The sequence below is a fragment of the Arachis stenosperma genome, chromosome 3 (assembly GCF_014773155.1).
Source record: "Arachis stenosperma cultivar V10309 chromosome 3, arast.V10309.gnm1.PFL2, whole genome shotgun sequence".
Lineage (NCBI taxonomy): Eukaryota > Viridiplantae > Streptophyta > Magnoliopsida > Fabales > Fabaceae > Arachis > Arachis stenosperma.
In genome coordinates this window covers 4,915,946-4,988,034 of record NC_080379.1, presented here as the reverse complement: position 1 = coordinate 4,988,034, position 72,089 = coordinate 4,915,946, and the positions used below count along the sequence as shown (strand labels likewise).

Below are 72,089 nucleotides of genomic sequence, written 5' to 3'. Positions count from 1 at the left end.
CTAAATTATAAAATTATCTATGAATTCATATTAGGTTTTATATATTTATGAAGATTAAAAAGGGAATTAGGTTACTGGCCATCTTTTTCGCCACCCTTTAAAAACGTGGCCATATATGGCCATATCTCTGTTTATTGCCACGCTTAGAAAGCATGGCTGTATCTAAGCTTTTTCGCCACGTTTTTCAAGCGTGGCCAAATCTCCTCTACTACCACGCTTGAAAAGCGTGGCCAGATCTACCCTATCGCCACGCTTTTACAGTGTGGCTATATCTATGCCTATCGTCACGCTTTAAAAGCGTGGCCGTATTTCCCACCTATAGCCACGCTTTTACAAGTGGCAGTTTGTAAAAAAGCGTGGCAAACAAAAAGCGTGGCAATAGGCTGCAAAAAGCGTGGCGATAGAGCAACTGCCACCCTTTGATAGGTCACCCTTTCAAAAGCGTGGCAGTAGCTCAAAAAGCGTGGCGAAAAGCTATCGCCACGCTTTTTTAAGCTTTTCGCCACGCTTTAAAAGCGTGGCAAAAAACGTGTTTTCTTGTAGTGAGAGAGGGGCTCAGTGATGATGAAGGAAATTAGGGTTAGTGATGTGGAGAAAGGCTTTTTTTTAAGAGTAAAATTGTCCAAAAATATTATTTATGGATAAAAAAATAATTTTATAACGTTTAGGATGGTTTTAATAAAAAAAAAAGTTAGAAACAATTTCAATTTTATACCAAAATCTTCGGAATGAAAAAAGTACTTAACCCAAAATATAACAAATTTAAAAAATATAACAACTTTTTAATTATACAAGATATTTATATCATTATTTATATTTTAACTTATTTCACGTGCCAATAAAACTAATTTGTGAACATGAACTAGATCTATTAACAAATTTAAATTTTAAAATAGTCCGGACCCAAACTTATTTTATTTTAAATGAGACTAAATACAGGTCAAGTTATAGACCCCAGCTATCTAATCTATTTTCACTGCTAATTGATTTCACATTACATTCAGAGGCAATGCGTAGTTGTGTACATTCACTTTTATATATACATGACAGTGTCGAAAAGATGCCAAATGAAAATTAAAAGCCAATACACTACCAAGATCAATCTATACGATGAATTCAAACTACATATGCAATAACTTTTCAGATGTTACATGTGCTTAGATAATGAATTATATAACTTATTACAAGTGATGAGGCTACTTTATATATGATCGGTTGAAACAAAGACTGGTAAATTAAAAAGATGAACTCAAATTCTTTTTCTTTATTTAAAAGCTGTATTAGGATAATAAAACACAAGCGGGTACAGTTCAACCAACCATAAGATATATTATTAGGTGAAAACTTAAGTATAGTCAACTTTACATGAAATTGATAACTGACATCCGTTAAATGAAAATTTAATCAAATTATTTAACGGTTCTCAACTATCAATCAACTTCACGTAAAGTTGACTACACCTAAATTTTCGCCGTATTATTATTCCCTTTGTCTCTAGTTATCAAGTATCTTTTGTCATGTGGACGATTAGATTAGCACCCTTCAATCTCTCTACTCTGTGGAGTTGGATGATTTTGCTTTGCAACCTTGTGAAATATTCATCCATAATTTCTTCCCCAAATTCTGCCTTAAAAATGGGTTCGGTTGCGGCTCTCATGGTCTTGGTAAGCCTCTCTGCGAACGTGTCTTCATCCTCATTACCAATCTCCATTACACTCTCCATGGTATCATATATTGTCTTCTCCATCCTTTGAATATTAAAGGATCCTTCTTCCTCAATTACTTGCCTAACCTCTTCGGCCGTAGGAAAGTATGATGATATGTTGAATGAGTCTAACTTCCTCTTCTCAATCATATGCTGCACCACAAATCGTACCATTATGTAGGTTATGAATCTTAATAAGGAAGCACGATACTAATATTGCATGGGTCTTAAATCTTAATACAATGTTGTTTAAAAAAGTCATTGGTTACCTAACATAACCCTATTCTATATCATTAACTGATTTTTTGTATACACATAACATAGTTATTAATACTAATATGGTGTTGCAGTTACTTACCTCTGAGACCATGTCGTTGAATATACCACCAAATACCTCCCAACCTTTGATATTATGATTTTGGTCTGAAATGATGAAAGCAAGGACCATAGCACCACCAGGAATCAACTCTTCTGAACGTGATCGCAAGAACACCTTCAAGTCTCTTTGAAATTGCTCACTATACGCTTTGTGAACTCCTGGGGGGCTCTCCGATGTGGGACATATTGCTCCTTTGTTCATCATTGACTCTTCTACTTCACTATTCAACTCCTTCGGAATCTGATGTCACTTGCCAAATTAAAATTAAAATGCCATATTATTATTATATGGTGAAAATTCATGTCTAGTCGACTTCACGTGAAGTTGATAGCTGAAAGTCGTTAGATGAAAATTTAGTCAAATCAGTCAAATTATCTAACTGCTCTCAATTATCAATTTCACGTGAAGTCGACTGAACCTGAGTTTTCACCTTATTATATACTATATATTTTGGTAATAATATCAACGACTTTACACCTGAGAAAGCCAGTGCAAGGTGCTGGAAGAATGAAAGAAGTGGATGGAATGGTTGGGGAAGAGTCTCCCATAAAATGTGCCAGGGGTGCCACTAATGAAACATGGTCCAAATTTGTGACCAATTTCCTCTTCCATCCTCTTGTAAAAATCAGGGAGTGACTTAAATATGGTATTGAAATCATTGCCATATAGATCATTGAGGAAGAACTGGAACATGGGTGGGTCTTGATTCAAGGTTTGACTCACGGCATCAACAATTTTGACAATGGTAGATGCTACCATAAGTGTATTTGGACCTGATGAACACCCTAAATCCGCCACTTTCAAACACTCTGGTAAAGTTGTCCTATACAACTTGGTTATACACTCTTCCATGATATGATTTGTACGGAGTATTGCATTTTTCTGCATGAATGAACAATATTATTAGAAAGGTGAAAAAAAGTTCTATATGCAAGTTAAATGATTTTGAGGAAGAGAAAGTAATACTTGAAACGTAGAGTTGTTGGCGTAGCTTGTTTCTCCGGTACCTCCATTCATGTGAAGGACTTGGTCAGTTGCCATTGTTGATCATATGGAAGAGTCAAGAGAACAATTTATAATTTGTAGGGTTGTACCTAACAAGCATGGGCTTATGTAATTTAGCATTCATCATCAGCAATGGCAAGTGGGTGGTGAATTGAATGTTGTTGATCATGATGCAATGTCAGCTATGTATTCGACCTCAGTTGTCAAAAGAGTAATAATTGCTTGCTTTCTGCTAAATCAATCATTCAAAGATTTGTCTAAAAATAATATACTCTACGGATGCTTTATCTGTCTACTCTGTCACCTACAAAATTAACATCACTAAAGACAATTGAATTAAAAATATTAGTTTTAGGATATCATAAAATATAATTAGTTATCCTATGTATGAACATATTAAATGATTCTTTTGACAACAGCTAAGTAGGATTTCTTAAGTTGAGATTGAAACGTAAAGATTCACACTTTAAATGATGTCAGATCTTGATAAAATCAAATACATTAATATTTTAATAATTTTTTTTATAGCATATCTTATTTGCATTCTTTTCTTATTCATCTTTTTCCATTTTATGTTTAGATGCATGAGTATTCCTATAGATTTAGCATATTCTATTCTAAACTCTTTTACTAGCTCCTTTGCATATTCTTTTATGTAAGAAGATGCCTTGAGGAGTTTGTTTAATTTGTAATAAAAAAAATATTAATTTTTTCATCATATTTGTATCAAATTCACTAGGCATCAATTTTACAAAATCTGCATTCAAAAGACTTGTTAACCAAACCAAAAACAATATCATCTAAATTAAATATACTTAAACAATAATAATTTGATCAAAATTAAAGAGCTTTTAATAAATAAAATAGTATTTGTATTTTCTCTTTGAAAATCATTTAAAAAAAACGAACTAAACTTTTCATATATAAGACTCTAAGAACTTTGTGTCAAATCATAAACAACTTTAGCATATTTAAAAACATATTGAAAAAAAAATATATTTTTAAAATTAGGAAGTTGAACCAGATATACCTCTTTATTTATTATACCATTAAAAAAACACATTTTACTTTGATCTGGTATAATTTAAATCCTTGAAGGCAGCATAAACGAGCAGCCACCTTAGCTTATTGCTTCCATTTGAACAACTAAAATAAATGATTCATCTAAGTCTATTTTTTCTTCTTGATCATATCCTTGAGCCACAAGTTTTAATTTATTTCTAACAATCTTGTCATCTTTTTCAAACTTGTTTTTAAATAGCTATTTGGTTCCAGTGACTTTCTTATTAGAAACCAAAATCCAAACCTTAGTCTTTTTGAACTCCTATTTCAACTGTTCTTTCATCGCTTTAATCCCAAGATGGATCAAGTAACTCTTCAACTTTTTGAAGTTCAATTGTTAAAATAAATGCAATATTATTTAATTAGTTCCAGCTTTGCAGAAGATTTTGTGGTAATTATGTGTTGGATCTCTAATAATAAATTGTTTAAGATAATTCTACAGGAGTTTTCACCCTCTCAATTTAAAAAGATTTTTAGCCGATTTTGTACTACACTTTTTGAAGTTTTTTCAGATATAATGACTTTTGCAGAAATAGGAGATAATTCTATTTTGTCTTTTAAATTTTCTTTGTCAGTAACAGTTGTAAAATTTGATTGTACTTCAACAATAGCACTTTATCTAAAGCTGATTGTTACCTTTGTTTTATCTGCAATATCATATAAAGAAATATTAAAAATAGCATTGGATTCACAAAATATGACATGCATAATTGTTTTCATAATTTTAGAGTCTTTAATATAAATTTTGTAAATTTTTTTAGTTGTGAAATAACCGATGAAAATATTTTCATATCTCTTTGGATCAAATTTAATAAAATAAATAGTTTATAATAAAAATAACATATTTCAAATTTTAAGAATAAAATGAGAATTTAATCCAAACATTAAATACTAAATCAGTATTTTATCCTATTATTTATTATATTTTTTAGATAAAAATATCAATGAGTTTAGGTATTTTGTGAGCGATAATTTATCTATTTTTAATATATAAAAGTAGATACATGAGTTTAACTATATTACTTTTAAAACATTTTTTTTTACTAATGCCATGTCAGCAACATCGTTTATTTGTCAAAATATTAGAATTAACCACTCAATTTTTGTCAAATCAACTATTATTTCCAAAATCAGCAAAAAAAAAATATACAAAAATTTGTAATTATATTTGTAACCTACAAAGACATTCAATTCATATCCATATATTTATTATATCTCACAGTTATAAATAATACAATAAATTTATAATTCCAATAATTAATTTTTTAATTTTTATAAATAACTCATTAAATATAATAAATATTCATATTACAATTTACAAATGTAATAATAATATTAATAATCATAATAAATTTTACATTACAAATATTCAAAGTCTATACTATTTAAACTACTTATATAAGTTTCTTATCACTATTCCTTCAAATGACATCAAATTTAGCACAAAAATTTTATTTTCGAACTACACATCTCAAATTTACTCAATGGAGTATCATTCTTTGGACAATATCACCAAACAAAAAGATAATTGGTTTATCAAAGTTCGCGTGGTTCATCTATGAAAAACATTAACACCCCACAAATGAAGAAGAGTCTTTTACTTAGAAATGATTATATTAAATGAAAAGGTTCAAAATAAACATATTTATTATATTTTTAAATTGAATTTACGAAAAAAAAAACTTTAATTATTTTTGCTTTTTATACTTTTTATATTATTTTATAATACTTTATATATAATTGTATTTTAATATCGTTAAAATTATACTTTTTTTTAATATGCTATTCATTGTTTTTTTTAACTAATTATTAACTATGATTTATTAACACGGTAGAGAACACATCTTCATATAATTGTGAAAAGAAATATGATGAATAAATTTAAACATTTGTTACAAAACAAAAAAACCTATACTATAAAAAATTAAAAAATAGAAGATGCAAATAATTTGTATACCAATTAAAGATACAATGAAAGCAAATTTTTTACTCACAACCCTAAAAGAAATTAAAGATCCAATTTTAAATATTTTTTAAGACTATTTTAAATTTGCATATCACTTGAGACAAAGAAAGAGAGAGAGTAAAATATTGGGTCACGCAACTGAAGTCCATGTAGCGAGGCATTTCACGGTACAGCTTGGTCAATTTGCTTTCCAAATCATCTATTTCCTTTTGAGAGTCTTGCAAAGCATCCTGATGCAGCAATATCTGAGCTGCTTCTTCTTTCAGGCCTTCTACTTTCTTTAACCAACCATTCATTTTGTTCTTCCTGTCACAATACTCTAGCCACTGCCGTTCTTCGTTACCGTAGTTCTTCCAATATGCTTAATTCATCAAACTTTTCATGTATTTCTTTAATGCAAGTTTCAAGACCACTGTTACTATTACCAACAGCCTCATTTGAACGTGGCAAACCTGTTTATTTGGAAAATAATAATTGAAAACAGCAAACATGTTACCATTACTATAAGCTCTTGATGGTAGCCAGAACAAGGAAGGATACCGTACCTTCCACCAGATTGCTGGGTCCGGCCGCATCATTTTGATATATTTGACTGTCAGGACAAGCAGATATCATATTATGATGACGTTCAGCCTCTTCATTGTAACATAGATATAAAGGTAGAGAAAACTCTGGTCCTATTTCTTTAATCAGCAAAGGAAAAAATCCAATATGAATGAAAGTAGGCATAACACATGCCTAGTTTTGGCAAATTTGCCATTCCTATTGTGAAACAAAATTATCTTTAAAAGCTATTGTGGGACTTTAGGTAGTGTTTGAAAAAGAGATAAAGATGGAAACACTGACATTTGAGAGATAGACCGAGAGACATATTGTAATAAGTCTCAGTATTATGTTTTGTATGAAGTAGAAGATACAGCTGAAATAAGAATGAAATTCTAATTTAATTTGCATAAAAAATAAAGTTAAAATTAATTAATTGAAATAGGATATTTTAGGTATAAAATATTATTAAAGTTTCAGTCTCCGTATCTAAAGATTTTAGGATAAAAATAATATTTTGCATAAGAAAAATTTGTTGATAACAATTTGCGGCCACATCCCAAAACAATGGGGAATGATGAAAATTATGTAGTCAGGGAATATGAAACTTATTATGGTGGTGAAAATTTCTTTTATTTAAAATTGTGCAATTGGAAATGCCAAAAAAAATTATCTTTAAAAGCTATTCCATAAAGTAAAACTAGGTACCAATATATATTATTATCCTAAACTAGAAAACTGATTTTTTTTTATGACAGGTAAATTTGTATTTTTAATATATATAATTTAACAAGATAAAAATTTAGCATATCAAAAGATATATTTAGAGAAGTATTGTTTAATATTCAGAAAAGAAGAAAGGGATTAGGTCACGAAACCGAATGGTATTGGAGAATGCATAGCCGTCAGAAGGGGAATCTCCCCAAGAAGAAGACCTGAGGCTTCGCAGCGTTAAGAAAGCAAAGCCGAACGGGGATGAATCACTGCCGGATGCGGATGACAACGTGGAATTTGTTAAAGACGGAGAACGTATGATCATAGAAAGCCCCAATTCCAGCCAGGGGATTCAATCGAGTGAGAACAAGAGCATCCCGCTTGATGGGTGTGGACCGAGGATGAAAGATCCGAAACAAGTAAGTACATACAAGGACAGGTTGATGTCAAATGATACGGGATTTGTGTTGTCTCCAACAGAAATTGTGCAGTTAGTGGCTGAGGATTATGGTTTGGAGGAGATGGAGGATGTGAATCTGGAAGAGGAGGCTTTCTTCAATCCAAAACCGGTAGTGGAAGTCTCCTTGGAGGAATATGATCAGTGGTGTAAACCATGGAAACTTTCTCTCATCGTGAAGCTGCTTGGCAAGAGTCTGGGATTTCGAGCGATGGAGGCTTGGATTCGGAGGACTTGGTCACGGAATGGAGATCTCAAAGTAATTGACTTGACAGGTGATTTCTTTTTAGTGAGATTCATGGATGAAGGTGACTATCGACATGCCTTATTTGATGGTCCTTGGCAAGTTGCAGACCACTATCTGTTGGTGCAGAGATGGAGGCCCCTGTTCCAGCCTTCAAATGATTTTGTCCAAAAAATTGCGGTTTGGGTGCGTATTCCCGAACTTCCTGTGGAGTTGTATACTAATAAATTTCTATGGAGAGCTGGGAAAAAGATAGGAACAATGTTAAAGATTGACCAGAATACTTCCATTCATTCTAGAGGAAAATTTGCACGTTTGTGCGTGGAAATTGACCTGAGACGCAAACTGGTTCCAGCAATCAAAGTATTGGGTCACGATTTCAAAGTGGAATACGAAGGACTACATTTAATTTTCTTCGGTTGTGGCCGTTATGGTCATAGAGTTGAGCTATGTTCGAAAGGAGGGGCAAGGAAGGAGAATGTTCAACCACTAAGCACTGATGGTGGTGGTCAATCGGAAAATGTTCCGAAGAACTCGGTTGTGAAATCCACTAATTTGGTGCCGGAACTTTCGAATTCAGTTAATCCAATTACAAATAATGTGGGAAGGAATATTGGGGAGTCAGATCTGAATGAAGATATGGAAAATAGGAACACCTTGAATTCTTTTGGGCCTTGGATGATAGTTAAGAGGCCCCAATGAAAAAATATGAAGAAAAAAGTCTCTGGGTTTGATCTAAATAAGGGAGTTAACGTTGCACTGGGCTCAAGATACTAGGTTCTAGACCAAATAGAGAACCAGGAGTCGACACAAATGGACTTGGTGGGTAGGCAGAATGAAGCTCATCTAGAGTCCAGGGTCATAAAACCTTAGCACAATAAAGCTGCTATGTTTGCAAAACCTGCCATAGTAGGAAAAGAAAATAAGAAACCATCTCAAAAGCCTCATACTAATCAGAGTAAGGGGACAGTAGTTAATACGAGTGTGTCTACTTGGAAGGGGAAGGAGATAGAAGGCTCTAGCTCTACAGATATCCACAATCGGAGAAAGGAGAATTATTGGGATTCCATTAATTTAATTAAACAAGCTCAAAGCATGGGAGGTAGTGACGGTTGGGAGAACGGGATGTTTCCTGGGGTTCAAATTCACTTACCCTCTATGGAAGCTTCTGCGATGGAGGAGCAGCTTCGCCTTAAACCTGGAGTGAGGAATTCGGCGGCAAATCCCCCTGATCCAGGAGCAAATCAGAACGTAAATGCTGGTAAGTAAGTTTCAGCTATATCCCATATTGGGGTGCTTTCAGATAACATGGTGGCAGATATCGCCATAGGTGCTACGCCAAATGAGCAGTAATTTCTGGCCGGTTGGCCCCTCGACTCATTTTTATTGCTGTTTATCATGAATATAATAAATTGGAACTGTAGAGGTGTGGGTGGTAAAGGTTTCTCCAGATTGGTGAAGGATTTGTGCAATAGATTTCATTCTGGTTTTCTTTGTTTACTTGAAACACATATCTCGGGGGCGAAAGCGGAGAAGGTGGCTCAAAAGTTTGGTTTTCCGAATTGGCATCTAGTGGAAGGATGTGGTTTCTCAGGCGGGATCTGGCTTCTATGGAATGGCAGTCTCTGGGATGTTCATGTTATTGAGTCACATAGGTAATTTATTCATCTTAGAGTTTCTTTTTGTAATGAACAATACTGGTATCTGACGGTAGTCTATGGTTCACCTCATATTGGACCAAGATCCGAATTATGGGAAAATCTGCAAAGATTAAGGGATCTGGTGCATGGTGATCGGTGTGTGGGGGGTGATTTCAATTGTGTTCTCTCATTGGCAGATACAGGAGGTACCTCAACTCTCTCCAGGGATCATGCTCGCTTCTCAAATTGTCTCTTTGAATGTGGTCTCCAAGACATTGGCTTCCAAGGACAACCATTTACTTGGTAGAGAGGTAGTATTCGAAGGAGATTAGACAGGTATATTGCGAACACTTCTTGGGTTCAAAGATTTAATCATGCAGTAGTAAAGCACCTTCCAAAACTGAAATTTGATCATGCCCCGTTATTACTTGATTTGAGATCTTCCAAATATCCTGGCTCCTCTACTCGCCCATTTTGGTTTATTGCGGCTTGGATGACTCACAATGATTTTAATAACTTGCTAAGGAGTAGTTGGGATGTTGATAATCAGCTGGAGGTAAATATCTCCACTTTCATGGAGGCTGCTAAAATTTGGAATCGAGAGGTGTTTGGTGATCTAATTAAAAGGAAAAATCGGCTACTGGCGAGATTAAATGGTATTTCTGCTCATCTCAGTTTCACGCCGAATCCTTTTCTTGATAATCTTCAAATCCAATTGTGGAAGGAATTGGAAAATTTGCTTATTCAGGAAGAAGTCTACTGGAAGCAATGTTCTAGGTGCAAATTGATTAATTATGGTGATAAGAATACTGCTTATTTCCATAACACTGCATCTGCCAGGAGGAGAAGAAACAGAGTAACCATGATTAAAAATGCAGAAGGATAGTGGATCGATGATGTGTAACAAATTCAAAATATTGGAGCACAACACTTTCTTACTCTGTATACTGATGATGGGAATTGTGAGAAACTAAATGCTCCAGGCTTGTTTCCGACTCTATCATATGAGGAGCAAAATCAGCTAGGAAGAATGGTGACTGTTGAAGAAATTCAATCTGCTATGTTCTCTATGAGAGCCTGGAAGGCGCCGGGGCCTGACGGCTTGCCTCCGATGTTTTATCAAAGCAACTGGGAATCTGTTAAAACCTCGGTGGTAAATTGGGTTTTTCGGGTTTTCAACAATCATGAAGAAATTAAAGTGGCAAATAGCACTTATATATCGCTTATCCCGAAGATTGATGCCCCAGAAACTTTTAGCCACTTTCGGCCTATTGGGCTTTGTAATGTTTCGTATAAGCTCATTACAAAGATTATCTCTCATCGGCTGAAGCAGGAAATGCCCAAATTAATTGGCCCCTCCCAATCAAGTTTTGTCCCTGGCAGGCAGAGTGCAGATAATATTATCATAGCCCAAGAGGCCATCCATTCCATGAGGATCAAGAAAGGTGTTTGCGGTTATATGGCTATTAAGATAGATTTGGAGAAAGCCTATGATCTTTTGAACTGGGAGTTTATCAGGGATACTTTAATTGAAGCTAGACTGCCAGAGAATCTAGTTGACCTGATCCCTCATTGCTATTCGTCTGCAGAGATGAAAGTCCTGTGGAATGGTATCCCGTCCAATTCTTTCACTCCTTCCAGAGGTATTCGACAGGGTGATCCTATGTCACCATATCTCTTTATTTTATGTATAGAAAGACTGTCGCAGATTATCTCCTTTGCTGTTAATCAGAATTTTTGGGAGCCAATGGTCTTGAATAGAGGTGGGCCGAAACTCTCCCATCTTTGCTTTGCGAACGATATTGTTCTATTCGGAAAAGCTTCCATGGAGCAGGTTAAAGTTGTACGGGGCATTCTGGATTTGTTTTGTAAATGTTCGGGTCAAAAGGTAAATTATTTTAAATCCTGTGTTTACTTCTCTGAAAATATGTGCTTCGCTAGGAAAAAAGAACTGAGTGATGCTTTGGGAATGAGGCTAACAAACAATATGGGTAAGTACCTTGGAGTCCCTCTCCTTCATGGTCGTTCCAAGAAGGAGGACTTTCAATTCATATTAGATAGAATGGCTAATAGACTTAGTTCGTGGAAGGCTACAAATCTTTCTCTTGCGGGCAGAGTTACTCTCACTCAATCAGCACTGGCATCTATTCCTTCCTATGTCATGCAGACCATGAAACTTCCTCTAAGCATTTGTGATAGCATTGATAAAATCTGCAGAAATTTTTTGTGGGGAAGTGTTAGCTCGGGGAGGAAACCTCATCTCATGAGTTGGGAGAAAGTTTGCCTTCCCAAATGCCAAGGCAGTTTGGGCCTCAGACCGGCTAGAGTGTTGAATAATGCAAATCTTATGAAGCTGGCCTGGAAGCTAATCCATAATAAGGATGCGCTATGGGTAAAGATAGTCCGCAGCAAGTATGGATGTGGAGATGACTCCCTGCCACTAATCACAAAACATCTATCTTCGTCTAATGCTTGGAAAGGTATCTTTCATATTTGGAAAAAGTTTGCTGACAATCTTGTTTGGAGACTTGGGTCCGGTGAAAATGTTAACTTCTGGAATGATCATTGGATGCTAGGGGTACACCACCTGATTGATTTTGCTCAGCCCGAGGTGTTTCCTAATATGTTGGAGGAACGGGTGTGTGACTATGTATCAAATCGGAGGTGGGATCTCAATCGAATTGCAGTAGTCCTAGGCGACGATTGGATTCCCGTTTTCAGGTCGACGAAAACACCTGAACCAGAGATGGGAGAAGATATTCTAGCCTGGCTGTTGACATCAGACGGTGCGTTTTCTATCAAGTCAGCTTGCTCTCTCTATCTAAGCCCTTCAGATAATTCTAAAGCTAAGCTGTTTTCGAAGATCTGGAAGCTTGAAGCTCCCCAAAGGCTGCGTACTTTTTGCTGGCTTGTTGCAAATGAAGTGCTATTAACAAATGAGATTAGAGTCAAAAGAAATATGACCCAGGATGGATCTTGTGTTAGTTGTGGTGAGGAAATCGAATCGATGCTCCATGTGATCCGAGACTGCAGAGTCGCGAGACAAACATGGATGAGCATTGATGCCAGATTGAGATTTGGTAACTTTTTCAACACCCCCCTCCTCCCTTGGTTGTTGGAGAATTTATCATCCCAATCCCTCTTCAAAGGGGTTCACTGGCCCCTCCTTTTTGTTTGCACAATGAATGCACTCTGGCTTCGTCGAAATAAGGTGATCTTTGATAGTGATGAGGCCGTAGCAGAGAATAGCATTCATTTTTTGGCCTTCCACTTAGCGAAGGACTACTATATGGCACAGCTCGAGCTTGCTCAGAGCAGGAAAAAGGTTTGCAATTTCATTGAAAGACAGATCAAATGGAAGCCACCAGATCACCCGTTTATTAAGCTCAACTCAGATGGCTCTGTGTTAGATGGAGGAAGAGCAGCTTGTGGTGGGATCCTAAGGGACTCTGATGGAAGATTTATAGCTTGTTTTAGTGCGAATTTGGACGGTGGAACAGTGACGATAGCGGGGCTTTTGGGAATTTTACTAGGCTTGGAGCTAGCCTTGAATATTGGTTGCTCTCATCTGATTATTGAAGCAGACTCCCTTGTTGCAGTGAAGCTTTGTCTCCAGAAGGAAATTGACTTACATGCTACTAGATCTTTAGTCTTGGCTATCAGAAACAGATGCAGCAGGCTTACTAGCTGGAATATTCATCACCAATTTCGGGAAGCAAATACTTGTGCTGATAGGTTGGCTCACTTTGGTCATAGTCTTCCATCTGGCTGTCATATTTTTTTCAATCTGCCCTCTTATATTTCCTTAGCTTTTCATGCTGATTCTATAGGTATTGCTCTTCCTAGAATAGTCTCTATTTAGTTTTCTTGTTTTTTGGGCGTTTTTGCCCCGATGTTCATAAAAAAAAATATTCAGAAACGAAAAGCAATACATATTAATCAATACTTTTTCCTTTTCAATATAATTATCTAAAGACAGAAGGAATATATTTAAAGAATCGAATAGCTGGATCTAGGGGTGTCCGCGGATCGGATCGGATCGAATATTGCCAAAATTTCGATCCAATCCGCACTAAAATCATCGGATCGGATCGGATCCAATATTCGTAGTTTTTAACATTGGATCCAATCCGATTCGATCCGCAAGTACGGATCAGATCGGATATCGGATATCGGATATATCCACAAAACACAAAAATATTTTTATTAAAAAAATATCAATAAAATTTATTTTTTCTATTCTTTTAAATATGTTTACTCTTAAAATAATATTAAACATATTTTTCTTGAATAATAAATTAAAATAATTTAACATATATGATAATTATTAGTTGAAATAAAATATAAAAAGAATATTTTACTTATTTATCTCTTTATTTTTGCGGATACGCGGATATGCGGATATCAACACAAAATCCGCAATCCGATCCGACTAGTGTGCGGATCCGATCCGATCCGATCCGAAAGCCTTGCGGATCGGATCTATATCCGCAATTTTTGGATCGGATTTGGATAAACACCGCGGATATGCAGATCGGATCCGATCCATGGACACCCCTAGCTGGATCCAACATTATAAAATTTGTAATTTTTTCAAAAACAAATCAGTGCATCTGATTTGTAAAATGACCACAATAATAAAAATATAGAAAAGTATAGAGAACCAAGATAAACCAGCCAACTTTTTAAACAATTTTATTTAATAATTTATTTAAATTTTTTAAAATTCAAAATTTGAATAATTAAGAGCTAATTAACCTAATCCTAATAAAAAAAGTGTAAAAACGCTCCCCCCTTCTCTCCCGCTCCTACTCCTGTAGTTACCCACAAAAATCATTCTCCTTCTCCCATTTTCATAGTGACGCTGTCTACACTCCTCTCCAGTTGGTGCAGCCGCCCCGACACTGAACACTGCACCGTTAGGCGACATCCCACAGCCACTTCTTCACCTCCGCGAAGGAAATCAGAAGAAGTTCTATTGTCCCCTCTCTTTCGATTCATCGTCGCACCGCCGCTTCGTCATCCAGGATCACTGCCCCTCCTCATCACCATTCCCTCTCATTTCGTCGGTCTTCTTTCTTGTCCAAAGTGCCGATTCGTCGCTCCAGTGCGCCACCAGTCTCGCCTCCATGACTACTGCATCGTTGTCTTCTTGGTGCACCAAATTTCGTGCCGATAGGTAGTTTACTGCAAGAATCATCACCAAATTTCCTTGGTCCACTGCAAGAATCATTGCCCCGTTGTCGCTGATTGAAGGTTTCTGTCTAGCTATTTACTGCTACTTCATAATTTTGCAAGTTATTTTTTTTGTCTTCTATAAGTAGGTTTCTTTGATTTCATAACTATTGCTAGTGCTTACTTGGTTTCTATATTTTTATTTGTTGAATTTGGTATTAATTATTCCAAAAATTTAAAAAGGAAGACAAGCAACTTTTAGGAAGGAACAGAAGCATATATGCGAAGATCTAATTCTTTGCAAAGAGTAAGTTCATGTTTGGTCACTATAGTCATCAACTCTCATTCTCCCAATATACTTAGATACACTCTTAAATAATGGACCAATCAACTTGCTATGCATAACACATATAGATAATAGGCTTATGTTCATCACTTCATTGTCATGGGTTAGGTGAAAATTGATTAATTGATGGAATATAATTAGACTAGGGTGAAATCTGCCATTGTAAATTAAAGATGAGTGTGAAAAATTGAATAATTGATATTTATTTATATATTTTTTGGATGTTCTTTTTTAATACATTTTTTATGTTTTTTAGGAATGGCATTATGTGTTTTTATTTTGATTTGGTTGTTCTCTTTGCAGAGTAAATTGAAAAAATAGATTTATAAGAGCAAAGGACAACCCACAATTCATGAGGGATACATATTTCTATGCTCGTTAGCAAGTAATTTAGATAATTGGTCAGAGATAAACTTCAGAAAAAGAAGATGGATGGCTGTGATAGAAGTAAAAGAAACTTGTCCTTGGACGAAAGAGTCTTTAAATATATTAATTTAAAGACAAATTCAATTGTAGATTGTAAAAATTGTAAGCATCACTTGCTTTTGGAACCTGCAAAGGTGTGGAAAAGCAAGAAATTAGAAAGGGGATATTAGATTTTTGGAACTGAATGAGTCAAAATTAATTATCAACTTAAAAAATTACAATTAGATGTTTCTTTTGTTAAACAAATAGATGTTTCTTTTTTAATGTTAAGTGAATGATTTTTTTTTTATTAATTTTGGTCATGTTGAATTCATGTATTAACAGTGTTGCAAATTGTATAGATAAGTTGAATGAATATTATGATTCCTTTCATTGTATCTTAGCATGATAACAAATTTATAGTTACTTATATAGGATAATTTTTTTTTTATTCACATTATTTTTATTAAAGTAACATCTATTTAGTATGAAAAATGAACATCTTGATACTTGATAAAAGTAATATCCACTTATATCTTTGTAAAAATAATTAGGTATCTAACATAAATTATTTTATTGTAGAGATGATTCATTTGATAGTGATTATAAGTATCACAAAAGAAGGAAAAAAATTTGAATTTATCCTGTTGCTTGATTAAAAAAATTTAAGGAAGGAAAAAAAAAATAAGAAAAGGAACAACAATATCTTATTTTCAAACTTAAAGATATATTATACCAAACATTAGTACCTTAAATAGACAGAGTAATTTGCAACCTCCACACAAATAACATTTTAATTTTGCATTTCTTGTTTGAACATCTTAAATTTTTTAGTCGGGTCTAGACAGTCATTCTTTTGAGTTATAAATTATCATCCAAATCAAAAAAATAAAAGCCAAGAGATTGACTAAAATCATAACAAAAAAAAGTGATTTCTTCATGCTATACTAATTGGCTTCTAGTATCTAAATAAAAGGATTTTCTTTATTCTTCATATTTCCTCTTGAACTCAATGAAAAATACAATCACTTCCATTGGTTTGGCTTTGAAACTGAAAAGTATGCATCTAATCTACAATTGTTCAAACACATGCACAGAGATACAATAATTAAAACTCAAAGCCAACATGCACAAACTCCAAAAAAAAAAAATCAGAAAAGAGACAAATGAGGAGATTCTTAGAAGTAAAAGGATCAGATTCTTCAGTTTCAACAAGCTTCCATAGTTTTTCTTGAAAATTCCTTACTCTGTCCTTAGTTTTTAGAAGCTTTCTCCGTCTATATGCAGTCCATAGACTAAAGTCACCATATACAACAATATAGGAAGCCCATACATAAGGGTAGATTTTTGCATGTTCTTTGATTTTGTGATACTATTTCTGCAATGAATATATCAAGTTCACAATAAAAGAGCCACTTGCTACTTGATCATCATTCATCAGTATTCTGGATCGGTGAAGCGAAACTTGTTGCTTGTAGCTGATTTACCATGCTCCCTGCTTGTAATATCCGGTTATGGATAGTATGATAGTTGCATAACCAATGATCCTTTTACAATGGAGTCCTGTAAAATAGCATCAAAACATAAACACACAGCATGCAGAATCAAATAAATTCCATCTATTCACGATAAAATGCAACGTCCAATTTAATTTGAAAAGAACCATCCATCTATTAATTAAAATGAACATCCGTTTTAGTTGATAAGAAACATTTAACAAATTAGGAAAAATTCCACCCTTGCACCATGTTTAAATAACTACACTCAAACCCAACTTTAATTCAAGCAAATTTAAACTAGTCTTTTTCCTAACTCCCAAACCATATAAAAAAGAAACCAGGAGAATATGTCAATGTAGAATTCAACAAATCAGGCAGAACCAGTTACATGCAGCAGTCGGTTCAAATCATATAATCAACACAAACTTCTACAACGATTTAAGAGAGACATCCAAAAAAGCAACATCCGTTTACCTTTAAGAACTTGAAAAATTAATTTTGGGAAACATGCATGTACAGGAACAAATAAAGCATCAATCTAAGCTAAAAAGTAACATCCGAGATCATTTGTAGACCATTTCTTCACGATAAAATGATAAAATGCAATATCCAATTTACTGTAAAAAGAACTATCCGCCTATTAATTAAAATGAACATCCTCTTTACATTCAAACCCAATTTCAATTCGAAAAAATTAAACTTACTTATAACTACCCTAACCGTCTACTAACCTGTTGGAGACCAATGTGGTGAATGACGAGCCGCAGCGCACAACGGAAAAGGAAGAGACGTCTCGGTGCGTCATGGAGGCAGTGGCAGACTTGATGCGGCACGGTGGAAGGTTGAGGGTGGCGGCGCGACGACGCGAGTTTGGGAAGGTCACGAGTTCGCGGTAGCTACGTTGACCAGAGTCCGAACCAGTGGAGGAAGCCATGAGACTCGCTGTTGACGACGACAGCGTCCTCGCGTGCAGTGGCGACATCGTCGAGTTGGGAGACGGAAACGGCGCTGAGCAGTGCTGTTGAAGATGACGGAGTGGCGTGAAAAGGAGGTCAGCAACTCTTCGCCGTTTGAGGGAGGTTTATTGACGGGATAGAGAGGGAAAGGAGATGAACGGTGGTGGTAAAAGAAGGAAAGGTGAAATAGTGAAATGTAATTCTAAATTAGGGTTGGGGTAATGGAGAGATGATTTTTTTGTTGTAGTGGGCTTTGGATCCGGCCCAATAAAAATTGGCAGAAATTGGCTGAATACTTTCTTGGTTCCTAGCAAAATTCTAATAAAAATGAGAAAGCTGGGTTGAGAGAAACGGTCAAGAGACTGGTGACTTGGACTAACAAACTCTGCTAGCTCAACATTTATAACAAGAAACTGTTACGGTGTTACCACTTACCACTACCAATAATGAGTAACTAACTTCTAAACTAACTTGGACTTTGCCGTGAAATTTGGGCAAACTATAGAGTATAGACTTTTATAAATGGTGAAATTGAGTAGTTGGATTGGAACCCGCCATAAATAATATTATGTCACTTAGAAAGATACTCTTGATTTTTTGTAGCTGAGAATAACTCCAATAGAAATCAAACTTGAGCTAGACAAAGAGGTTTGAGTGACTTTGATCAGAAATAAAGAGAAAATTAATTTTAATATTAAAACAGGAAATAAAGAGGTTAGAGTGACTTTGACCATGAAAAATGGATTATCTGAGGTGAATTTCTTAGCTTCTTTCAGGGCTTCTTCATTTGGCTCAAAGCCGGGAGGAGTCGCCATTGATGCAAACAAATCCACATAATTTTAGAATGCACTCAGTAGCAATTAATTACACTATTTTTTATGTAAAGTAGTTTTGGCAATAATTATGGAAATAGTTGAAATACTTTTAATGTCACAACCCCAGGGGAAAAAGAATATTCTTGTCACAAACTATCAATGCTAAAGACCTCAGCAATTACATGAAAAAATTGAGATAATATTGATCCACAAGATTGTGTAAATGCACAAATGGTATAAAGAGTCAAAACGTTTTTTTCCCCTTAACAATTGAGCACTTATGATTTTTGTGAGTAACAAGATCTTGCTTGCAATTGGCCACACAGCATAAATTTGTCCTGAATTTACCTTTAATCATAATGTCACTTTTGCTTTCAACATAATTGACTTTCCCTGGTTCTAAACAATTGACTCTGTCTCCTTCAACTGTTCATAAAGAATAAAATAGCAACCATTACAATGCAGAAGCAGAACAGTTTAGGACTCTTTCACTGAAATGCCAGCTAGAATAATTACCTTGTGATAGCGGAAGTTCCTCTTCTTCAATTCGACCAATGGATACCTTAAAATAAAGGTCTTTGGGATTGGTGAGCTCAAAAACACAAATGTCCCCTACATTCAAACTATTGTCTTTTGCAAATCTCTTCCATCCAGAATTGAATTTGCTATGTTCTCCCCCATCATGGACCTCAAGGATGGCTGTCGCTTGCTTCTTCGAATATTTGGATAATTATTGATTTTTGAAAATATAAAAACTACTCCATTCTAATTTTTTTTATAAACAATTATGACTTTAGTTTTGAATAGAGAATATAAAATTTAGTTTCTTTTGTTTATGTGATAATATATGACTCATAATATATAACATACTTAAAATATGTTGGCTACTTATACATTTTCGGTATATGCCTTTCCTCTAATTTTAAGTTATGACTTAAAAGATGTTGACATGGATAAATAAAATACAAGTACATTAAAAAATATAAAAAATATTATAAATAAGGGGTGAATTACAATATTGATCTCTATGATTTTAACTGAAAATTAAAATTATTCTTAAGATTTTTTTATTTAAAATTATTTCTAACGTTAGGTTTTATTTTAAAATCGTTTTTTTTTCTTATTTTTCGGATAAAAATATCCTCTTCCTCGTTTCACTTGTAATTTTTTTTTTCAGATAATTTATCCTTACAAAATTTAAAAAAGATGTGAAGTGATCAACACAATAACACAACACGGTGCCAATATCAAAACTAAACAAGAAGAAAGCTACTGGCACTAGGAGCAAAAGATTTTTGTTATTTGATTTTTCTCTTTCTCTTCACAAATTTTGGTTTTACTCTTTGATTTTTCTCTTTCTCTTCACAGATTTTGAATTTCTTAATTAAAATAAGTTAAAAGTGACCGCCGGAGTGATTGAGAGAATTGGAATTAAGGGTGCCAACGAGAGTCTTCACAGATTTTGAATTTCTTAATTAAAATAAGTTAAAAGTGACCGCCGGAGTGATGGAGAGAATTGGAATTAAGGGTGCCAACGAGAGAGAGGTGAGGAAAGAAGAATAACTTTATCTCAAAGATGATTTTAATACAAAATTTAGCATTAAATTATGAGTAGGAGCAGCATTTTTGTTAAATTTTGGTCAATATTTAATCATCAAAAGAAAATTAAATGATTTTATACTATTAGATGCAATCTCACAACATTAAAAATTTTATTGATGATTAATTGATGGCTAAAAATTTTAAAATTTGCTAATTCCTAAACTTTTTCTTAAATTATAATCATATTCTAATATTTTATTAATATTTAAATAAACTAATGTTTAAATGTTTTAATGTCTTTTTTATTTATATAAAACATTAAATATTTTGTATTAATAAATTAATAACACATTTTTTTTAAATTCATTTAAAATATAAAGATAAAAATAAAATTAGATACACAGATATATAATCATTTAAAAAATAAAATAACTAAAAATTTAAATGAAACTAGAATAATATTAAGGCTGAGAACATATGAATAAATATTTATAGAATCAATTTCTAAAGTTAATAATTTTCTAAAAATAAGTAATCTCAATTCTCAACAAGAAAGTATTTTTAACTTTAATTTTTTAATAATCCAATCAAATAATAAAATAATAAAGAGTTATATTCTATCTAAAATAGAGTTGAAACTATTGATAATATTTTATTTAAAATGAAGAGTTGTGATGAAGTCATCATTCAGAATCTATGAAATTCATACTTGTCATCATATTAATCGTTTCTAAATCCAATTTTGTAATCCAATTTACTCGTTTGGAGATATTGGTACCTGATCCAAATTCTCATATTCAGCAAACATAACGTTATCCCTGAAAAAAATTTAATTTTTTTTATGATCGTCCAATCAACATGTGATTACATAACTATTTAATACAACGTTACTATAATTCTTAAATTATTATCAACTAAGTCACACTGACGTTGTTGAATTTAACATGAATTAATAATGTTAATAAGATGATTAACATAGTGATAGAATCTTATTCATGTTGAAAGCAATTTTATGGGTTCCAACCAGCAAGTTGAATAATGTTGGTCATATTTGTGTTGCAGAAAAGAACTCTAGTATAAGGTCTTCAAAGTCTTCTAAAAAAAGTAGAACCATTTCCAAAGACATTGCAATTCTTGAACACAAATCCATATGAATTCGTTGAATTTGTTTTCCTTTGTGTTATTATGTATCCTACAAACCCTTTTCCTAATGTCCTTCTAATCACATTTATACTATATTTCTGTCATTGTCAACACAACAATAATACATTTAATTAATCAGTAATTCTCATTCAATCCATTTTATTTGTGAAAATTATAATATGTGTAGTTATAATAGTTACCGTAGTTAAATAATTTTAACATTATTTAAAAAGTATTATTAGAATTAAATTCATATATATTTTCTTATATGAATTCGACATTAAATTTTAAATCAATTTTTATAATATATAATTCTATAAATATTAAATATTTATGTGACATTTTATAAGACTTAAAATAAAATTAAACTAAAATTAAGTATTAGAAATGCTCTTACTACTAGAAAATGTTATTTTAACTATAATAATAGACACAATAGCATACACCTTTTATATTTCAAATAAATTGAATTACCTCAAACAATGATTGACCAGCACCAAAAATAAAATCAACAGCATCTTGAATAGTATAAAATTTGTAGTAATATCTTCTTTGATTGTCCCATAAAGTGTCTTACAATCCAAAAAATCCAACTCTATCAAAATAACAAAAATCAGTTATGACTAATATTATTCAAAATCTTATTATTTAACTTGATTAGACTTAGTTCATAAAAAAATTTGAATGTGCAGTATTACTGTATTACTCTTATATATATATATATATATATATATATATATATATATATTTACCTCTCATACAATTAGAAGCCAATTTTTATTGAATTTCATAGTTGAAAAAATTCTTTCAATTAATGCAGTTGTTACAGAAAAAAATAAAACTAATATAAAAAAAGATAAATAATACTCTTTTGAGTCGATTTCTAAAAAAACACAAATTTTATTTAAATTGAGAATTGATCATTCTAACAATATCTAATATAAAATTATTAAATTGACTATGAAGTACCAAAACTTGAGTAAAAAATTATTGTGAGATTGAATTTAATATTTTAGTAGGGACAAATAAATTTTATTATCATATACTACTTAAAAAAAATTTAAATTGTAGTTAGGGTGCTTGCCCCCACATTTATACACGTGCATCCGTCCCTGAGTGTGATGTTGCTCCCATAAACGTGGAGTAAAGTACTAACGCGGTCCCTGTCCATTTCTCAAAATGACAAAACCACGCTTAACCAACAAACACCTTTCATTACGGTCCCTGACCCTATGCTCCGACTGCCAACCCGGTCCTTCTGTCAGTTTTACGGCGAAAATTCGACGAAAATTGCTGACGTGTCAGGTGCAAAAATGGACAGAAATCTAGTTGTCTATAAATTTGAATTGGTTAGGGGTTTATTTGTCCTTATTATTCTTTAAACAATATTTCTTAATTATTTTTTTATTCATTGTATTAATATTTTTTTAAATAAATAAATACAAACTAATTAATACAAAATACCCCTAGTTGCTCAGAAAAAAGGTAACTACAACTGTATATCTCTCCTAATATCCTAATATTGAATATGTTTTTTTTTTTAATATGAACTAGATTATTCTGTCATTGAATCTCATTTGTTTTCATTTGGTTTAATCTTTTATCTTTGCTTATTGAGAAAAAAAAAAAAGAGGTAACAGGAGAATTGAGCTTTGTTTAGGATTTGAAACAAACTCACCTGCAATTATTTTTTTTTCACTTTTTTGTTGGTGATTTTCAATCAGATTTAGGAACTAAGAATGGATATCAGAGAAATGAAAGATAAAAAAATCAAAGAAGTTGAGACTCGTTAAGTTCCCACTACTCCCATAAAACCCATTCTTCAAAAAATAGTGCCGATCTACGCACTAGAACAGGAAGATCAACCCCAGATACCACTTATGGTGATGGAGTAGTTGCATGTTCCAAATTCATAGGTTTTATGAAAAAAAATGTCCTGTATTGGGTCAGTAACTAAAGGTGGAATGAAAAACATTGTTGGTGAAAACAGTGAAGCTTATGGAAAGATAGTATCTAGTGATCTTCCTGCACTTGGTCATATGAGTTTTTTTCAACTTATATAGCCATTCATGAAAATGCAGCATCAACTAGTTTGAATGCAACCCAATCAGACAATGGATTGATAAATCCAATTTTTTTATTGGATTCACAAATCAATTATAACAGAGCAGTGAATAACGCCAAAAATCTTCAGGGTAAGTCAACCTATTTTATTGACAAGTGATCAATTTAAATTTAGTAGTTGCATTGTAATACAATGTAAACTAATAATGATAATGACAACTAGATAGATTATTTAGTAGTTTATTAGTGTTTATTCTGTAGGATTCTATGGTGAACACTTCTTTAGTTCTTTTTCTGTTTATATAAGAAGTCAATTTTTATTTGCATGAGTACAGATGCATACATATGAGTACAAATTTATTTGCATTACTAGATGCCTTATATATGTTTTTTTTATCATCTTTTGCTATCATAGGCACATCGTTCCTTGGTTGCTCACAAATTTTATCATTGTCAATGAATATGGAAAAAAATAATCCTGTGCTAGAATTTGATATTGTTTTCACACCAATAAAGATGGATGCCATTCAGGTAGAAAGCACATCACAATCAAAACAAAGGAGAAGAAAGCATTGTCCCAAAGTCATTGTAGAAGGCAAACCAAAATGAACTCGAAAGCCAACTGAAGAAAAGAATGTTCAGCTCAAAGAAAACTCAACTGTCAAGAGAAAATATGTGAGAAGAGAAGCAATAAACATGACCCCTACCATTCCAGCAGAAGAAACAATTAAAAACTTAACGCCAGAATCTACAAAAAAAAGTCTTGTAAAAGGACTTTATTTGATCAATTTGGTGGCACTGAAAATGCAACCGCAGACAAAGACAGTGAAGTTGGAGACAAAATAAATGTAAGACTTCCTTGTGGTATAGTTACTACCATGAAAGAGGCATCAAAGTTATCGAGAGGAAGGGAAAAATCAGAAGAGAGTCAACCTATTAAGAGGAACTATATAAGGAAAAAAACATTATCACACGAAGAATGTACTCAAACAGCAGAAGGGACAGCAAGTTGTGACAAAGAATCACAAGATCCATCGCAAAGCAATCCTCCTGAAGCACAACCAATAGAAAAGACGAACAAGAAGAGAGGCCTGAAGAAGAAAACGCAGGCCACAATAGGATTCAGTGAAGCATTAATAGGTGGACCTAACACAAGATCAAGAAGTAGTAAGAAATCTAAAGAAGAAAGCTCTACAAGTGGACAGAATTCAAATGCATGTATCAACTAAAGAAGTGACATGATGAACATTGTTCATAGTCATGACACTTCAACACAGCAAGGAGTAAAAGATTTTTGCATATTATTATCTAATTTCAGAACACATCGGCTAAGAGGATGAGATATAGCAGAAGAAATGCAACAAATAAGGTTAGTACTCCTACAAGACTTTATAATCAAAATTCTAACATTAATGCATTTGATTATGATCAAAATTGTTTCATTAATCATGTATCATATGATCATGAGTGGTCAACTGAAGATATCAAAATATCAAGTATCTTTTCTACAGAAAGCACTTCGCATGAGACAAAACTGAAAGCCCATTGTCAATTGCAGCTTTGAAGATAACAAAAACTAAAGAGATTGGGAATGAAGAGAGTCCAAATACTAGTGGCAGGAATATTATTAGGGTACATCATAATGATTTGTCTTTGTACAGAACAAAAATTGAAACAGCGAATACTTCTGCCACAACTAATTTAAATGAAGTAGAAATGACATTTTCTCCACAAGATGCGCACAGGCTTGATTACGCATCCAATTCTGACAGGTCTGAATATAACTCTGATTATGACAACTTCATCTCAAGGGTGAGAAGTTGTGAAGAACTAAATTTCACAGAAAAAAAGAGGCATTTTTATGAACAAATATCAGAAGATGCAGTGGACAAATTAGTAGATATTTGTTCAATTCTCACCGTAAACAAAACATACTCATAATTAATTCATTTACACGGTAAACGACATATATGTTTATAAATATAAAAATATAATTTTTATAGGTATAAAAATATAATTTTTTAAAATAATAAAAATATTAATAATTTAATTTAGATTAATTTAAAAAATAAAAATTGATATATTTTGTTATTATTTAGATCGAATAGAATTTTAACTAATGTTATAATTGCATCATTAAATTCAAAAAATTTAAATATAAAAACAATTATAAAAATTATGTTTATTTTGTTGACTCAAAATTCTCTCTTATTACGCGTATTTTTGTATATTTTCTAATTTTCATGGTTTACATGTCCGATTTTTTTTTATTTAATTGAATTTAAAACTGCCAAGTACGAGCGAGTACCACTCACCACTATCCAAATTTTTTTTTGAATTTTTAATTGCACTAATTACATATCTAAAATTAATAAAAATGTACTACATTAATCTTTTATCTATTTTTTTAAACAATGTGATGATGTAACTTAATTGTGAAATTACACGATAGGAGAGATTTAGACTCTCATTAATTTTTGTCAGATGAGTTCGAAGGCAAAGGATGAAGAATTTGGAGAAAAGAATGAGAGAGATGAATAGAAGAGATTTAGACTCTCATTAATTTTTGTCAGATGAGTCCGAAGGTAAAGGATGAAGAACTTGGAGAAAAGAATGAGAGAGATGAATAGAAGAAGAAAGAGCAAATGAAGCTGTCAGTGAATTGGGATTTGCAGAAAAAAAAAATCAGAAAAGATGAGAAAGAAGGAATTTGAGAAAAAGATAAAAGTTGTTATTCATTTATCATTTATTTTTGCATTATATGCTTATCTTTATATAATTACACAAGAGCTAATTAACTTAATATGCTTAAGTAATTTTGCTAGCTGATAATTCTAACTGATTAATACTAAAAAGCAGCAATCAACTAACTAATAAGTTCAACTCTCTAAGTTTATTATCTCAGGTTACACGTGGACCGATAACGACAAAATTTTATATTAAGCATTTTTAACACGAGACACAACAAAGTTAGGAAATTCCAATATTTGAATCTCCCTAACAAGTTGTGCAACCTTATCTTTAAACATAAGGAATAGCTCATGCATCCATGATCCTTTCTCCGAAATGTGTCTTTAAAAGGGGTTCAGTAACAGCTCTAACGTATTTAACTTCCTTCCATTTTCAATCAAATTCTGTGACAACATACATGTTATTCACAAAATATGAATACCCAAGCACTAACACATTATCATAGTACATACATAAAGGGATCCTGTATTAAGCATTTTTAATAAGGGATATTACAAGGATAGGAAATTTGAATATTTTAGTCTCCTTAATAAGTTGGACAGCCTTATTTTCCAACCTAAGGAATAACTCATCCATTCTCAATTCTCCGAAATGTGCCTTTAAAAGGGGTTCAGTAATAGCTCTAATGTATTTAATTAGCTACAATCTCCCCTCTCATATTCTCATCAACCTTATTCTTATCATTGCCTCCTCCATTTGTGTTGCGGTCCCAATCCTGAGGAACCGTTTCCAGTTTCTGAAGAATGAAAGATCCTTCTTTCTCGATTACTTGTTTAACTTCTTCCATTGAAGGGTCATAATTTGGCATATTGAAGCATTCCAAAGTTTCCTTTTCAACCAATTTCTTCACACAACACACAAAATATGGTATGTTAATATGTTATCCAATTAATGTAATCGAATTGACTGTATGTTGGTTCGGTCTGATTTTTAGAACCATAATCTAAAACAATTTGTTTTTAAATTATTTTCTTAATGTGACTTTTAGTGTGTACCTCTAAGAGCAAGTCCTTGAGTGACATGTCAATTAGCTCCCAAGCAGTTCTAATTTCTGAAGTATCTTGTCTTCCAATGAATGCCAAAAGCATGCCACCACCTGTTACCAATTCTTCTGAACGTGATTTCAGGAACTGTTTGAAGTCCTTCTGGAATTGCTCCAAATATGCTTTGTGCATTGACACAGGACTTGTTCTTGTTAAATATATGTTGTCCCATCTAAGTGCTTCTTCTCCTTCAATCAACTTCTCTGGAACCTGAAATTTGTGCACTCTTATCGTCTTTAGTCTAATTTAATTTGTAGGAAAAACATTACTTCCTACCGTCACTCTTATTGTTCGGGAGTGGATCCTCTCCAGTGATAAAAAAATTGGATAGTGTCTAATGTCTAATCTGATCCTTTATTCTTTTTTATTTTTTATTTAATTTTGATCCCGCTTATAGAATTAAAAATCAAAGATCACACTTTATTCTCTCAAGTGGATTTTCCACTGTAGAGGATCCATTTCCCTTATTGTTTTGCTTTTGTTAACATGAACGAATATTAATATATTTTAAAAAAAATGGAGACTGCAGTACTATTTTTTTTTTGTAAATTAAAAATTGTATTATTTTCAATTCATTCAATTTTATCCTTAATATTTTCAATTTGTGATAGTTATTTGGATATTTCAATTTCGTATCTAATGTTTTAGATGAAGTTAATACCCAATAATAATTTTTACACAATAAAAAATATTACAAATAAAATTGAATGAAATTAAATATTAGTGATATTTCTTAAGAAAATTACATACCTTAAAAGCAAAAACTGTAGTTTATCCTATAAAATTTGTTAGATAAAATGGGTCTAACATTATATTCTTGACCTGAGTGTAGACAATAGGAAAAATGGAAGAAGTGTATGGAAGAAGTCGAAAAGAGTCTGTTGTAGAATGTCCCTGGAGTTGCATTAATGAAACATGAACCAGTCTTGAGTCCCTTCTTTTCTTCCAATAATGTCTTTTGGTATTGAGGGAGTGATTTGAAAATTGTATTGAAATCATTTTCAAATAGATCATTCAAATTAGAATTGGAAATTAGGTGAACTAAGATTCAAGTTGGAGCTAGTAGTGTCAACAATGTTGATGATATTTGTAGTGCCATACCAACTTCTAACTCACTTGTTTCCCTTTCAGTTGTTCCTATGAAAGAAAGGAGACTCGCTTCTATTTATAGAGGTTCTCTGTGCCGTGAAAATAATGGACGGAAATCATCTAATTAAATTTAACTGTTTTTCCAATGTGATTAATTATAAATATTTTTGGAGAATTATCCTCATATAAACTTCGTTAACCATCAACATAGGCTGAGTTATTGTGCAGGGCTTGTCTCTTGTCCCATTTTTCATGTTTACGTCCAATTTGGATTTAACTATGATACTATTTTTTCCCAAAAATTTAAGTCAATAGAAAAAGATAATATAAATAATTATATTTTTAATATTTTTTTAAAATTATTTTTTCTACTTTTGAATTCATCACTCTATATTTTTTAGAGATAAAACTCTGATATCATGTAATATATCATAATATTATTTTTTTTAAATTTAAATAAATAAAAAAAAAACATGAATAATTATATCTCTATCATACCAATCTTAATTTGACCAATATGATTGCGGGTTCATAGAGTTTAAGATTGGATTCGATTAAACTAACTGTAGAATATGGCAAATCTGGATAGGCCATTCAATATCGCTAATCCGGCGCACCCTATTCCCCAATATGAAGAGTGAAAACTTAACAGCAAGTTAGTTGCATATCAGTTATTAGTCCCAAGTCATGGAAAGTGGAAATTACAGCTATCCAACCAATCACAGCTGGCAGAGTTAGTTGGAGCCAGGATACGGTTATTTAGTTAATTGTGGTTAGCTTGATTAGTAAGTAATCTAACTCTAGTTAGTTTCATCAACTTGTATATATGTAAGGCTCCTAAAACCACATCCCAATTCTCATACTTTTATTTTTTAATTAATGTACTTATTTCGTTACATTGTTTAAAAAGAAAGATAAAAATTAACGAATATAACATAATAGTATATGCTTCTTTATTCCTTCAAGCAATCTTTAATTTATCAGGATATTACAAGAGTAGAAAGTTCGTTCTAATATTTCCACCTCCATCATCAATTGGAAAATCTTATTCTTAAATCGGAGAAAAATTAGTCCATGCATGGCTTATTCTTTATGAGTGATATTATGAGAGTAGAAAGTTCTAATACTTGTACCTCCATCAACCATTGGACAACCTTATTCTTAAATCTAAGAAATAATTGGTCCATGAGTTCTTCTCCAAATTGTGCTTTCAAAAGAGGCTCTAAAACAGCTCTATGGTATTTAGCTATAAACTCTGCCCTCACATTTAGATCAAGTTCATTATTGTCATCATTAATATCTTCATTTATGTGTGCATCCCAATCCAGTGTGACAGATTCCAACCTTAGAAGAGTGAAAGATCCTTCTTCTTCAATTACTTCTTTAGCTTCCTCTATTGTAGAGTCATACAGTGGTAAATTAAAAGACTCCAATTTTATGGCTTCAGTCAAATTCTACAATAAATATCAATCACCAAATCAGGTACTAGATATTTTTAAATATTTTATATATATTGATTTAAATATTTTTTTAATTAAATAATCAATTATCAAAATAATCAAACTTGTTTATAATATTATAATAAAAAAATTATTATAAGATACAGAATATGTATTTCTATATATTGTGGTTGATTAATAACTGACTTTCGGTATTTATATACGTTTGAGTAAGAGGTATATCATAACTATATATATAGTACAAAACAAGAAATTTATAAAGGAAAAAAAATTATTATATACATACCTCCAATACCATGTCATTTAGTGTTGTGCTAATTAGCTCCCAGGCTTTTCTCATAACAGGAGTTTTGTCCCTTCCAAGTAAAGTAAGAAACATGGCACCTCCAGGTACCAGTTCTTGTGAACGTAATTTAAGAAATAGTTTAAAGTCTTTTTGGAATTGTTCACGATATGCTTTGTGCATTTCTGGAGGACTTGTGCTTGTTAGATGTATATTTTCCTTATTACCCAACTCCTTTGGTGCCTATTATTCAAAACATACATGAAAGTAAGAAAGTTTAATAATTCTGTTGGTTACAACGATAGTTTTATTAAATTTTCATAATTTAAAAATTTATAATTAAATATTTATATTAGATAAAATTTTATAATTAAATTTTATTTTTTTTAATAATTTCTTTCTCAATATTAATAACCAATACTTATTAATTTTTTTGTAGCAAAAAAACATTCAATTGAGGAACTAACAAACATAAAATAGTACTAAATTGAATGAATAAAAAAGTGATCCAATTTGCTAATGAATTATAACTTAAATGACATAATTTTTTCATACTCACTTAAGAGATTGTAGATTCAAGTCTCCCTATTTTGGTAAAAAAAATGATCCAATGTGACAAATATAATGCTAAAAAGTATGATTGCTTGGACTCAGAACTTAAAAAAATTAAAACTTCTTAAGTTGTAATTTGTAAATTTTTTATCAATCTATAAAAATACAATAATATCAATATTTATTGAATACTATAATATTTTTGTATAATATAAAAAATTAAATTAAAAATAATAAAATATAAAATAATATTAAATTAAATAGATAAAAAATACCTGATTTTATTGTAACTAATTCCATCATTAAAATTAAAGTCAGTGACCTGCTTTTAGCCCAAATTCAAAAATATTAGTAATTTTTTTATAAAAACTAAAGCTTCTACCTGAGAAAGCCAATGAAGAGTGTAAGAGGAATGAACCAAGTGTAAGAAATTGTTGGGAAATAGCCTGCTATAAAATGTTCCAGGAGCAGCATAAACAAAACATGGACCAAATTTTTGTGTCTTCTTCTCTTCTATAATTTTCAAGAATTGAGAAAGTGATTGAAAAAGGGTATTGAAGTCGTTTCCAAACAAATCATTCAAGAAGAACTGAAAAACCGGTAGCTTAGGATTCAAGTTACAAGTAGTGATATCAACAATATTTATGATATCATATATCACTTGAAGGGTATTTGGTCCTGAAGAACATCCTAAATCAGCCACCTTCAAACAGCAAGGATGAGGAGTAACACTATATAGCCTCTTAATACTCTCTTCTAGAATGGGTTTTGCTATGACCATCACCTTTTTCTGCTCAAAATTAAATTATACTTATTAGTTTTATACAACATAAAAATGCTAAAAGGCTAAGAAATTATTTCAGTCCCTATATATAAATATAGAACATTGTCCTATGTGGACATTTAAAAAGCAATTAGCAAATCAGTTATAATATATGATCCTATATATTTTTATATACGTTAATTTACAAAATTTTCACGAAATATATAATCAGCCACCACAATAATTAAATTCATAATAAACTAATAATAAAAAATTCCTTTACATTAGTATAATAATTTTTTTAAAAGATATTAAATACATATTTTTATACTATTAATTGATAATGATTAATTTTTTTGTAGATTATATCAATAAAAGCGATTGTAAGCAAGTTTAGATATTGTAAAATTGAATTAAATTAAGTATTATAGATAATTAAAAAAATTAATAAATGCTAAGGACAATATATATAAGTAAAAATTTACAGAGAGAATTAAAGAGATTGTAGGTACCTGAAACTTGGAGTTATTTGCGTAGCTAGTTTCTCCATTGCCGTCGTTCATGTGGAGGACTTGCTGTGTATCCATTCCTCTATTTAAGTGATGTATTATTTCTGTGGATAATCTCCCTCCTGTATCTATATCTATATATATACAGGTGCTTCATCACCTCTCTTGATGATATTTGTACAGTTAAATAAATATTTTAATTTTATACACTTAATTCATTTATTATTATTATTACTGATTTAAATATGTTTTTTACACAATTTTATTTCTTTTATTTTCTAAATGAAATCATCAGTATTCATCATTTATTTACTTTTTTTTATTTTTTTTATCTATTACTTTTATAAAATTAATAAAAAATAGTAATCTAGAAAGGATAATATATGTAATATATCCTTTCTCACATTAAATTAAGAAGGAGTAGATTATATGTACACTAAAATCAATAATAAAAAAAATTAATAATATAAAATATATATTAAAATATAAATATATATTAAAAATAAATTAAATTATATATATTCATATATAAATATATTAATAATTAATTTTAATAAAATAACTTTTAACGCTTTTCTAAAATTTCAACATTTTGTACAATAACACTAACAACTAACAACATTCAAAAATCACGTGTTTTTTTAGGGAAAGTATGAGGAGCGAATGAAATATTTATACAATATGTACACCGGAGGTTTATGGAGTATTAGAGATATAATCATTAGTGTTACATCTTTCCATCAGTTGAAGCTTTTGGGATGAGTGGTATCATGACATGGTATTAAAGCGTGTACAAATAGTCCATTGTCTCCCTAGCGGGATCCGTTTTTTTAACTGTAGCAATAGGTTACGTACTGTGCATGCCGCCAATTTGTCTTTTTTATTTTGTTCTTTCATATGCTGGGAATTGGACAATTTTTAATTTTAGGTATTATACAATATATTCATATATTTACTATAAATTACAGTAATAGTTAAAAAAAAATTTTATTGGTTATAATCGATAAAATTTAAATTCAAAATCTCTAAATAAAGAGAAAAAAATTATATCATTTGAGTTATAACTCGTTAATGATAAAATTTAATTAAAGATAAAACCAACCTAAAAAATTAATGGATCTATTTTGATCTAACTACAAAAATAGTTCGAAATAAACTGAATTAAACCAGTCGATTCGATGTAAAATTATTATAATTTTAAAAATTAAATTTAATAACTATTATTTTATATTTATATCAAAATAAATTATTCTAAAACAAAAATAATATTGTATAATATAAAAAATATTAATTAAAATATAAAAATATAGTAATTTTATATCGAATTATATATTTTTATTAGTGCATAATAATTCATTGTTAATATAAAATAAATTCAATATCAATTTAATGTTATTTTCGTCAATTATGTTTTTTAAATTGTTCAAACAAATTTAAACAAAAAACAATATGGGTTTATATTTAGAATAATTGTTGAAAATTCAAATATCGTTGTATGTATATAATAATCTATAATAAATTTAATTATTTTATTGTGCATATAGCGCTTTTGTTATTGTCTTAATTTTGTCTTAACAAAAAAACTATACTATGAGATTATCAAGATGATAAGTTATACCAATAATGGTCTTGAATTTAAGTTTTAGCAATAAATATCTTTTTTCTTTAAATATTAAAAAAGGAGATTTAAAAAAAATAGTTGGACATATGAAAGAAAATTTCCCATTCTACATATATATGATAAATTAATTATTTTTTACAATTCAAAATAAAAGATATAGTTTTTTTCCTTTAAATATAAAAAAGAGATTTAAGAAAATAGTTGGACATATGAAAGAAAATTTTCTAATCTATATGTGTGCGTGTGTTAAATTAATTATTGTTTACATCTAAAATAAAAGATATAATCAGGGACAAATCTAAGTGAAAAAGAAGAGAGAGACATTTACTTCCACTAAAAATTTGGCAATTTACACATATAAAATGATTGAAGAAAATGTTTACGCAAATACAATATTGGCAATTTTCAGACGCAAATGCAACAAACACAACTATATATAATCCGCTACACCTTACAGCGGAACTTAATTGCACGTAATCTGCTACAGGGTATCGCAGATTACGTTGAGTGCGGGGTTACTCATAAACTGCTACACCCTGTAGCGGTTTATGACCAAATGACTTTTATGCATAATCTGCTACACCCTGTAGCGGATTATGAGTATAGTGTGTTGTCTATACATACCGCGTAAGACTGTAGCGGAAATCATTTGAGTTATTTTGGAAAGAAAGTTAGAGAGAGAAAGTAGAGAGAAGGGAGAGAAAATTTAAAATATTTGAGTAGTTTGGAAGAATAGAGGATGAACGGCAGTTGTACCGGCTCGACGGAGTTGCTCACGTAGCCGGAACCATCGATGCAGAGGTAAGTGTCTGTATTTTCAAACACTATTTTAATAAATGTATATTTTATTCAATATTAAGGAAGTAATTCATTAATTAGATAGATAGATACTTAGTTTAGGTTTTGGTTTGTAAATAAAAATTTGAAATATAAACTTTGACATCTAACATTTAATAGTCAAGGTAGAGAGGTAAATTAGTAATTTCAAAATCCAAGTAGCTTAAGACTAGAAATGCAAGCTATAGTTTGGTTGGTGATGTTATTGTTAGAAATTAAGCCGGTGTTTTTTATTTCTGAAAATGCAGCCAACCCGATGTGTGTATAGCGTCCGTAGGCAACAGAATATGCCGTTACATGATAGGATCATACCTTACTTAGAGAGGGCTGGGTTGTACCACCTGGCTAGGCTGAACGCGCATTGGTTCTGGTTGAATGAACCTCTGATCAGCGCATTTATTGAGAGGTGGCAGCCTGAGACCCACACTTTCCATATGCCATTCGGAGAATGTACTATCACGCTCCAGGACGTGGCATACCAGCTCGGGCTGCCCGTGGATGGCCAGGCTGTTTCCGGGTGCATGACAGACTTCCACATGCACATCGAGGGGGCCAGACTGGCATGGGAGTGGTTCGAGGAGTTATTTGGTGAGCTTCCGCCACCGGATAAGAGAAAGTTATACACAGTCCACTTCACATGGTTTCATGAGTGTTACCAGCGGATGCTTCGGAGGAGACCATGCGCATATATGCACGCGCGTATATTATGATGCTTCTGTCGACATAGCTGTTCATGGACAAGAGTGCTAATCGAGTCCACCTTCGCTGGTTGCCTTTTGTGGCGAGACTTGATGATATGGGCAGCTATAGCTGGGGCGCCGCTGCATTGGCGTGGCTGTACCGATGCATGTGCAGGGTGGCAAATAAAAACGTCACCAACTTGGCTGGATCCCTACAGTTGCTACAGTCATGGATCTTTTGGCAGTTCTCCACGCTGAGGCCGCCGGATTTTGATGCCTTCTCTTTTCCATTGGCATCCAGGTATACTTTAATTCATTCTTTCTTTCAAGTTCATTACATTCTATATTTGAAATTACATACTTATGTGCTATTTCTGCTACTCATATGGGCCACATATTTGCCCTCTTTTGATGGGAAGGAACGGCGGATTATACAGTATCGTCTGGCATTAGATCGACTGACTCATCGAGATGTAAGTATTTTGTTTTTGTTTGTTGTTATTTTAATTGTTTTTTTCACACTTATATGTATACATTGGTATAATGCTGACCTTGCCTCCTGTCTATCAGATTGTGTGGGAGCCTTATGGTTCGCTGGACGTACTGGCAGTCCTCCATCCGGAGATACTGACCGAAGAGCACAGCCGGTTATGGCGGGCTGTCACCAACCTGATCTACTTTGCAGTTATTGAGTGGCATCAGGTTGGCAGGGTCTTCCCACAACTAGGGGGCATACAGCATTTGCCTGAGCCAGCGCTCAACATAGAGTATCTTCATAGTAAGGACGACAGAGGTGGAGATAGATGGTTCCCCACTTACTATAGGACATGGCATCAGCATTGGGACGAGCGAGTTCGTTCTGTGTTGAGTGTCCAGAGAGTTCCTGATCCTGGTCCATCCCCTGGGTACCTGGATTGGTGGCACCGTGTTGCACATAGGATTCTGTCACCAGGAGTTGCTTTCGCCGACCCCAGGCCGACCCAGGTTTCGGACAATACTATACTCAAAGGGTCGTCGCAGGCGCCGACTAGAGTTCCAGCGTCCGATATGCCGGATAACAGACGTTTGGAGCGGAGACGATGCATCGGTACACATGCCACTGATTGTGACTGGCGCTGGCTAGACGACATGATGCAGGAGGAGCAGGTTGGTGGTGGTGACGGAAGTCAGGCAGATCATCGCCTTCGTTGATCTTCTGCTAGACTACGGGCTGCTCGTGGTGGAGGAGCACCTCCCATCCACCATGATGACGAGGCAGGATCGTCCCGTCAGCACCCTACAGACACTCATGTTGGTGGCACCGCGGAGGTTAGTATGGGTGGTACACCTTTTACCCACGTATCTAGCTCTCAGGTACTACATGGGTGTAGCACACAGCTGTTAGCCGATCTTGCTACCACTTCTTTCACCATGGATTTGGACGATCAGTTGGGTGGACCCCAGTTCTATGCGGATTTTGATGAGTTCATACGGGGTGACGACGTTCATCAGTACCAGAGCCCGATTCCAGGCAGCCCTTCAGACCCTACGGAGTATAGGCCACAGCCAGTGGATATGCCTGAGACCCAGGTTCCTGAGACCCAACTCCCGGTCGACTTGAATGAGCTCGCAGGCAGCCCGTACGACACTTGGTTCGGGATGGGGGGACGCCACCATCTGCATTTGGAGTTGGGGCACAGGAGGCTCCGCCGGGAGATCGGCGAGCGGCTAGGGTTAGGCATCCGACTCGATGTGGCACAGGCTCGCACCTACTTGGTCCATTCGGAGGCGATCATGATGTTGACGGTGACGGTGACCAGAAGTAGCGTCCGACTCTCTTAATTTCTGACAGTTATCCATGTATGAATTATGTCTTATTTATTTTCTGTTAGGGTTAACGACTTGTAACAGTTATATCTGTATTAATTATGTAGTTATACCTGTATTATTTTTGTACGAGTTACTGCGAATGACGATTATATTTTGTATCAATTCGTACATTTTGCATCATGGGTTTTAAACCCTAACATATAAACACCACTATACTCATAATCCGCTATAGGGTGTAGCAGATTATGCATAAAAGCCATTTCGTCATAAACCGCTACAGGATGTAGCGGTTTATGAGTAACCCCGCCCTCAACGTAATCTGCGATACCCTGTAGCGGATTACGTGCAATTAAGTTTCGCTGCAGGGTGTAGCGGATTATATATAGTTGCGTTTGTTGCATTTGCGTCTGGAAATTGCCAATGTTATATTTGCGTAAACGTTTTTTTCAATCATTTTAATTGCGTAAATTACCCTAATAGATGTATATAAATTAATATGTTTTGTTCTTAGTATTATATTATTTTTGTTCTATTAAAATTTAGGATAATTCACTTGAATAAATTGATTAAAGATCAAAATTATATAGATGTTTTAAATTTAAATTGATTACACGTTTATTCTAAATAATTTTATATAAATCGAATTTAGTTAAGTTGAATTATACCAAAAATCTAATCAATTGAATCCAATTTATATTTTTATATTAAATCAAAACAATTAAATTTAATTTACTAAAGAAGATAAAACTTTTTTGATAAATCAAAACAAATAAATTTAATTTACGTAATTTTATATCACCAAATGTATTACACTTTTTTGCAGGATTGACGTTAGAAAAAAAAAAATTACAAACAAGATACCCTTTCTTTCTTTTACTATTGCTTTTTGATCTTATCAATTCCCACTATCAAAATTTTTATATTCAAACCTTATCTCTCTCGCATCCACGTTATGATAATTATTTAATCTCAATATTTTTATCTAATTTTTTAAATATATTAAATATTTAATTATATTCTTTTGGTTTCAAAATTAAAATTCAAATCTTATTTTCGAAACTCAACTATTTTTAAAAAAATATTATTAAACTATAATCATCAATTGATAATTTAATATTTTTGGTGATATAAAAATTAATTTTATTTTAATAGTATATAAATATAATATTTTATTTGTATTTATATTATTAGTTTAATATATATAGAAAAATGTTTGATAATTATATTATTTATAGGATATTATGTTATTTGTGGAATAATTATGTTATTTGTATTGAATTTTTAATTTGTATGTTTATTAGGTTATATAATAATATTACATATTTGTGATTGGATACCTACAGATTAATTATAGGTAGGATTAGAATTGAATTGTTCTCAACATGTATATAGGATAGGGCTTAAACATTATCTTACCCTATCCATTGTTACTCTTAAAACAAGTTAGGGTTAGAATTGACATATAATGAGAGCAATTTCATGTATAACAGAACGATTTGTAAGGAAAAATAAAAAATTTAAATGCGATCGAATTATAATTAACAAGTTAAAAGATGTGAATTTACGTTCATCATGTCGTTATTCTTTCTATTTTTTTTTTTGAATTAATTTGAAAGAATTTTATTATCTATTTTTTTCATTAACTTTTTTTTTAAAAAAATACCATAAAAAGAAAAATAAAAAAGAGAAATTATTATTCTTTTTTTCATTAACTTTTTTAAATAAAATAAGAAAACAAAAAGAACACCATAAAAACAGGAATAAAGAAGAGAGCAGAAAAGAAATTACAAAATCAACATAAATTTGCAGATTAATTTTTTTTGTAAGAGTGAGATAAGTAATATATTTAAATATTGTATTTTTTTTAATTTTAAAAGATATACAAATTGAAGGATCTAATTCTATATCCAAATTAAATAGTGACATATTTAAGATTAACACTTCAACTGTTCATAATAAAAAAATACTACTATTGTCAATGCAATATAAAACAAAAAAAGAAAAGTGTCCTCTAACAGTCTATTACACACTTAATTCATTTATTATGATTACTGATTTAAATATATTTTTTACACAATTTTATCTCTTTTATTTTCTAAATGAAATTATCATTATTCATCGTTTATTTACTCTTTTTATTTTTTTATATATTACTTTTATACAATTAATAAAAAATAGTAATTTAGAAACAATAATATATATATTATATTTTTTTGATATAAAATTAAAAAGAATTAGATTATGTGTACATTAAAATTAATAATAAAAAATAATTATTAATATAAAATATATATTAAAAATAAATTAAATTATATATATATAAATATATTAATAATTAATTTTAATAAATTCTGATGTGCGAATAACATTTTTTAATTAAAAAACTTTCCTGTCCTGAACTGCATATTAATTAATGCATGCACGTTGGTTAGGCCTACTTGCTTGTCATGCTGATTTTTAGAGAAAAGAGTTTAAGAAATAAATAATTGACCCTTATTAGATACAAAGATATTTTTAGTACATTACTCCCTGAGAAAAGAACCGCAGCCAATGTTTATATTTCGAATTTTTTTAATATAAATTATAAAAAATATTTATTTTTTTAAAATTTATTTTTGAGTTTTATTAATCGTACGTTTTTTTTATTTAGGTAAGTTTGTCGCATTTTACAGTAAATTCTATAAAAATTAACAAATTCGTTATATCTTCCGGCGAAATTTGTCGTACTCTCTCTCTCGAACCCCTTTTAAAATTTTTAAAATATATATTTTTAATCTCCAAAAAAATATATAGATCTACAAACAGTACATAAGAGTACATAAAAGTACACAGAAATGAGTCGTATTTTATTTTTGAAAAATAATAATTTTTTTAATTTATAATTAAAAAGTTCTTGTTAAATATGACTTATTCCGATGTAACCGTGTATTTTTTGAGACGATAATAATGGCTGTTATTGTTAAATTTGGTTTGTTTTCTTAATTTATAATTAAAAAAAATTCTTGAAGAAGTATGGTTATTTTTAGTGTATTTTTGTGTACTTTTATATATTATTTATAGATTTATATACTCTTTTGGAGATTTATATACTATTTTGGAGACGATGACATGGATTAAAAATGTGTATTTTAAAAATTTTAAAAAGAAATTCGGGAGCGGGTACGGTGAACTCTGTAACTTTTATAGAATTCACCGGAAATAAGGCCAACTTGCTAATTTTTATAGAGTTCCCGTGAAATACGATGAACTTGCCCAAATACAACAAAAACGTGCATTTTGATAAATAAAGTTCAAAAATAAATTAAAAAAAATAAATATTTTTCATAATTTATATTAAAAAAGAAGTTTGTTTTTTTCCAATATTGGGTACAAAATTCAAATAAAAGAAAAATATTTTAATTAATAATAAATTAAGAAAACAACTATCATTTTTATTGTCAAATATTTAAACATCAATTCTAACTATGAAATCTATAAACTGATTTGATATACATTAAAAGATTGGGTTAGTTCAATCAAATTATCTAACTAACTTTTTATTTTTAATAGTTTATCAAAATACTACAATTCTTTTATAAAAAATAATACGTCATAATATATTTATATTATTATTTTATTTGTTTTTAATGTATATTTTTTATATAAATAACTTATTTATATCTTTTATATATATATATATATATATATATATATATATATATATATATATATCTGATTAATTTTTTATGGAAAAGGAATATTATACATCACATTGTAGTATCTCTTTTCAAGATTCTCTAATTAAATTATGACATGGTTATCAATTTTATTGATGAAGTTAAAATTAATTGTTTCATTAATCTAAGTGTCATAAATGTATGATTGAGTGCACGTAATTGACATATAATAACAATTCAACTAATATCTTTTCAAAGTTGTACAATATTTAATTTTTTTTATAATAATAAAAAAAAGTAAACACATCTAAAAATTATAAATAAATTTAATGTCTTTTTAATATTAAATATACATTCAAAATATAAACTAAATAAAATTAAAAATTAAAATTTTAATTTTAATTTTAAATTTTTATTTCAGATTTAATATATTTAATTATTAATATATTACAATTTAAATACACATCTAAAAATTAAATTAGTTAAAATTCTAAAATAAATCTTAAACAATCTAATTATTAACTAATATCATACAAAATCATAAAAAAAGTAGAGCAGTCACATTCACCGCACATCATAAATCTAGAAGTGCCGTGGTTCATCATCTTCTGCCACCTTTTGTCCGCGCCACCGTCCTCCTCAGTGCTCATTCTCGATGCCACCTTCTTCCTCCTCGGTGCTCATCATCGTTGCCGTCTTCCTCCTCCTCGTTGCCGCCGATCGTCCGCATCAGCGTCGCCGTTCGTCAACGTCGAAAACGTACCTAAGGTTTGGAAGAGTCTCTATTCACAGAGTTCATTTTTGCGCATTCTCCGACACCATTGCTTTTATTATTATTTTATATGTATAAATTTTTTTACATGAATTTTGGATATGTTGATAAAATATTTATAGTGCATTCTTATAATTTTAGATGTGTTTATGTTATTTATTATGTTCTTATGTACATATATAAGTTTTGTTATATGAGTTTTGAATGTGTTGATAAAATATTTAGAGTGCATTCTTATAATTTTGGATGTGTATTTAAATTTAATTTTTTTTGTATTCAATATGTAATTTAAAACTACAAATGACAATAATTTAGATGTGTTAATATATAATTTTAAATGTGTTTATATTGTTTATTTAATTTTAGATGTGTTTTTGATAAGATTTTTGAATATTTTAAATAAAAAAAATTAAGTGAGTTTAATTGATTTTGAAAACTTCACTGATTTTTTAAAAATTAGTACACGGAAAGTTATTATAAGTTTTATGGTTTGATTTGTAAAAAAATTAATGTGTAAATGGTTAAAATGGTGATAAATAAAAATATGATTAATTAAAAAGTTAAAATAATAAAATACTAAAGTTAAAGGTTGAATAAAAGCTGAATTTTATTATATAAATAGCATTTGTCATCATATAATAATGGGACAAAGTATACATGGGACAAAGTTCCTTTAACCAATGATTTGGCGAAAAATAAGGAAAAGAATGTATCCTCAGGTGATAATAGAAATAGTAGCAAATAATCAACTTGGATTGGTCGAGTATTCAGTTCACTCGTTCGCTTAAGTAAGTGTTGAGGGTTCGAATTTCGCTTTGTATATACAAAAACCTATTGGTCAGCGACAGATCCTTAGATGGAGTTCAGATTCGCAACAAATTATTCTTTAACCTATCGAGTTAGAAGATATCGTAGACAAAAAAAAATAATAGAAAATATTCAAATTCAACATTCAGGCCTTGGATGCTGGTTAAAAACGCCCGTTATGGAATCCAAGCCCAAAAACAAGCAATTAAGTCCGCAAAGAGTGGGGTAGAGGCTAACCAATCCAGAAAATTAAAAATGTCTTCCTCACCACCACCCAAAAAAAAATAGTGTGTGTGGAATGTTTGTATGAGTGTGTTGTATGGTCAAAAAAAAAAATTTTTTATTAAAATGTCTTATTCTCAGTTAAAAAAAATGTCTTATTCTTAACTAAGTTGAATTAGTTTAGTAGTTAATAATTAAATTGTTATCAAAACTAATATGAACCATGTTTATAAAATTTAGAGATTAAATAGAGATAATTGAAAGTTAACACCCTGTCAATATCATTCTTTATATTAACTCAAAGTCAAACTACATATGCAATAGATTTTTCGATGATAAATGTATTTACAATCTTACATAATAGATGATAATTTATTACAAGTGAGATTATTTTATAAGTGTTATAGTGATTTATGAAATTGGCATCGTATATTAAAATTTTTTTTTAAATTTTAATTGTATTAATTATATTTTTAAAATTGATAAAAATGTATTACATTAATCTCTAATCTATTTTTTGTTAAGAATGTACTGGTAATTTGTTTACGTAGACCGATAATGATTTTATATTACACATTGAAAAAGTATAGGGGCCAGCACTTTTTTAACAATTTGGTCAGCACTTAGTCATCAAAAGAAAAATGAGTGATCTTCCACCATTAGATGTAATCTCACACTATTAAAAACATTATTGATGACCAATTGATAGTTATAAAATACAAAAGTTACTAGCCCTATCACTCCTCCTAAAAATTAAGAGACACTACAAAGTTAGGAAATTCCAATATTTGAATCTCCCTAACAAGTTGTGCAACCTTATCTTTAAACATAAGGAATAGCTCATCCGTGATCCTTTCTCCGAACTGTGCCTTTAAATGGGGTTCAGTAACAGCTCTAATGTATTTAACTTCCTTTCATTGACGAGTCATAGACTCATAGTTGCCTTTTCAATCAAATTCTGTCACAACATACATGTTATTCACAAAATATGAATAGCACTAACATACATTATCATAGTACATACATAAAGGGATCCTGTATTAAGCATTTTTAATAAGGGATATTACAAGGATAGGAAATTTGAATATTTTAATCTCCTTAATAAGTTGGACCGCCTTATTTTCCAACCTAAGGAATAACTCATCCATTCTCAATTCTCCGAAATGTGCCTTTAAAAGGGGTTCAGTAATAGCTCTAATGTATTTAGCTAAAATCTCCCCTCTCATATTCTCATCAACCTTATTCTTATCATTGCCTCCTCCATTTGTGTTGGGGTCCCAATCCTGATGAACCGTTTCCAGTTTCTGAAGAATGAAAGATCCTTCTTCCTCGATTACTTGTTTAACTTCTTCCATTGAAGGGTCATAATTTGGCATATTGAAGCATTCCAAAGTTTCCTTTTCAATCAATTTCTTCACACAATACACAAAATATGGTATGTTAACATGTTATCCAATTAAACTGATCGTGTCGGTTTGGTCTGATTTTTAGAACCATGATCTAAAACAAATTGTTTTTAAATTATTTTCTTAATCTGATTTTTAGTGTGTACCTCTAAGAGCAAGTCCTTGAGCGACATGTCAATTAGCTCCCAAGCAGTTCTAATTTCTGAAGTATCTTGTCTTCCAATGAATGCCAAAAGCATCCCACCACCTGTTACCAATTCTTCTGAACGTGATTTCAGGAACTGTTTGAAGTCCTTCTGGAATTGTTCCAAATATGCTTTGTGCATTGACACAGGACTTGTTCTTGTTAAATATATGTTGTCCCATCTAAGTGCTTCTTCTCCTTCAATCAACTTCTCTGGAACCTGAAATTTTTGCACTCTTATCGTCTTTAATCTAATTTAATTTGTAGGAAAAACATTACTTCCTGTTGTCACTATTACTGCTCTGTATTTGTTAACGTGAGCGAATGTTAATATATTTTGGAAAAAGTAGAGAGTGCAATACTATTTAAATAATGATCATTACCAAACTAATTAGTAGGTTTTAGTTTGGACTACTTTATTTTTTTTATAAGTTAAAAAGTGTATCATTTTCGATTCATTCATTTTTATTTTTAACATTTTCAATTTGCGGCAGCTATCTAGATATTTTAATTTCGTGTCTAATGTTTTAGATGAAGTTAATGTCCAATAGTAATTTTTACACAAATAAAAACCGTTACGAATAAAATTGAATGAGATTAGATGTTAGTGATATTTCTGAACGAAAATTGCATACCTTAGAAGCAAAAAACATAGTTCATCCTATAAAATTTGTTAGAAAAAATGGGTTAGTTTAACATTATATTGTTCACCTGAGAAAGCCAGTGTAGACAATAGGAAGAATGGAAGAAGTGTATGGAAGAAGTTGGAAAGAGTCTGTTGTAGAATGTCCCTGGAGTTGCATTAATGAAACATGAACCAATCTTGAGTTCCTTCTTTTCTTCCAATAATGTCTTGTGGTATTGAGGGAGTGATTTGAAAATAGTATTGAAATCATTTTCAAATAGATCATTCAAATAGAATTGGAAATTAGGTGAAGTAAGATTCAAGTTGGAGCTAGTTGTGTCAACAATGTTGATGATATTTGATACAACTTGAAGAGCATTTGGTCCTGAAGAACACCCTAAATCAGCTACCTTCAAACACTTAGGAACAATATTATTATGATAGAGTCTTGTGATACTTTCTTCTAATATTGGTTTTGCCTGGATGATTGCCTTTCTCTGCTTAGAAGAACGCTTAAATTAATTAGTACAAAAGATTCGAAAAAAAAATAATAATAAGATCATTATTATTTAACAATTTTATATAGAGAGAAAGAGCAGGGGAGAGTGTATGTATAGTACTTGAAAGAAAGAGTTATGTGCATAGCTTTTGTCTCCTACACCACTATTCATGTGCAGGATATTTTGGGTTGACGTATCAACTTCCATGTCTTCTCTTAGTCCTTCCTTTGTAGTAATGCACTTGGTACCTAATAATAATAATAATAATAATAATAATAATAATAATAATAATAATAATAAAATTTTGAAGAAAAATGGTAAATCTAATTCAGAACTGGTTACTTATTAAATTTCCATTTCTTATCTAAAAATGTTAAAATATATAAATTTTGCATAATTTGTTTATTGTTTTAATTTTAACAATTATTGCATAAAGAAAAGAAAATAAAAGAAAAAGGAAGAAGGAGGAAAGCAACTGAATAAAGAAAAAAAAGAAGAAGAAGAAGAAATAATCCAATCCAATGTATATACTATACTTACGTTCTGTTGAACCCAAGATAATTAAGGTGCTCATTTGTTACGTGTTTGCTGGTGTTATGAATTCTCTGATGAATGAAACAATGCAACTTATTAAATCTATTTATAGAGGCTCCTTTACATAAAAAAATTTTATATATAGATTTAATTACGTAATTTTATGTGAACAAAAGTAATTATTTTTATATATATAAATAATTATTTAAAAATATAAATATAAATAAAAAATTATATAAAATATTTTATGCTCGATTAAAATTAAACTCTTTTAAAATAAGCATAGACTTTTCCATTGATATGATATTATAACTAATAAGGTCTACCAGCGTTGCGATGTCTGAATTGATATTTGTATTTTTGTACTGCAGCTTTTAACGCGTTTTTAAAAGAGAAATATTAGAAAATTAGTAAATTTTATGATTTGTAGTAATTAATTATTATTAATATTTTTAATAATATAAAATTATATTTAATAATATAAAATTATTTATTTTTTTATTAATTAAATATTAACTAAATTTTAATAAAAATACTTATATCTAAACTTTTATTTCTAAAACATTTGTACAGGAACAACTATCAACATTAAAATATCACGTGTTTTTTTGAACTGTGGCAATAGGTTAGTAGGTTACTGTCCATGCCGCCAATTTGTCTTCTTAATTTTGTTCTTTCATATGCGGGGACGGATACAGTTTAATTAAATCCGAAACCAACCTAAAAAGTTAATGGGTCTGTTTTTTTCCGACCAAAAACGATTCCAAATAAATCAGATTAAACCGATTAATTTAATATAAAATTATTATATTTTTAAAAATTAAATTTGTATTACACCCTATAAAATCAGAATTTACTAACTATATCTCGGCCACATCAGAATAAACAAAGAAAAAAAAATAAGTAATCGTTCACCATGATAACAATTTTTCAAGAATCTCGACCAAAACCGAGATTCACTCCAACAAATCATCAAACAGATCAGACCCAAAAAACCTATAAAAATAGCAATTGCTGAAGTGAATCAACACAAAACAAAATACATTCTGACTACATGCACACAAAAAGGCATTTCACTCTGATATTTGATTGCTAGAAAATATCTTTTACTGACTTGAGCGTCGAAGTCCTTTTTACAGGTATCCCGTTCGATCCGTGCTCAAGCAAGGTGCTCTCCATCGCAGGCAAGAACTCTTCTCCGATCACACCCGGAGTCTGACGAATAGCTCGGAGAAGAGTATCCTTGCACGAACATTTGGCGCCCATCGTGGGGCCATCCCCGCATCTTAATCTTTTTCAAGCTAACAACATTACATTTGCCTTGTGTATTCTCTCCTTTTTGCAAGGACCGAACTATGACGGGCCATTCGGTAACTCCTTCGAATAATCCTACCAACGCCGACTTATTGGCCGCGAACGCCGCCCTGCTTGCAGAAAATCAACGGATGGTCGAACTATTGGCAGCAATGCAGAACAATGACGAACAAAAAAACAAGAAAGAAAATACTGATCAACATGAAGAACGCCAGTCAGAATCAAACGCTAAAACAGAGGAAACTCACTCTAGAACAACAAGACGGCGAACTAATCCCTTCTCGGAAGAGATAATGAGCTTTAAAATGCCCAAGAATTTCACACTTCCGATGATGTTAACGCCATACAGGGGGATCGGAGATCCTAAAATTCACGTTACGAAATTTGAATCAATGATGTTTCTCAATAGCGACTCCGATCCCATCCTGTGCAGATCTTTTCCAACCTTTTTAGATGGACCTGCTTTATTATGGTTTTCTAACTTACCTACAGGATCAATATCAAGTTTCGACGAGTTCACTAAACTGTTTATAAACCATTTTGCAGCATCAAAGATCTATGTGCGAGACTCGGATTATCTCAGCACAATCAAGTAAGGTCAGCAGGAGAGCTTAAAAGAATACATGACACGATTCACAGAGGCAGCCATGCAAATTCCCAACCTTAACCCCGAAGTGCAGTTACATGCCATAAAAAGCGGACTTCGCCCCGGAAAGTTCCAGGAAGCAATAGTGGTGACAAAACCAAAAACGCTAGAGGAATTCCGAGAAAAAGCCCAGGGCCAAATAGAAGTAAAAGAACTGTGAGAGGCCCGAAGGATCGAAAGGCCAGCCAAAAGGAAAGACGAAAAGCCCCACCGAACTATGAGCAAAGATCCCAGGAAACCATTCAAATTAGCGCCGAAGTTTGACTCATACACAAAATTTAACACGAAGAGAGAGGATATAATCAAAGAAATTCTGCACAACAAGTTGATCAAACCGCCGAGCCGGGCAGGCACTGCGCTTTCCATCAGAAATTCGGCCACACAACCGATGAATGTGTGGTGGCGAAAGAACTATTGGGGAGACTGGCAAGGCAGGGACTCTTGGACAAATACATCTCGGCCAGAAAGCAACAAGACACAACAAGAGAAGCAGAGAAAGAAAGCAGACAAAAACAGGTCGAGATACCCCCATCCAAAGGGGTAATCAATTACATCTCAGGGGGCTTCGCAGGTGGCGGGGCCTCAACCTCGGCAAGAAAGAGAAGCTACCAAGCTATGATGACGATGGAAGGAGTCCGCCCAGAATGGCATTCCTCGGTCCCAACCGCCCGTGTCGACTTCAGCACGTCCGACTTCAAAACGTCCTATCCGAATTTGGATGACCCAGTTGTCATCTCAATTCACATGGGACAGTTAACAATAAGAAAGGTCCTGTTGGATCTAGGAAGCAGTGCCGACGTTTTATTCTAGCGCACTTCAGCCATCACCCGGAGAATTGGTAGGGTTCTTCGGGAAAAAGGCGTCGGTCTCAGGATATATCTGGCTGAGAACAACAATTGGAGAACCCCCAAACACCAAAACACTAGATATCCAATTTATAGTAGTCGACCGTCCCAGCCTTTACAATATTATCCTGGGGCGACCATCATTAAACGCCTTTGGAGAAATTGTTTCAACAGTACATCTTTGTGTAAAATTTCCCTTGCAGGATAACACAGTGGGGACAGTATATGCCGACCACAAGGAAGAAGGAAGACACACCACGAATTCATGCGGTGTATAACTCGGAAAACGTGTCGACTTTAGCCGAACTAGACCTCCGAGCTGACAACAGTCATCCCACACCAACGGACCACCTTGGAAAGGTACAACTAGGTAAAGAAGAACAATTCACTAACATAGGATCCGCATTCATTGCAGGTCACAGAGACGACCTTATCACAACATTAAAGACAAATGCCGACCTCTTTACATGGACGCCAGCAGACATGCCAGGGATCAATCCCAACTTCATCTGCCACAAATTAGCGGTTAGTCATAACGCCCGACCTATACGACGAAAGAAAAAAAATCTGGGAGAAGAAAGAAGGAAAACGGCCGAGGCAGAAACAAAAAAGCTTCTGGAAGTAGGATTCATTAGAGAACTTCGATTTTCAGCATGGCTGGCAAACGTCGTCATGGTGCGAAAAAGCTTGGGAAAATGGCACATGTGCGTGGATTTTACCGATTTGAACATGGCCTGCCCCAAAGATGGCTACCCACTCCCTAACATAGACAGATTAGTAGACAACACCTCAGGATTCCTCGTACTCAGCTTCATGGATGCTTACTCAAGCTACAATCAAATTCTCATGCACCCAAGGGACGAGGAAAAAACGGCATTTGTCACCGATCAAGGAAATTTCTGTTACAAAGTAATGCCCTTTGGGCTAAAAAATGCAGAGGCAACATATCAGCGGCTAATGAACAAAGTATTCAGAAACCGAGATATAGGTCGACTAAGCTCAACTTGCTAAAAAACCCGCGCCCAGGCAAGTCAAGTTTGGGGACAGATAAGTAACCGTTTACCATGATAACAATTTTCCAGGAATCTCGACTAAAATCGATATTCACTCCAACAAATCACCAAACGGACTAGACCCAAAAAACCTATAAAAATAGCAACTGCTGAAGTGAATCAACACAAAACAAAATACATCCTGACTACATGCACACAAAAAGGCATTTCACTCTGATATTTGATTGATAAAAAATATCTTTTACTAACTTGGGCGTCGGAGTCCTTTTTGCAGGTACCCCGCTCGGTCCGTGCTCAAGCAAGGTGCTCTCCGTCGCAGGCAAGAACTCTTCCCCGGTCACACCCGAAGTCTGACGTATAGCTCGGAGAAGAGTATCCTTGCACGAACAAAATTTAATAAATATTATTTTATATTTATATAAAAATAAATTATTTTAAAATAAAAATAGTATTATATAATATAAAAAATATTAATTAAAATATAAAAATATAACAACTTTATATTGAATTATTTTTATTAGTACATAATAATTCAATGTTAATATAAGACAAATTCAGTTTTGTTCGTCTCCTGGAGATCTCGGGTGCTCGACGGGTCGGGTTATGATGAGAAGGAAAATGGGTGAGGTCCTGGACTGGCTCAGAGTCGTGGGAGATGTGATCCACGAGCTGGAGGCGTTGGAAGGAATGTGATGGGGGGTGGCCACCTGCAAGGACACTCTAACGGTCAAGTCAATGTTTGTACGAGATTATGGCCAAATTAGGTAAGAGTGATGCGTACCTTGGGGGGAGAGCTGACATCTCCCCTTTTATACTGCGTTGCATGGGTCCGTGAATGACCTAGCCCACTAGCCAGGTAGCTTCTATGAGCTGTCCTAGTCCACGTGGGAGAAGCAGGTCGTTCCAGACTTTGGGTCGGGGCTTCGGGTGCGGCCCCGAGGATACCAACCCGACTGGCCACCTGGGTCGTACGGACGGCGAGTCGGACGTGTCCCGGGTTGGGTGTTGGGAACCGACCCGTCGGACTCTTTCTGCTGTGAGGGATAGTTTGGGCCTGGGTCAAGGGTGGTGCCCCGACCCACGGCTAGTTGGGCTAGACTCTTATCGGTCCGCAACAGTGCCCCCAACGCGCCAGCCTTCAAGTTTGGGGCTCGCGGCTAGGCGCATTTGTCCTACTCTCCGAGACGGGATGTGGTTTTCTTCTCGGGAGCTCGTTGATGGCGCTTCGTGTTTCTCACACGTTGTTATCTTGTCTCTGACGCTGCCTCCTTGGCTTCTGCGCTGGGCATTAAATGCCCATCATTTCATGATTTGAAATTCGTGTGGAATGGCGATTATGCCCCTGTCTTTTGGCGCTCTCCGCGGTTACGCTTTTTGGCCCTATTTTGTTTTGTAACTCCCTCATAACTCCACTCTTTTCTTCTTCTTCTTCTTCTTGTCCTCTCGCGTCGTTGCTGTTCCTACTTTCTTTCCTACTCTTACTACTGCATCGATTTCCTTCCTGCTTCCAGTGCTCCTTCTTTTCTTTGGATCCTTTTGATCTTGTGGATTTTGCATTTTCCTGGTACGTTGTTTTTGTGGTTTTTCTTTGTTTTCCTTTTTTCTTTTGGTTTTTGCATGTTCTTCTTTGTGCATTTTTCCCCATGCATGTCTGGGTTTCTGCTTGTTTTTGTTGCTTCTTCTTTTAGAGGGGGCGCCACTGGGTTTTTCTTAGGTTTTGCTTGGGTTCTGGGTTAGTGTTAGGTGAGTATATAGGGTGGTTTAGGGAGTCGTAGTTTGTTTTTGCTGCTTTCAGGGTTCCCGACCTCCCGTTCTGACTAAGTGGTGCCCTCGCTGTAGGTATGGCTGATCGCCATGTGCTTCCGAATCTGGTTCAGCGGCCGTTAGCCGACTTCGTCGATCACTATGCCTGGGTTACTTCTGATGTGAAGGACACCCCTTCTAAGGTCACTCGTGAGAGTCTTCAGGATCTTCGTCAGGCTAGGCTCTTATGCGGAGGAGGACCCGAGGAGACACTATATCAGGCTTACTTTCCTGCCGATCGGGAGCGTGTTTGTCAAAAGAACCTGGCCTCCCCTCGGGTTGTTGACTGGTTATGGGTTTATAAACCCATGTTCACGACCTTGGAAGTTCGTCTTCCCTTCTCTCCCTTCGTCATGGACTTGCTGAATCGGTGCGACGTCGCTCCGTCACAATTGCACCCGAACAGCTGGGCTGTCATTCAATATTTCGAAATGATTTGCGAATACTTGGAGATTCCAGTCTTCGTGAATATTTTCCTCTACCTTTTCCTCCTTACCAACCCTTCCCGGGAGGGGAAGACCAAGAAAAGGTACATGTCTTTTAGGGCCCAACAAGGTCGGAAGATCTTTGGTCTCCTCGAAGATTCCTTCCATGGTTTTAAGCATACTTTTTTCAAGGTTAGGCCGGTTGAGGGCCATCAACCCTTTTGGCTTACCGCCGAAGGAGAAAGGCGGATCCCGACTTACTAGAGGTTCGGGGCGGGATCCGACTATCTAATAAAAATATCCTATGACTGGTTGAGCCCGGAAGAGCGTAATATTGCCGACATCTTGTTGGCTATTTTTGGTGAGAAAAACCTTAATTCCTTATGCTTATGGGGGATCGGAAGACCGGTCGGTCGTACGTTGGTGAGTTCTTCGTTTTTCTTTATACTTTGGTTTAGTTGTTTCACCTTTCTATTGCTCATACTTTTGCTTTCTGATTGCAGTTTCCATGGCTGGAAGAAAAACTACCCTGGCTAAGTTGATGACCCTCATCCGGGATGGTGATGAGGGTGATGAGGATTCCTCGGCAACCCCCTCGACGAGTCAAGATCAGGAGGTTACTGGCGAGACGAGTGGCCAGGTCGCGAGGGCTGAGGCATCCGAGGTCCCTCCTAAGAACATCCCTAGGAACCCAAGTGTGGAGGAGGAGGTTCCTTTTGGGGAGGAGGACTTGGGGTCTGGTGACGATGACCTGCAGGTCGTTGGCAACCCGAAGAAAAGGAAGCGGGACTCGGGAAAGGCCCTCTGTGTTATGGAAAAGAACTTTGATGCTGGGGGTTTCATCGAGTCCCAATTGCTTCTTGGCACTGAAGAGTTCTTCCAGGATGCCGACCTTGCAGGTCAGGCGAGGTGGATCTACCGTAGTCTTCTCCGTGCTGCTGCTATTGCCAAGAAGGTGGAGCCTATCTTGGGAAACATTCATTCCATGGAAGGGAAGCTTCGGAACTCCCAGAAGGATCTGACTGATACGAGATCCCGAGAGGAGTCTCTTAAGAAAAAGTTGTCTGAGCAGAAGAAAAAGGATAAGGAAGATGCCAAGGAAATCAATAGGTTGGTGGAGCGAGACATCGCCTTGATGAAAGATTTGAATACTTATCATGGTGAGACTGCCGCTGCTGAGAAGAAGATCAAGGATTTGGAGGAGAAACTGAAGTTGGCAGAGGACTCGGCAGCTGCTGCCCGTCAGGAAGCAGCCTCACTGAAGAAGAAAAATAAGGAGATTGCTAAGAGGGCCTAGGAGGCCGTGAAGTTGACTGAGGAGTGACAAACCCCAATTTGACGGTTTGTTTTGTGTTGAATTTAGAGTATTTTGATAACCCTTTGTCACATTTAGCCTATGAATTAGCATGGTTTTGTTATCTCTCCCGTATTTGTGCTTAAGTGTAAAAACATGCTTTTTAAGCCTTATTTTGACGAATTCTAGTTTCTCTTTGATTCCATAAGATGCCTTGATGTGTTTGCTAGTAATCTCAGGTTGAAATAGGCTAGTCATGGATCAAAGGAAGCAAGGAAGGAAGCATACAAGTGGAGAGAAACATAAACTGATAAAAGGTCAAAGAAGCAAAGTCAGCCATGCACGCGCACGCGTACAAGGCGCTCGCGCGCACATTGCGGAATCGGCCAGGGACGCGCATGCGTACCGTGCGCGCAAGCGTCGATGATCGCACATGACCTCATTAAGGCAGCACGTGCCTGGCGATTTTGGAAGGTTTCAACAACCAACTTTGGCGCCAAAATGCATATAAGAGCCAAGGATTGAAGGGGAGAGAGACACATTTTTTTACACCCATAGACTAAGAGAGAGATTATTAGATAGATAGTTTTAGTCTTAGAGTTTTAGAGAGAGAAGCTCTCTCTTCTCTCTAGAATTAGGATTAGGTTTAGTTCTTAGATCTAGGTTTTAATCTTTGCTTTCTTCTACTTCTACATCTCAATTCCTTGTAGTTGCATTGATTCTTCTTCCATTCTTTTGTTACAATCTCTCTTATGTGTTCTTGTATTTTGTTATAGATCTAGTATTGTTCCTTTTTACTCCCTTCTAATTCAATAAAGGTAATTCATAATAAAAGTGTTTCTTTTGATTGTTGTTGTTAATTTCTTTCCATAATTGTTGTTAGATTTCATTCTTGTTGTTGATTTACTATGTTTCTTCTTTTTTTTGCCTACCAAGTGTTTGTTAAAATGTCTCTTTTAGTTTTAGTGTAGATTTTGTTCCTCTTGGCCTAGGTAGAGTAATTAGTGACACTTGAGTTATCTAATTCCTTTGTTGATTGACAATTGGAGAGATTGCTAATTGGTTTGGAGTGCACTAAAGCTAGTCCTTCCTTGGGAGTTGGCTAAAACTTGTGGCTCAAGTCAATTCATCCACTTGACTTCCCTTTATCTAGTAAGGGTTAACTAAGTGGTAGCAATGAACAATTCTCATCACAATTGAGGAGGATAACTAGGATAGAACTTCTAATTTTCATACCTTGCCAAGAGCCTTTTATAGTTGTTAGTTTATTTTCATTGCCATTTACTTTCATGCTTCTTATCCAAAACCCCAAAACAACTCAAACCAATAACAAGACACTTTATTGTAATTCCTAGGGAGAACGACCCGAGGTTTGAATACTTCGGTTATTAATTTTAGGGGTTTGTTACTTGTGACAAACAATCTTTTGTATGAAAGGATTATTGTTGGTTTAGAGACTATACTTGCAACGAGAATTCATTTGTGAAATTCTAAACCGTCAAAAATCCAATCGTCAAGGAGGGGATTAAGCTTCAAGTTGCTGTGTTGGCTCCCGTCCTCGACCTTTCTTAGGTGGGCGCTCTCAAGACGGTTGAGGGTGGGAAGATTGTTGATATCCTTAAGCCTTGAGATGGACTCCTCTCAACTTTTTATTTTCCTCGCCTTGTCGTTGTACTTTTTGCTTTTTATTTTTGGGCCTGTTTAAGGCGCCTTTGATTGTAATGAACACTTTTGATGCTTTATTTTGATTAAGCCGTTTTATGATAATTGTTCGCTTGCTCGGGTCGTCGTGACTTTGCCTACTTTATTATTTTTGCTTATCGGGGCCGTCGTGGTCTTTTGGTTTACCGTTTTTATGGTATTTACCGTATTTGTCGCTAGTTGTTTTTCGCATAAATCTTGCAAAAGACAAATTTATTATATATGCATATGTAGAACTTGAAACAAAGAAGTGATGTAATACACAATTAAAGGAGATAGAAATGAAGAAAAATGGAAAGAATTAAGGTTGATGTGGCGGGGTCGTCAGACCGTCGGGTCGCTTTCCCTTATGAGTAAAATCTTTTTAGGTTTGTCATGTTCCACATCCTTGGCACCTCGCTTCCATCCAATCTTTCCAGCTTGTATGCACCTTTGCCGAGGACTTTTCTTACCCTATAAGGACCCTCACAGTTTGCGGCTAGCTTGCCTTCTCCTGGCATTGGAGGCCCTATGTCGTTGCGTCGTAAGACCAAGTCGCCTTCCCCGAGGCTTCTTTTTAGTACTTTGCCATTGTACCTTAGGGCTATTCTTTGCTTGATTTCCGTTTCGGTCAGGTACGCCATTTGCCTTGTTTCATCAACCAAGTCTTTTTCGATTGCCTCGTTTCCCCCTCCGAGGAGTAGCCTTGGACTTGGCTCCCTGACTTCGACAGGGATGACTGCGTCGACCCCGTATGTGAGTCGGAAGGGGGTTTCGCCAGTAGATAATTGGGGGAGGTTCTGTAAGACCATAAGACTGAGGCTAGCTCGTCTGCCCAACAGCCCTTCTTCCCTTCAAGTCGCTTCTTTAGCCCTTTCAAGATGACTTTGTTGGCCGCTTCTACTTGGCCGTTGCTTTGGGGGTGCTCGACTGATGAGAACTTTTGCTTGATCCCTAGTCCTGAGAGGAATTCTTTGAACTTTTTGTTGGCGAACTGTGTCCCATTATCTGATATGACGGTTTCTGGGATTCCGAACCTGGTGACTACTTGCCTCCACATGAATTTTTGGCAATTTGCTGAAGATATGCTGGCTAGTGGTTCGGCTTCCACCCATTTGGTGTAGTAGTCTATGGCTACTATCAAGTATTTCACTTGGCCTGGCCCAGATGGGAATGGTCCTAAGAGGTCGACTCCCCACTAGGCAAAAGGTCAAGGCGGCATCATCAGGCTGAGCTCTTCAGGTGGAGTTCTGTGGAAGTTAGCGTTTTATTGTCATTTTTTGCATTTCCTGACGAACTCTTGAGCGTCCGACATCATTGTGGGCCAGTAATACCCTACCCTAATAATCTTTCTTGCCAATGACCTTTCTTCAATGTGGTGACTACAACAACCCTCATGGACTTCGCTTAGGACGTAGTCCGTTTGGTCGGGATGTAGGCATTTGAGCAGGGGCTGGTGGAGCCCTCATTTGTACAACTGCCATTAGGGATGTCAATGGGGCGGGGCGGGGGCGGGGGATGCTTCCCTACTCCCCGTCCCCGCCTCCAGAATTAATTCCCGTCCCCGCCCCATTCCCCGTCATGGGGGGATAATTGTCCCCATCCCCGTTCCCCGCATTCCCCGCGTTCCCCGCGGGGCCCCATTCCCCATCTTCCTATGTTTAACATTCATATGGAAATTATAATAAAAAATATCAAAAAAACAAAAAAACAAACTAAAAAATATTATAACAAACACACAAACATATCTTATTTAAGATTATGAGTCCAGAAATACAACATAGCAAATCATAGTCCATAAAATAAAATCTTAAAATGCAACTTCCATTATAAAGAAAGCAATAAAACAAAGTCTTTAACATCAAATATTCTTTCATGGTCGGCATAAAACTTCCAACAAACATCTCCATGTTCTCTGTTAAAACAATAGAGACAAATATGTTAACATACAGTGACGAGAATGGAAGCAAACACGCAGACGCAGAAGTGGAGAGGAGAAGGACGCCGTGCCTGAGGAGAGAGAACGACGCGGTGAAGCTGCTAGGGTGACGGCGCAAGAGTGGCCGGTGGCTAGCTGTGAGGGTTTTGAAGTTTGAACAAAGTGGAGCGTGAGTGAGTGACTGGAGTCTAGAGAGTTGGGGTTTGGATGGGAATAGAGAGTTAGAGAGGGCGCAGCAACAAAGGTGAGAAGGGAATATAGGGTTAAGGTTTTTTAATGGGTGAAATTACTAAAATACTCCCTATGTTAGAAATAAAGTAAGACTATTTAAGTAAGTTTAACAATTCGGGGAATTATCGGGGATGGGGCGGGGATCCCCGCTCGGGTCCCCGCGCCTGTCTCGGGGGAATTTTGCTCCCCATCCCCATCCCCACGGGAAAAATTCCCCACCATCGGGGCCCCATTTGGGGCGGTCTCCGCGGGGATCCCCACCTGCTGGGGATTTTTGACACCCCTAACTGCCATTGTATGATCACATATTTGGGGGCTTCCCTCCTGATGGCCTGTGCTTCCTTCACATTTTGTGGTGCTTCGCCGTGCTCCAGATATCGGAGGATGGGGTCCATCCAAGAGGGGGAACTTGGTGCTTGGGCTGCGCATAGAATGACTGCTGGTTCAGTTGCCAGCCCTTGGATTAGAGATCTGTTTCCTGCCTTAGGCTTGGTGCTTGCTAGCTTGGAGAGGAGGTCTGCTCGGGCGTTTCTTTCTCTAGGAACTTGCTGGACTATGACTTCCTCGAAGCTCTTGCATAGTTCTTTTACCTTCTCTAGGTGTTTTTGTAGTAGTGTATCCCTGGTCGCGTAAGTGCCGTTTATTTGGGATGTGATGATCTGGGAGTCACTACTAACTTCTAACCTTGATGCTCCGACCTCTTTAGCTAAGATTAATCCTCCTATCAATGCTTCGTATTCGGCCTGGTTGTTGGAGACTGGGAAATCGAACTTTATCAACTGCTCGTAAGCTATTCCTATCGGGTTCTCGAGAATGATCTCAGCTCCACCGAACGTTTAGTTGGATGCTCTGTCAACGTGGAGTCTCCACCGTATGTCCGGTGTGTCAGGTGCTTCCCCTGTGACTTCTACCAGAAAATCTGCCATCACCTGGGCTTTGATTGTCTGCCTAGGCTCGTATTGTAAGTCGTATTGGGATAGCTCTACTGCCCATGCCATCATTCTCCCCGCCATGTCGGGTTTCTGGAGGACTTGCCGAATGGCCTGGTCGGTTGTTAGGATGATCATGTACCCTTGGAAGTATGGTTTCAACCTTCTAGACGAGGTTAGCGGGGCGTAGGCCAGTTTTTCCAACTTGGTGTACTTCAGCTCCGCCCCTTGGAATACTTTGCTAATGAAGTATATTGATCGCTGGGTCTTGTCTTCTTTTCGGACAAGGACTGTCGCCATGGCTTGTGAGGTTACTGCTAGGTATAAGTACAGGGGTTCTCCCTCTCTGGGTTTACTGAGCACGGGGGGTTCTGAGAGTACCTTTTTGAAATAGCAGAACGCTTCTTCGCATGCCGGGATCTACTCGAAAGTGATTCCTTTTTTCATTAAGTTGAAGAATGGGATAGCTCTTTCTTACGAGGCCCCGAAGAACTGAGATAGGGCCGTGAGTTTCCCGGTGAGTCGCTGCACGTCTTTGACACTTCTTGGGCTTGTCATTTTGAGGACGGCTTCACACTTGTCTGGGTTGGCCTCTACCCCTCTTTGTGTTATCATGAACCCCAGGAACTTCCCGGCCTCCATGGCAAACGCACACTTGAGTGGATTGAGCCTTATCTTGAATTTTCTCTGTGCTTTGAAGACGGCGTGGAGGTCGTTTACGAGGTTGCTTAGTTCTGCTATTTTCACCAAGATGTCGTCAACGTAAACTTCTACTGTTTTGCCGATGAGATCGCGAAAGACTCTGTTCATTAGTCTTTGGTAGGTGGCCCTTGCGTTCTTCAACCCAAGTGGCATTACCTTGTAGCAATAGGTGCCTCCTGGAGTTATGAACGCCGTTTTCTCCTCATCTGGTCGGTGCATCGGGATCTGGTTATAGCCAGAGTACGCATCCATGAAGCTGAGGAATCGATACCCTGCAGCCGAGTCCACCAAGGTGTCAATGTTAGGGAGGGAAAAAGAGTCTTTAGGGCATGCTTTGTTTAGATCGGAGTAGTCAATACACATCCTCCATCTTCCGCTGGCTTTTTTGACTAGGACGACATTGGATGGCCATGTTGAGTACTCGAGTTCTTTGATGAACCATGCTTCTAGTAGTTCGGCTGTTTGTTTGGCGACCTCATTGGCCCTTTCTTGGGACATCTTTCTCTGCTGCTGGGCCACTGGTTTGACGGCTAGTCGGTGGGACATGACCTCGGGATCCAGGTTCGGCATGTCTGATGGCGTCCAGGCAAAGAGGTCGCTGTTCGCCTTTACAACCTTCATGAGGGGTTTTTTGAGTTCGTGGGGCAGGTTCCTATTTATGAAGGTAAACTGTTCTGTCGACTCCCCTATCTGGAACCTTTCCCTGTCCTCTTCTGGTTCCGGCCTTGGCTTGTCCTCCATTCTGACGTCCAAGTCTGCCAAGAACACGCCGACTGCCTTCTTGGACTCCTTCCTTAAGGAGAGACTGGCATTGTCGCAGATGACCACCACTTCTAGGACTCCACTAATGGAGCCAACTGTCCCCTTGTCCGTTACGAACTTCATTGTTAAGAATTTAGTGCATATTACGGCTGAGAACTTGTTGATAGTCTTTATCCCCAAGATGATGTTGTAGGCTGTGGAGTCTTTGAGGATTACAAAGTTTGCCATAACCGACCTTTTGCTGTCACTTGCTCCCAGGCAGATTGGGAGGGAGATCGTTCCATCGGGTTTTATGTAGTTATTGCCCAGCCCCATGACCCCGTGTTGGTGACTCTTGAGGTCAGACTCCTTGAGTCCCATGGCGTCAAATACGTTTTTGAACAGGATGTTGGAGTCGGCTCAGGTGTTGAAGAGGATTTGTCTAACTAATCCTGTCCCGACCATTGCTGTAATTACCATGGGGGGTTCTCGGGGAGGTCGTGGAACCATTTATCCTCTGGGCCAAAGGATATCGTGGGAGGTCCTTTGCTCGGAGGGACGGGACCTCCCGCCGAGATGGAAAAAATCTGGGTATCCTTTTTTGCTGCTGACTTGGATCTAGGGGGCTATCACGCCCGACCACGATGTTAACCACAAAGGTTGGGGGTTATCAACGTTCCCTATGGGATCTTGCCTTGGCTTAACAGTCCGGCTACGATCTTTCTCAGATCGTTCACGCTCCCGTCTCCTTGGTTCTCTGATGAGTCGGGAGAACTCGCTCAACTTTCCTTTTCTGATGGTCTGTTCTAAGGCATCTTTGAGATCAAAGTAGTCTTGGGTCTTGTGGCCAAATCCCTTGTGATAATCACAGTAAAGGCTCTTATTGCCTCCCTTGTCTGCAATTTGTTGGTAAACCTCCACTATGGGCGCCGCGAGTGGCGTGTAGTTTGTGAACCTCTCTACTCGTGGGGGTTGCTTGGGTTGCTTGGTCAAGGTGCCGTCCCTGGGAGCTTCCTTATATCTGTCGACCTGGGAGGCCTGCCGAGTTGAGGAGTTCAGGAGCTGTCATTTATTGGCTGATACAACCTGACTCACTTCTTCATCATTGATGTATTCTTTGGCCACGCTTTGGATTTCTTACATGGTCCAGACAGGTTTAGTGGTGAGGTGCTTCCTAAAGTCATCGTTTAGTAGGTCGTTCGTTAGGCAGAGACTAGCAACCGAGTCCGTGAGGCCGTCGATCTCCAAGCACTCGTCGTTGAACCTATCCAGGAACTTCCTGGTCGGTTCCCCAGGTTTTTGGGTGACCCATAGAAAGTTAATTGGATGTTTTGCCTTGGCTATGCGTGTTGTGAACCGAGTTAGGAAACTCTGGAAGATGTTCGCAAAGGCCGTGATGGATCCTTGCGGGAGTGTATTAAACCATCGGATCGCGGGGCCGGCCAGCGTCATAGGGAAAGCTCAGCACCTAACCGCGTCGCCTACTCCTTCCAAATTCATTCTCGTCTCGAAAGCTGTGAGGTGCTCCTGGGGATCTTTCGTCCCATCGTACCTCGTGTCCATTGGCTTGTCGAAATTCCTCGGAAGCCGGACCTTGAGGATCGAGGAGTGGAAAGGGGGTGGCTCCCGTGATGATGGGTTCCAGTTGCTCCCCATGGCTTTCGGGCCTACCTCTTGTAGGTCGGGAGGTCGCCTGTGTATGTGCTTCATCTTGTTCTGTTGGGCTCCTGTCTCGGTTTTTGTATCTTCGGGAGGGAGAGCGGGTGTGAGTGCGGGATCGGCTAGCATCGTCGTGGGATCGGCTGACGTCACCGTGGGATTGGGTTCTTGCTATTAGCTCCCTATTAAGGTTGGTTCTTGCATGATCTTGGCGCTATCAGCTCCCGTTCCTCCGAAGGGACGTCTCTCGGGAGTCTTGGTGTAAATCTATTTGTTTGGCTGAACGGAGGAACGTGGCTGTTCTCCGGTACGAGCTGTCGAACTCGCCTTGCTCAAGCGGGCCCCACCTCTTTCGCGAAGCTCCTCCGAAGTGGGGATTCGCTCCATGCCTGCTCCAGGTTCCCCACAGACGGCGCCAATGTTCGTCTCCTGGAGATCTCGGGTGCTCGACTGGTCGGGTTATGATGAGAAGGAAAATGGGCGAGGTTCTGGGCTAGCTCAGAGTTGTGGGAGATGTGATCCACGAGCTGGAGGCATCGGAGGGGATGTGACGGGGGGTGGCCACCTGCAAGAACACTCCGATGGTCAAATCAGTATCCGTACGAGATGATGGTCGAATTAGGTAAGAGTGATGTGTACCTTGGGGGTGAGCTGACATCTCACCTTTTATACTGCGCTGGGCGGGCTCGTGAATGACCTAGCCCACTGGCCAGGAAGCTTCTATGAGCTGTCGTAATCTACGTGGGAGGAGTAGGTCGTTCCGGATTTTGGGTCGGGGTTTCGGGTGCGTCCCCGAAGATACCAACCTGACTAGCGACCTGGGTCGTACGGACGGCGAGTCGGACGTGTCCCGGGTTGGGTGTTAAGAACCGACCCGTCGGATTCTTTCTGCTGTGAGGGATGGTTTGGGCCTGAGTCAGGGGTTGTGCCCCGATCCGACGGCTAGTTGGACTGGACCCTTATCGATCCGCAACAAATTCATATCAATTTAGTATTATTTTCGTTAATTATTTTTTTAATTGTTCAAACAAATTTAAATAAAGAACATGGATATTTATATTTGAAATAATTATTGGAGATTCAAATTTTATATTGCGTATATAATAATTTATTAATTAATAATAAATTTAATTTTATTGTGTATATAGCGTTTCTCGTAATGCCTTAATTTTGTTTTAAAAAAATTATACTATGAGATTATCAAGATGATAAGTTATACCAATGCTGTTGAGTTCAAGTTTTAGCAATGAATATCTTTTTTTTGAATATAAAAAAGGAGATTTAAAAGAAATAGTTGGACATATAAAAGAAAATTTCCTATTCTACATATATATGATAAATTAATTATTTTTTACAATTTAAAATAAAAGATATAGTTTTTCCCTTTAAATATAAAAAGGAGATTTAAAAAAATAGTTGGACATATGAAAGAAAATTTCTTAATCTATATGTGTGCGTGTGTTAAATTAATTATCGTTTTACATTTAAAATAAAAGATATAATCAGAGACAGATTTACATGAGAAAAAAGCGAAGTACTTATTCCCATTAATAAATATATATTAATTAATATATTTTGTTCTTATTATTATATCATTTTTGTTCCATTAAATTTTAGGATAATTTATTTGAATAAATTGATTGAAGATTAAAATTATATAAATGTCATAAATTTAAATTGGTTACATGTCTATTCTAAATAATTTTATATAAATCAAATTATATCAATACATATAAATCAAATTAATTGAATTTAATTTATACTTTATACTAAATCAAAACAACTCAATTCAATTTATTAAATAAAATTAAACTTTTTTAATAAATCAAAATAAATAAATTCAGTTTACGTCCTTTTATATCATCGAGTATAGATAGAATGAAAATGATTTGATTTACACTTTCTTTCAGGGTTGTCGTTGGACAAAAGCAAAAAGATCCGAGAGCAAAAGACGAAATTTGCAAACAAGATAGGACCCACTCTTTCTTTCTTTTACTGTTGCTAATAAGATATGAAAAAGTCTAAGAATGAGTAGATTTTATAATGTTTAAATATTAATTAGTTATTAATAATATTTTTAATAATATAAAATTATATTTAATGGTATAAAATTATTTATTTTTTTTAATAATTAAATATTGGTCGAATTTAATAAAAATACTGATTCCTAATATTTTTCATAAGATATTATCAATTCCCACCATCAAAATTTTTATATCAAACCTTATCTCTCTCTCTCGAACACAGGTTATGATAACTATTTAATCTTAACATTTTTATCTAATTTTTTAAATACATTAAATGTATAGTTATATTCTTTTGGTTTCGAATTTAAAATTCAAATTCTATTATTTTCAGAACTCAACTATTTTTTAAAAAAATTATTATTGAGTCGTAATCATGAATTGATAATGTAGTATTTTTATTTATATAAAAATTAATTTTATTTTAGCAGTATATAAATATAATATTATATTATATTTGTGTTATTAATTTAAATAAATAGACTTTTATATAGACTTAAACATGTGATAGTTATGTTGTTTAATTTATGCGATGATTTTATTATTTGCGAAATAATTGTATTGTTTGTATTGAATTTTTAATTTACGCGTTTATTAAGTTATATAATAATATTACATATTTATGAAAATCTACAAGTAGAATTGAATACGTACGAATTGACTACAGATAGGATTAAAGTTAGGTTGTTCTCAATACGCGAATAGGATAAGGATAAATTTTAGTAACAAATTCAACTCGCATAGAGTTAGAATTGGGTTTAAACTCTATCTTATTCTATGCATTACCACCCCTAAAACAAGTTGACATATAATGGGGATAGTTTCATGCATGGTAAAAATAATTTGTAAGAGAAAATAAAAAATTTAAATGCGACTAGATTATAATTAACAAATTAAGAGATGTAAATTTACGTTTATTCTACAATTCTTCCTCCTATTTTTTTTAAGTTAGTTTAAGAGAATTTTATCATTTATTCTTTCTTTTATTAAAATTTTTTAAAATAAAAAAAAAACCATAAAAAAATAAAAAAGAGAAATTTTTTTATTAACTTTTTTTAAATAAAATTAGAAAAAAAAAGAATACCATAAAAACGAGAATAAAAAAGAAAGCAGAGGGAGAATCTACAAAATAAACATAAATTTGCAGACTAATTTTTTTTTTATGAAAGTGATAATGAGTGATATATTTAAATATTATATTTTTTTTTAATTATAGAAAATATACAAATCAAAAGATTAAATTTCTGTACTCAAAATTAAATGGTGACAAATTTAAAATTAATACCCCAATAGTTCATAATAAAAAAATACTATTGTCAATCAAATATATAATTATAGAAAGTGTTGCCTAACTTATTATTTATATTCGCTTACATTTAAATTTTTATTTTTTTTTTATAAATCGCCCTACCACATATGAAATCGTCTCCATCATATGTTAACTTGCCCCTTTATTTTATGCCTTTTTTTTAATATTTTTCATTTTTGCAGTATTAATCACTATCTCCATTTTCTGTTTTTTTTTCTTCTTCTAATTTTTTACAAATTACTGGTAATATCTTTTTCATGTCTTTAATATACCCGTAAACTACATAGTTATATCACAATGATGCATTATATCAAATATCAACCAATATTAAAAAATTCAGTCATAATTTGGCTTGGGACGTATAAATTTTATCTCCATATTTTATAATTCACCTTTCAAAATTGATGTGTACACTATTTTTATTCACCAAATCATGAGCACATGTATTATTTAATATAAATCTCAATAATTATAAAAATTAAAATATCATATTCCAACTAGATACAGTGACACACTTGAACATCTTTTTAAATAATAATTATTAATTATTAACAAAAGCACTCTTTAAATTTTTTACTAACAAAAAAATAGTTAGAATATTTTAAACTGCAATAAAAAATATAATTTTTTATAAGTGACAAATAATTTATATATTCTTACAAATCACTAGTATATTTGATACGAAATTTTATAAGAATATTTAAATAATTATTTAACAAGTATATAAAAAATATTTTTTATATTTTTAAAAATAGCTTAAACTAAAATTTTATTTCTAGAATTTTAAAAATATTTTTTGCTATTGACAAAAATATCTAGTGTAAAATTAATAAATTAAAAAAATCATATTTTTTAATTATGATTGGAAAAAAGTCCATCTAATTCGATTTTAAAAAAATATAGATTTATGGAGACTCCCTTTTTGTTTATAAGTTCACACTCAAAAATCACTAAAAAGGGAGAGAGGATTCAGAGATTTAGAGTGTGTTTGAAAATTTTATGTCTTCAATTTTATCAAGAGTTAAATTTCTTTTCCATAATTTGTTAGTAAAAAATCATGCAAAATTCAATTCTAATTAGAATTTAATTCTCATATTTCAGTTTAAATCAAATATATGATCTGATTTTTAATTCTATTCTTATGAGTTCTAATATTATTAAAATTATCCTCAGTAAAAAAAATTAATGATAATAATAGGAGGACAAAATAATCATTTCAAATATATTCTACATGATTTATTTCAATTCTATTCTTTTGGTTCCTAATCAAAATATCTTCTCTAGAATTGAGTTTAATTCAATTCTCTCAATAATTTTATTTAACTCTAACTTATTAAAAGTTTTTAAACACACTCTTACAGAGACTCCTTCTAGTGTTAAAACTTAATTAAAACTAACATAGGTTAATGAGTGCTTTAAAATTATTAATTAACAAGCATCTTAAAAATACTAATTAAATAATTGGATCATCCATAATGAGTTTTAATAAACAAATATTGTGGAAATAGATTAACATGGCAAGAATAAATAACAACAGTCAAGATATTATTTTTCTTTTTTATTTCCTCATATATTTTTATAAATTTTCATGTGGATTTTATTAGAACCGTATTTTTTAAGATAGATTCTGTCTAATTTTTTTTGGACATTATGTTTTGTTCTCTACCTGCAGTAATGTTGCATGTCTTCATTTGACACTTTCTTTTGATTAGACCTAGGGATGGCAATATTATCTGAACTCGCGGGTATCTATTTTGCTCTTATTCGTTTGGGGCGAATTTTTAGCGGGGCAGGTTTTTGGGAGGACGAGTCGGAATCGAGTTTAGGTAATACCTGCCCCTACCCGCGCCCCGCTATATATATAATATATATTATTTTAATATATAATATGTATAATATATATAAAATAATTAGTAAATGATTAATAATATTGTATCATATTTAAATTTTTACTTTAATTTATATTATGTATGTGTATGATGGTTATATAAATTTTGAAATTTAATTTTATTTATTAGATTTTAATAATTATAGAGGCGGGTAGGAGCAAGACAGGTATCCACAGAAACAGGTTAAGATTCAGCATTTTACTATTCATAGATAGAAGTGGAACGAATTCTATGCAAGTTGGTATATGATAGAGTGAGATAGAATAGAATAAAAATCTATCCCTACCCATCTCGTTGCCATCTCTAATTAGACCCATTCGAAATTAATCTGCTACTTGCTAAATAGGAGTATCATCCTACCTATTTCTTTAATAGAAATGGGAAAAAGCAAACTAAATGATGACTCAAATAAACGCAAAGGGTTGTAAAAAAAATAAATATAAAATAAAAAATATAAATAAAAAATTTTAGTATTAATATTTACTAATATTATTATTTTAATATAATAAAAATAATTTATATATATATTTACTAATATTATATGCTACAACATATATATAGTTAAATATTTCATAACATAAAATATCTTTTAAATAATAAGATTATGTTTGTTTGAGAAGAAATAGAAAAAAAATTAAAAAAAATAATTATTTTTTATTATTTAGTTAAAGAGAGAAAAAGTTAAATATTGTAAAAAATAAATAGAATTTATCAATTTTTTTTCTCCAATACTAAAAAAAAAGAGAAAACTTATTATGTTTGTCTATTTTTAATATTATTTTTAGTATATTTTATAATACAAAAATAAAATTATTTTTTTATAATATTTTTTTATTTTTTCGTTTAAATATATCTAAAAAAATAAAAAATTATTCATTTTCTTTTTTTCTTTTTTCTTTTTTATTTTTTTTCCCAACCAAACGTAATCTAAATAAATTGTATATGACACGTGTTGGTTCCACAAATTTGGAGAATAGAAGATAAGTGTGCTGGAATCTTGCAGCGCTAAACATACTATTTATCGGTGAGTTTTAGGGTGCGCCTGCCTTAATCAGGCGTGTCACACGCCTTGTGTTTTTTTGGATGTTGGCACAATTTCCATGAGACACGTGTTATTTTTAACAGTATTGTGTAGGTCTGAGGTGTAATTTTTGACTGGCCAACAGGTTAATGAAATCTCCTCAGTATTAAAATTTTGCTCCATGGTCTTGGGTGAATATTTAAATTCGACATTATATATGGCAAGTGCATAAATATATATATTTTTGTCAAGAGACTGAACCTAGTTGGGTTGGCAGATGTCTTTTTTCTTTTATTATTTTGGTGGAACCGTATATTTATATATAAACGATTTTTGGGTATACATTTATATAATAATTTATATAATGATGTATTTTTATATGATGATTTAAATTAATGTTAAATTACTTTTGAAATTTTTTTTTATATCAATTTCAAAATGAATTCATTGAATAATTATTAAAATTTTAAAAAATTTAACGTGAATTTGAATAAACTATAAAAAAAAAAAACAAAAAAAGAATGTGGATAAAAGACAAGAATGTGGATAAACCACTACTCTTTTTGGATCTTCAAGAAAAGATATAGTTGTGGTGGACTTAGCATCAACATCACTAACATATGTTAATGGAACTAATTCTAAATTTTTATTAGCTAACGTTTATCATATATGTTAAATTTAATTTTAAAATATTTATATTTATTTAAATAAATTATAATTAAAAATTATATAATTAAAAATATTTATATTTATGTAAAAAAAATTTCTATGAAATAATATATTGACAATATAAAACTTACATTTTAATTTAAAAAATTATCTAAAAAATTTGATAAATATTTAATAATTAAATCAAAATTAAAATTTTTATACTTAAAATGATAGATATTAAAAATTATAATATTCATGAATATTGAATATATATTTTTTAAAAGAATTAATTAGAAAACTAACAAATCATAAAATAATACCAAATTAATAATTAGATATATTCAATTTCTTAAAATGATATGGAAAAATATAATTACTTAGAATTTAATTTGAAAGATTAAAATTTCAAAAATTGTAAATGGTAAAACTTTTTTATTAGTCTACACCAATACTTAAAAAATATCTTAATATTTTTCTGTAAAAGAAAATCAAAATAAAATCAATAACACATAAAATAATATTAAAAAGATAAATTAATTATTATAATGATTAGGATAATGAATTTTATTTATAAAAACTAACATTTCATACGGTTCTTCTTGTAAAATGAGAATTTTATTCAAAGCCAAAAAATTTTAAGGTTTCTCCATACTTATTTATAGAAGTAGTAACTTTTTTCAGACTTTTTTTTATATTAAATTTTTTCAGACTTTTACTTCATAAAATAGTATTTATTCTTTAACCAGTGTGAATTTATTAGTTAAATTTTAAATTTTTTTTTATAATTTAACAAATATTTAAGCATAATTTTGGCCCATCTTTTTATGAGTGTTCATCACTTATTCACCTACCTGGATCTTTTATGGCCCATTAACATAAAAACAGGGAAAAAATGAAAATATATCAAGTATCGAAGACTACTACATAATATGTCTTCTTAGCTAAGGTCAAAATAAAATTTTAAATAAGACCCACTAGCAAAGCAGTAACCTGTGTCAGAGAGGACAGGCTAATGCTGCGCCTCATTCTGACCGGCGCTTCCTAAAACTATGTGTCTCCTATCATTCCACGTGGGTTGGAAAGGTCAAACATTAGTTAAAAAAAATTCTCCCTTGTTGTCCTCATTTGATAACATAACGGGATGAAACTAAAGATATTTTTACAGAGGCCATGAAATCAGAGATTTTTTTTAATAAAATATAACAATTTTAATTTTTAAAATAAATTAAAGAGATATTACTTTTTTAATCTTTGTGTGTTATCATCAAGTTCGCCTAACATGTACATAAATTTTTACAAAGATCGCCTGTGAATTCTGTGAACTTGCTTAAGTTCGCCGCACCCCTTCCATCCTTTTTACCACATCTATGTCATGGCAAAATAGATTGGGACATCCCAACAATTCAATTTTAGATTCAATGTAGAAAGATTTTCCTTTCATTACATATAATAATGGCAATAAGATTTGCGAACCCTGCCACTTAGCTAAACAGAAAAAACTCTCTTTTTCTTTAAGCAATTCAACTAGTGATTCAGTTTTTGATCTCATTCATAGAGACATTTAGGGACCCTTATCAATAACATCTAATAAGATCACAAATATTTTCTTACAATAATGAATGACCATTGTAATTTTACCTGGGTTCAATTTATGAAGGCAAAATCAGAAGTGCCCACTTTGCTGCAAAATTTTGTTAAATTGATAGAGACTCAATTTTCTAAAACCATTAAATGCATCAGGTCTGATATGGCGCTGAATTTAATTTGATTAATTTCTTTGTATTAAAGGGTATCTTGCACCAGAAATAATGTGCGAAAACTCTTCAACAAAATGGTGCAGTTGAGAAAAAATGCTAACACATACTTGTAGTTCTTCTCCTTCAATCAACTTCTCTAGAACCTGAAATTTGTGCAGTCTTATGGTCTTTAATCTAATTTAATTTGTTGGATAAAAAACATTACTTCATATTAATAAAAGCGAATGCTAGTGCATTTCGAAAAAATAAAAATAAAAAGTGTAATATTTTTTAGAAAACGATCATTATAGTTACTAAACTAATTAGAAGATTTTAGTTTGGAGTTTATTTTTTTATAATTTAGAGAATGCAACGTTTTCGGTTCAATCAATTTTATTCGTAATGTTTTTGATTTGTGTTTAAATTATTAGGTGTTTTGAATTTTGTTAATAATGTTTTTAATTTGTTTCAGAGTTATCCTAGACATTTTTAATTTTTTGTTTAATATTTTAGATAAAATTAACATCTAAAAATAATTTTAACACAAATTTAAAATATTAAGAATAAAATTAAGTGAAATTAAATTAGTAGTTTTTCTAAATAAAATCATAAATTTTAGATAAAAAAAAACATACTTGATCCCATAACATTTGTTAAACAAAATCGGTTTAGCATTATATTCTTCACCTGACAAAGCCAATGTAAACTATAGGAAGAATGGAAGAACTGATCGAAAAGAGTCTGTTGTAGAATGTCTCTGAAGTTGCATTAATGAAACATGAACCAATCTTCTTTCCCTTATTTTCTTCCAATAATGTCTTCTGGTATTGAGGGAGTGATTTAAAAATAGCACGGAAATCATTTTTTATTGTAAGGTTTTTGTTTATTTGTGATATTTTTTTTTATTTGTGGAGGTTCATAATTTTTAGCAAATGATTTGTGGGGTTTTAAAACTCTTAAAATTTGAGATGCCACGAGATTTTTTATAGGGGTTTTGTGTGTGTTTAGTGAAGGATTTTATATTGAACTTTTATGGTAGTTTTAAATTACTTTTGTGGCAGTTTAAAACCTCCACAAATTAATTTTTTTAATTTAACACAAATTAACTATTTTGTGAGATTTTTAAACTTCTACAAATCTTATAATTATTTATTTTTATTTTCAAATCATTCATTAATCTCATCTCATTTACATATTCTCAAATTAAAAATTTATTTTTTAATATCATTTACATAGCTCAACCGACTCTGATTCTGTAGGAAGTAAGACAATGTTTTAAAAATAACAGAATAGAACAAAAGCAACACCTTGTAATGACCAAATGTCACTTTTTTGGAATAATTCATCATATGAAATAGAGTTCAAATAAAAGTCCATCGAATTCAACCACCATAATATATAACAAACTAATTTCTCATTTGAAACACCACCACCAGATAAAAAGAATGGAGAAATTAAAATAAAATAAAATAAGCTGCTCCATAAATCAATATTTTTTCTTGATAATGAAGAATAAACTATATACAGAGCATTTTAAAAACACTAAAGATAATAAAAAAATAAGAGATAAGTACTGTTTTGATCCCTAACGTTGAGGGTCAGAATTGAAACTGTTCCTGATGTAATTTTTGATTTAAAATCGTCTTTAATATTCCATTTCACTTTAAAATTGTCCTTTCTAATAAAATTTGTTTCTAAATGACAAAAATACCCTTTTTTCCACCATTTCATTCTTCTTGTTCTTCTTCTTCTTGGAGAACAAATTCTCTTGTTCTTCTTCTTCCAGAAGAACAAATTATTCTTCCATTAACAAAACTCAAAATTTCAAATTTTTAAATACAGTTAACAAAACTCAATTACAAGAATTAAAAATGCCTAAATTCATCTTCAATTACAAAAATAAAAAATCTATAAATTTAATTACCAAGAAATCAAATACAAGAATAAGACCAAAAATTAGGAAGAAACAAGAAATCCAAAAAAAAGCAACAGCAATCTAGAAATCAGAACAAGAACAAAACCAACAATAAAAATTAGAGAATTAAGGATTATGATGAATAAATCCATTATTCAAATCCAGATTTAACAAATACTAATAATCAGATTCAACAACACCAACAACTAAAACATTATTCAAATCCAGAAATAACAACATCAAATTCAACAACCAAATCAACACACAACAACAATAAAATCAGAAAATAACAAATCAAAATCAGATTAGAAGTAGAAGCAGGAGCAGACCCAGAAGATGCAGAAGCAGAAGCACTCAAGCAGAAGCAGAAAGTAGAAGACGAAGCAGAAGCACTCAAGCAGACCCAGAAGAAGCAAAAGACGAAGCAGAAACAGAGGGCGAAGCAAGAAGCAGAAGCGGCGAGACGGCGAGGCGCAGCGACGAGGTGGCGAGGAGCAGTGGCGAGAATGCGGCGGTGAGGAGCAGCGGTGCAGAAGTAGAAGCTCTCTCCCTGACTTGCG

At 33.4% G+C, this 72,089-nt stretch overlaps 5 protein-coding genes across 5 annotated transcripts; 1 reads left to right on the top strand and 4 right to left on the bottom strand.

Annotated features, from left to right (window-relative positions):
• Nucleotides 1-1,201: 1,201 nt before the first annotated feature.
• Nucleotides 1,202-3,125, bottom strand: LOC130970789 (probable caffeine synthase MTL2). Its single transcript, XM_057896976.1, has 4 exons — nt 3,051-3,125; nt 2,562-2,966; nt 2,064-2,324; nt 1,202-1,858 (listed from the first exon to the last, which is right to left on the bottom strand). Exons 1-4 carry the CDS (start codon nt 3,123-3,125, stop codon nt 1,502-1,504), a joined length of 1,098 nt encoding a protein of 365 aa, XP_057752959.1. The 3' UTR covers nt 1,202-1,501.
• A 4,566-nt stretch (nt 3,126-7,691) lies between these two features.
• On the top strand, nt 7,692-8,777 carry LOC130965362 (uncharacterized). The gene has a single exon (XM_057890130.1). It carries the CDS (start codon nt 7,692-7,694, stop codon nt 8,775-8,777), a length of 1,086 nt encoding a protein of 361 aa, XP_057746113.1.
• Nucleotides 8,778-26,699: 17,922 nt separating this feature from the next.
• On the bottom strand, nt 26,700-29,572 carry LOC130965360 (salicylate/benzoate carboxyl methyltransferase-like). The gene is made up of 5 exons (XM_057890129.1): nt 29,536-29,572; nt 28,263-28,495; nt 27,407-27,664; nt 27,055-27,255; nt 26,700-26,774 (listed from the first exon to the last, which is right to left on the bottom strand). The coding sequence occupies exons 1-5, from the start codon at nt 29,570-29,572 to the stop codon at nt 26,700-26,702; spliced, it is 804 nt and encodes a 267-aa protein (XP_057746112.1).
• Nucleotides 29,573-29,610: 38 nt separating this feature from the next.
• LOC130965359 (S-adenosyl-L-methionine:benzoic acid/salicylic acid carboxyl methyltransferase 1-like) lies at nt 29,611-32,188 on the bottom strand. Its single transcript, XM_057890128.1, has 4 exons — nt 32,114-32,188; nt 31,221-31,628; nt 30,290-30,529; nt 29,611-29,997 (listed from the first exon to the last, which is right to left on the bottom strand). The coding sequence occupies exons 1-4, from the start codon at nt 32,186-32,188 to the stop codon at nt 29,611-29,613; spliced, it is 1,110 nt and encodes a 369-aa protein (XP_057746111.1).
• Nucleotides 32,189-43,193: 11,005 nt separating this feature from the next.
• LOC130970549 (7-methylxanthosine synthase 1-like) lies at nt 43,194-45,831 on the bottom strand. The gene is made up of 5 exons (XM_057896665.1): nt 45,770-45,831; nt 45,350-45,477; nt 44,816-45,226; nt 44,067-44,324; nt 43,194-43,926 (listed from the first exon to the last, which is right to left on the bottom strand). Exons 1-5 carry the CDS (start codon nt 45,801-45,803, stop codon nt 43,555-43,557), a joined length of 1,203 nt encoding a protein of 400 aa, XP_057752648.1. The 5' UTR covers nt 45,804-45,831; the 3' UTR covers nt 43,194-43,554.
• Nucleotides 45,832-72,089: the final 26,258 nt, after the last annotated feature.

Bases quoted from the DNA above. Each gene is read 5' to 3' on its own strand.
- LOC130970789 (XM_057896976.1), bottom strand. From the start codon at position 3,125: ATGGCAACTGACCAAGTCCTTCACATGAATGGAGGTACCGGAGAAACA. The intron at 2,325-2,561 runs GTGTAAAGTCGT...AAGTGACATCAG, and splicing joins CCTTGCACTGGCTTTCTCAG to ATTCCGAAGGAGTTGAATAG. The intron at 1,859-2,063 runs GTAAGTAACTGC...TTTGTGGTGCAG, and splicing joins TCAACGACATGGTCTCAGAG to CATATGATTGAGAAGAGGAA.
- LOC130965362 (XM_057890130.1), top strand. From the start codon at position 7,692: ATGATCATAGAAAGCCCCAATTCCAGCCAGGGGATTCAATCGAGTGAG.
- LOC130965360 (XM_057890129.1), bottom strand. From the start codon at position 29,572: ATGGAGGTGGAAATATTAGAACGAACTTTCTACTCTT. The intron at 28,496-29,535 runs GTAATATCCTGA...CTTGAATCTTAG, and splicing joins AGAACGAACTTTCTACTCTT to TTCACCTAATTTCCAATTCT. The intron at 26,775-27,054 runs GTAGCTAATTAA...TGAAAATGGAAG, and splicing joins AGAATATGAGAGGGGAGATT to GAAGTTAAATACGTTAGAGC.
- LOC130965359 (XM_057890128.1), bottom strand. From the start codon at position 32,188: ATGGATACACAGCAAGTCCTCCACATGAACGACGGCAATGGAGAAACT. The intron at 31,629-32,113 runs GTACCTACAATC...AATTTTGAGCAG, and splicing joins CAAATAACTCCAAGTTTCAG to AAAAAGGTGATGGTCATAGC. The intron at 30,530-31,220 runs GTAGAAGCTTTA...TTTGAATAATAG, and splicing joins CTCTTCATTGGCTTTCTCAG to GCACCAAAGGAGTTGGGTAA.
- LOC130970549 (XM_057896665.1), bottom strand. From the start codon at position 45,803: ATGAGCACCTTAATTATCTTGGGTTCAACAGAAC. The intron at 45,478-45,769 runs GTAAGTATAGTA...TATTATTATTAG, and splicing joins TATCTTGGGTTCAACAGAAC to GTACCAAGTGCATTACTACA. The intron at 43,927-44,066 runs GTACACACTAAA...TATTGTGTGAAG, and splicing joins TCAAGGACTTGCTCTTAGAG to AAATTGATTGAAAAGGAAAC.